At 53.7% G+C, this 67,952-nt stretch overlaps 5 protein-coding genes across 6 annotated transcripts in view; 2 read left to right on the forward strand and 3 right to left on the reverse strand.

Annotated features, from left to right (window-relative positions):
• Positions 1-392: 392 nt before the first annotated feature.
• GRK6 (G protein-coupled receptor kinase 6) lies at positions 393-16,038 on the reverse strand. The gene is made up of 16 exons (XM_042991564.1): positions 15,854-16,038; positions 12,055-12,150; positions 10,955-11,067; positions 10,753-10,830; positions 10,308-10,408; positions 9,878-9,970; positions 9,709-9,772; positions 9,429-9,569; positions 8,967-9,157; positions 8,216-8,253; positions 8,029-8,118; positions 6,651-6,859; positions 6,422-6,559; positions 2,417-2,554; positions 2,200-2,334; positions 393-1,527 (listed from the first exon to the last, which is right to left on the reverse strand). The coding sequence occupies exons 1-16, from the start codon at positions 15,903-15,905 to the stop codon at positions 1,456-1,458; spliced, it is 1,749 nt and encodes a 582-aa protein (XP_042847498.1). The 5' UTR covers positions 15,906-16,038; the 3' UTR covers positions 393-1,455.
• Positions 16,039-16,734: 696 nt separating this feature from the next.
• F12 (coagulation factor XII) lies at positions 16,735-29,735 on the forward strand. 2 transcript variants are annotated; one of them, XM_042991596.1, is made up of 16 exons: positions 16,735-16,813; positions 18,734-18,982; positions 22,001-22,125; positions 22,496-22,553; positions 25,857-25,956; positions 26,114-26,184; positions 26,478-26,588; positions 26,733-26,864; positions 27,016-27,120; positions 27,269-27,434; positions 27,527-27,729; positions 27,826-28,051; positions 28,264-28,400; positions 28,501-28,650; positions 29,192-29,340; positions 29,431-29,735. In XM_042991596.1, the coding sequence occupies exons 3-16, from the start codon at positions 22,069-22,071 to the stop codon at positions 29,596-29,598; spliced, it is 1,833 nt and encodes a 610-aa protein (XP_042847530.1). In that variant the 5' UTR covers positions 16,735-16,813; positions 18,734-18,982; positions 22,001-22,068; the 3' UTR covers positions 29,599-29,735. The 2 variants fall into 2 exon arrangements, with proteins under 2 accessions (XP_042847530.1, XP_042847536.1); XM_042991602.1 differs by lacking the exons at positions 16,735-16,813; positions 18,734-18,982 and adding an exon at positions 20,564-20,824.
• A 993-nt stretch (positions 29,736-30,728) lies between these two features.
• On the forward strand, positions 30,729-31,489 carry PFN3 (profilin 3). Its single transcript, XM_007085535.3, has one exon. It carries the CDS (start codon positions 31,024-31,026, stop codon positions 31,435-31,437), a length of 414 nt encoding a protein of 137 aa, XP_007085597.1. The 5' UTR covers positions 30,729-31,023; the 3' UTR covers positions 31,438-31,489.
• Positions 31,490-33,053: 1,564 nt separating this feature from the next.
• Positions 33,054-43,938, reverse strand: SLC34A1 (solute carrier family 34 member 1). Its single transcript, XM_042956735.1, has 11 exons — positions 43,830-43,938; positions 43,491-43,769; positions 43,288-43,440; positions 43,097-43,240; positions 42,065-42,176; positions 41,565-41,964; positions 36,585-36,654; positions 36,144-36,311; positions 35,007-35,123; positions 34,782-34,906; positions 33,054-34,101 (listed from the first exon to the last, which is right to left on the reverse strand). Exons 1-11 carry the CDS (start codon positions 43,936-43,938, stop codon positions 33,598-33,600), a joined length of 2,181 nt encoding a protein of 726 aa, XP_042812669.1. The 3' UTR covers positions 33,054-33,597.
• Positions 43,939-56,029: 12,091 nt separating this feature from the next.
• RGS14 (regulator of G protein signaling 14) overlaps positions 56,030-67,952 on the reverse strand; it is a 13,760-nt gene continuing 1,837 nt past the window's right edge. Inside the window, exons 2-15 of the mRNA XM_007085533.3 lie at positions 62,627-62,648; positions 62,280-62,458; positions 61,833-61,925; positions 61,604-61,747; positions 61,038-61,181; positions 60,810-60,921; positions 60,396-60,508; positions 59,716-59,919; positions 57,866-57,942; positions 57,516-57,642; positions 57,352-57,433; positions 57,204-57,250; positions 57,014-57,119; positions 56,030-56,754 (exon numbers count right to left, since the gene is read on the reverse strand). Of these exons, the coding sequence (XP_007085595.1) occupies positions 56,552-56,754; positions 57,014-57,119; positions 57,204-57,250; positions 57,352-57,433; positions 57,516-57,642; positions 57,866-57,942; positions 59,716-59,919; positions 60,396-60,508; positions 60,810-60,921; positions 61,038-61,181; positions 61,604-61,747; positions 61,833-61,925; positions 62,280-62,458; positions 62,627-62,648 (1,653 nt within the window). The 3' untranslated portion in view covers positions 56,030-56,551. The remainder of the gene's footprint in view (positions 56,755-57,013; positions 57,120-57,203; positions 57,251-57,351; positions 57,434-57,515; positions 57,643-57,865; positions 57,943-59,715; positions 59,920-60,395; positions 60,509-60,809; positions 60,922-61,037; positions 61,182-61,603; positions 61,748-61,832; positions 61,926-62,279; positions 62,459-62,626; positions 62,649-67,952) is intronic.

Consider the following 67,952-nt stretch of genomic DNA (forward strand, 5'->3'; position numbering starts at 1 on the left):
GCTCCCCAGGCTGCTCCAAGCCCACAACTGGTGGCCAGATCACCTTGGCCTTGGAAGGGACCCTACCAGCTGAGCCTGCCTCTCTAGTACAGGTAGCGCCAGACTCACACCCTAGTGGGAACCCAAGGCTTCTTCCCTTAGGCTTCATCCCATCTAGGAAATTGAGAACCCACTGGGTATGCCCAAAGGCCACCAAGGCCTGGCTGCCTGGAGAGGCTACTCCAAGATCAGGTGGGGGTGGGGGGAGTGTGAGGGGGAGGGTTCAGAGCCTTGTTGGAAGGGCAGCCCCCACCAGGCCCACCTCTGATCCCTTCCCACTTCCAGCAGGGCAAGGGAAGCAGGAAGACCCCTGGAACACCAGGAGCAAGAAAGAGGCAGGCAGGGCAGCTGGCCAGGTTTGTGCTCGACTGTATTCACTCAGAGACACGTGGCAGCTTACATTGGACAAAATGAGTAACAAAAATTGGCTTTAAATACGGAAAAACCAGGGCCCTATAATCCCATGCTATCCTAACACTGGGACCAGGATGGCCATCACAATCTGGGAAGGACCAGAACTGGGGCCTGGGGTGCAGGTACACACCGCAGCCTACCCACTTCACACACACGCACACACTTGCACTCACACACACACCCCACAGGCACACACAGGGAGGGAGGGATTATTGCTGGGCACATGTGTCTATTGTTAAGAGGGGAAGTCTGGAATGTTTCAGAGTTGACTAAGGACAACCTCCCCCACTTCCCATGGCCTGGGCTGGGGCATTTCTGCAAGAGGTGTCTTCAGGACAGGGCCCAGCATGAGGGACAAGGTGCCCTGGGAGCTGGAAGGCAGAGGCAGACCCATCTGGGATAGCCTGGGCAGTGGACTGATGGGTCCCAGGGTCAGCCCAGTCTCTGGTCACACTTTGGCACAGGCCTAGGGGTTACAGAGGCCCCAGTCCAGCTTTGACAAGTGCTGATGAGGGACAGCATCGGACCCCAGAGGTGATAGCCCTGAGCCCGGGGCAGCAGAGGCAGGCATGAGTTTCACTCAGAGGTCAGCGGTGGCGAGCACAGTGCTGGGGGCTCAGGGGCCTTGCCTGACCCAGCCTCGGCCTGTCCGAGCTGGGCCCAAGGAGCCTTGAGTTTGGCAGTGGCCCTTCTGCCAGCTCCAGGGTAGGTCTTAAGAACGCTCCGGTTGCTATATACATTCGTACAAATACATAAATACAGAAAGCCCCGAGCTCCACGGACAAGAGCTGAAGGGACGCACCTTTGTCCCAGGGACAGCCCAGGCCTTGCCAAACTCAGCCAGACCAGGGGCTGAGGGGCAGAGGACACTGGGGACAGCTCCGGCTGTGTTCCCCAGGCCACAACTTGAGTGGACAATGGGGAAGACCACTGTGCAAAACTGTAAACAGCGCTCGGAGTAGCTGCTACCGCCAACCACCGGTAGGGGCCTCAGGCTGGGGGCTAGAGGCGGGTTGGGAGCTCGAGGCGGGTGGGGAGCTCTTCCTCACTGTCGCTGCAGTTCCCACAGCAATCCTGGAGGGATGGGGAAGACACGGAGGGAGAGAGGCAGAGCGAGTGCCATTAGCCACCAGTGCCATCACCCAGGCCGGCCCTGCCAGGAACTGCCTGGAGTCATGCTCTGGGGTGGGGGAATCCCCATGAGGGGCCTGGAACAGCAGCTCAGGCCAGACATGTGTGGACATCAGTGCAGAGGCTGCTCACAGCAGGCTGAAGTAAGAGGGTCCAGGTGGATCTCAGGCTCTGCCAGAGCAAGACCCTGTCCAGACCCTCTCCCCTGGAGCTGGTGGAAGCAGGGCATGGGGAGACAGATGGCTAAGCAAGGCTAGCAGCTTGAAGGTGCCAGGGTGCAGGGAATGAAGTAGTGGGGGGCGGGGGGGGAGCGGGCACCAGACTTCTTTCGCCCACATCTCGCCTCTGCCATGGAAGGGCTGCCCGTGGCTCCCCGAGGCTGGGCAGCAAGGCCAACCCACGGGGAGCCCACACTGCTCACCTCTGGAAAGAGAAAAGAGGCCGTGAGCCCAGCCAGGTATAGGGGACAGGCGGGAATAAGGCCAGAGACCCTGGGCACCCCTGGTATGGCTGGAGGATGCCCACTCCCAGCACATGCGGGCACCGGCTCTGCCTCTCACCCACCGTCCCCTGGAGTCAAGCTGGGGGCCAAGATAGGACACTTCTGGGAGTTACCTGGCGGCTGAAGAGTCTCTGCAGCAGTCCTTTCTTGGGGGGTGCAGGTGGCTGGCCCTTCCAGTCCAGGTCTGGGGGAACTGAGCCATCTAGCCCAAAGACATTCAGCTCCTGGAAGCACTCGGTCTCCACCATCTGCCAAAGAACAGGGAGCTGTGAGAGTTGCCTCCAGGGCTGCTCCTCGGGGCCTCATCCTACCAGCTAGGCAGGCCCTTACCTCATTCTGCCAGGGGATGGGCACACTGCCCGTGGCAAACTTCTGGTAGAAGTCTTGGTCAGTGGGCTCCAGCTCCACACCCTTAACTGTGGAGAACTGTTCGATGTCCAGAACATCCTTGCAGTAAATGGCCTGGGGCTGGTGGGGACAGAAGTAGCAGTCAGGAACTGCTATACATGTACGTATACATGCACACCCGCCCACCTACATGCATATGGGCAGCTCAGCCCTGAAAATCACTCCAGCCCTGGCCTGGTTATGCCTGGACCCTTGCAGCCCTCTCTGGTTTGGAGTCAGAAACTAGATACTCCATGCCCTTCCGAAGTATGGCAGTCCCTTCTCTTTGAGGCCATTTCCCTCTATAAACTAGGAATCATTACTCCTCACTGCTTTCAACTGATAAGGCTGTGTAAAAGCCATGCCTTTTCCAGTTGATGGTAGCTAACCTGCTGCAGCCAACCAGACCCCACAGTGCCTTGGGGAATCAGCGACAGGTACCACCCCACCTGTACACGGCTGTCTGGGGGTACACCTGGTGGCGTGTGTGCAGGCAGAATCTTAGCTGGTCCTTTCAGCTGAGCGTCCCCATGCAGGACCTAGAGCTATCGATAGGCCCTCTGTCCCACGATGTCCAATGGCCTGCTCTATCCCCTCAAGCTTCATGGCCAACCAGAGGATTAGAACAGTCTTCCCAACTCCCCACTCCCCTGGGGCTCCTGCTGGGAGCTCACCTCACTCCAGAAGGCCACTGTCTTTTTCATCTTTATATTATTTTCTAAGTCCTGTTATTAAGAATGTCAATTAAGGGGCGCCTGGGTGGCTCAGTTGGTTGAGTGTCAGACTTCGGCTCAGGTCATGATCTCACGGTTCGTGGGCTCGAGCCCCGTGTCGGGCTCTGTGCTGACGGCTCAGAGCCTGGAGCCTGCTTCGGATTCTGTGTCTCCCTCTCTCTGTCCCTCCCCTGCTCATGCTCTGTCTCTGTCTCTCTCTCAAAAATAAACATTCAAAAAAAAAATTTTTTTTTAAAAGAATGTCAATTGAAACAACATAATGTGGGGCACCTGGGCAGCTCAGTTGGTTAAGCATCTGACTTCAGCTCAGGTCATGGTCTCACCGTTGGTGAGCTCGAGCCCCGCCTCAAACTCTGTGCTGATAGTGCGGAGCCTATGTGGGATTCTCTCTTTCCCCCCCTCTCTCTCTGCCCCTCACTCACTCACACCCTCTCTCTCTCAAAAATAAATAAATAAAAACAAACAAAACAAACAAAAAACCCAACAACATCATAATGTAAAATGGTGCAGCTGCTTTAGAAAACAATCTGGCAGTTCCCCAAAAGGTTAAATGTAATGTTATCATATTAGCCAGCGATTCCACTCCTAAGTATATATCAAAGAGAAATGAAAACAAACGTCCTCACCAAAACCTGCATGTGAATGTTCATAGCAAAATTATTCATAATAGCCTAAAGTGGAAATAACCCTAATGCCCATCAACTGATGAATAAACAAGATATGGCCTACTCATAGAATGGAATGTTATTCAGTGGTAAAAAAGGAACAAAACTACTGATATAGGCTACATCACCTGTATGAACCTTGAAAATATGCTAAGTGAAAGAAGTCAGTCACCAAGGACCACATATCATATAACACCATTTGCATGAAATTTCCACAACAGGTAAATACGTAGAGACAGAAAATAGATTAGTGGTTGCCAGGGCCACAGGGAGAGGAAAATGGGGAATGACTGCTAGTAGGCATGGGGTTTTTGTTGGGTGGGGGCGGGGGAGGGGGGAAGGGGTGATGAAAATGTTCTAAAATGGATTATGGTGATGGCTGCCCAACTCTCAATATGCTAACAGCCATTTCATTATATACTTTAAATGAACGAATTACAAGATATGTGAATCAAATCTCAATAAAGCTATTAGAAATGATATCATCATCAAACTTGCTCCTCATCTGTTGTTTCTAAAGAGCTGAATTCCAGGGCAATGATTTTCTAACTCTGAATAAAAGACCCAGGTGTGGTGGGATGACTTCCAGGTTAAATGAGATGATGTGCACCAGAAGCGGGAAGCAGGAGCAAACTCGAGTGGCGGGGCCAGACCTGAGGCAGGCTGCTGTCAGTTAAATCACTCACAGCAAGGCCCACACCCCAGGGTCTGTGAGGCCCACAAAACACAATCCTTCACAAGCCGCATCCCCCTAGTTGGACTCTGGCTTCTACTCACCCCCTCTAGGCCCACCCCCACACCTCACATGTCTGTTCAACATTCCCCAAAGGCCCCCCTGTCACACTTAGAATAAGACTGCACAGGAGCACCTGGGTGGTTCAGTCGGTTAAGCGTCCGACTTTGGCCCAGGTTATGATCTCATGGTTCATGAGTTCAAGCTCTGGGTCAGGCTCTGTGCCAACAGCTTAGAGCCTGGAGCCTGTTTCGGATTCTGTGTCTCCCTCTCTCTCTGACCCTCCCCAGCTCATGCTCACACTCTGTCTCTGTCAAAAATCAATAAACTTAATAAAAAAAAAAAATTAAAAAAAAAAAAAAAAAAAAAAAGACTGCACGCCTCTCCCAGCCCATGCTCACTCCAGCCACACTGGCCTCATCACTGTTCTCTCTCTTGAGGCTGCTCCTTCTCCCTGAAATACTCATACTTCAAAACTTGGCATGGCTCTCTCCTTCACATATTTCAGGCTTCTGCTTAACCATCAGCACCTCAGAGACCACCCTGTCTAAAAATACTCCCACTCGTAATCATTCCTTATTGTCTTCTTAGCCTGATTTATTTTTTTTCTGTTGCACTTCACACTACCTGATATTCCTTTTCATTTACTGCTTTATTTTGACATGCTCCCCACTACAACATGAAGGCAGAACTGGGTCCTGTTGACCTCATGATCTCTGAGGTCTGGCACATATGGGCATTCCAAATTCAGAAATTTGGAATAAACGATCACCAGTGTGGCTGACAGTCATCAATCCGGCCTTCCCAATCACCTTCCTGACTCCCCAGTGTTCCTGGTGAACTGTCAGTCAGAAGACCCAGTCCTCTTACATAAGGGAGGAGGGCAAGTACATAACCTAATCTTGGCCAATCACAACCTTCCCTGTGACTTTATACAGAGAAGTCTGAATTCAGCAGGAAGAGGATCAACAGGTTGACGCACAGCCAAGAGATGAAGTCTTGGCAACACTGCATGAAACCCTGATGTTGGCCCTACTCTGGGGCTCTCTAGCCAAATGAACCAATAAGCTCCTTGTTGGACATAATTAAGTTTCAGATGGATTTCTGCCCCTTGGAATATGATGATTCAAGGATGTTTCTGCCCATAGAATGCCTGACCCACTGAGATGCTCAGTAAATGGGTAGGACTCTACAAGGGAGAGGTCAGCACTACCAGGTATAGTGGGCAGCCAATATTCAGCCAGTCCAATAGCCCTTACCCCCGCTGGCAATGGCGTCTTGGTTTTCCTTTGGGAAACTAACCTCCCTGGCTGGCAGTGGTTCAGGTGGGCAAGTGATCCAACCGTGATCACTGGCGGGCCTCTGAGCAATCTGTGGCAATAAGCACTAGCCTTAGGGTTACTTTTTTTCCCCCTTTCAGGACTTCTTTTGAAGTAATTGGGCAAGAGGTATACATTCTGTCTACCAGGCTGGCTGAGCTAGTAGGATGTGGACCTGAACTGCTGGTCCACGACTGCTGCACCCTAGCAAGAGTAGTCGGAGAATAAAGACTGCACACTGGCCTGTACAGTGGAGAGGGAAAGGAAGACACAATTCCTACAGTGTTGTTGCAGCCCCAGATCCAGGTATGCCAAAAGCTCTGTCTATCCTGGGGCTTTTTATTTGTGTGAGTTCAATGAATTGTTTTGTTGGCCAACCCATCTGAGTTGCACTTTCTGACACTTGCGCTGAAGGTGGCCTGACCACTGCTCTAAGAACCCCGGGCCTGAGTCCCCACCCAGGCTTGGCCCTACCCTCAGGAGTGGACAGCACTCACATCAGGTTTGAAGGGTGGCTCCAGCATGCCAGCTCCCAGCCGCTTAAAGTTCAGCTTTTTGAAGAGGGGGTGTTCCTTTACTTCGCGGGCACCACCTCCACGACACCCTAGGCGCCCAGCAGGGTCCTTGCACAGGAGCTGTGGCAGGGTAGGGGCAGTCAGAGGGACCTGGGAGAGGTGCCTGGTGCCCCCAGCCCCAGCCCATCAGCCTCCTGCTGGCTTGCCATACCTGGGAGCAGAGCGAGCGGGCCTGAGGGGAAAAGCGCTCTGAGTATTCTTCAGGCACCTCCTTCACCAACCGTTCCACCTCCTCTCGCTTGATTTTCTTTTTCCTCTGCTGGAAGGGTGACTGGCCGGCAATCATCTCGTATAGGAGGCAGCCTAGTGCCCACCAGTCTGGGCTGAATGTGTACCGTTCATTCTTTACCACCTCCGGAGCTGGGTAGGGTGGAACAGAAGTTAGGGCTGGGCAGGAGGCAGGAACCAAGCCCTGGGGCCCTGGGAATGCCCAGCACAGTGTGGCATTAGCTCAAGTATCTGCTCGCCAGGCAGGCACTACCAGCAGCCTGGTGGGGACCTCAGCAAGTAGGACAGCACATGCCCCATCAAAGAGAGCACTGTGGCCCCGTAGGAGGCCAGGTCTTCTGATTTTTCAAGAGAAGTCAGAAATCCATATTTTTAATGGGAAGCTGTCTGGCGTATCAAATGTTGGCAACCAATTCAAATTGTTTTATTCTTTACCATGTTTATTTATTTTGAAAGAAGGAGACAGAGCATGAGCACGGGAGGGATAGAGAGAGAGGGAGAGAATCCCAAGCAGGCTCCACACTGGCAGCACAGAGCCTGATATGGGGCTTGAACCCACGAACTGTGAGATCATGACCAAGAGTCAGATGCTTAACTGACTGAGCCACCCAGGCAGCCCTCAAATTGTTTTAAAAACAATTTGATTTAAGTACAAATGTAGGCCACATTAGGCCTGTGTGGTTACCAGTTTGCAAACTCTGGATTTAATACCAGAGAGAAGAAACAAGAAAGAAACTCCTCTACTGCATACCTACTGCCTGCCAGGGTGGGCACATGGGATTTTTGCCCTCTCCTACCACTTTTTATCTAAAGGCAACTCTGGGAGCCAGTATGATTGCTTTATGGTTGGGCAAAGTGAGCATAGGAGCAGCAGTATGTGGTCCAAGGACACACAACAAGAGGTGGGGCCTGTAATTGGGGCTCTATCTGCTGTGTCACATGATCTCCAAAGGGAATACTAGGGCCACATCTTGGCCCATACCACAGATGGGCATTCCCTCCCTGAATCTGGGTAGATCAGGGGAAGGGAAGACTTCTCAACCTTCTCATCTTTCTCTGGTAGCCACCTGCAGGCCTAGCCAATAGTAGGAGCTCAGTAAGTATTTGGTGAATGAATGAATGATGCAGATTTGCAGGTGTGTGGGTTCCTGGCTGAGTCCTGGTCTCTTAATTTCTAAGATAGGGATATCAGTTCTTTCTATTCCCTGAGACACAGAAGACTTCCACAGAAGTGGTGGGACCCAGCCCAGGACAGCAAGAGGACCCAGGAGGCAGGGGGGCCAGGGTGGAGGAAGACTCACCCATGTAGCCCACAGTGCCCACACGACCCTTGATGGTCTGGCCTTCTGGCACATGCACAGCTAGCCCCAGGTCGGAGATGCGGATGTGACCTGAATGTGGGTGGACAAGTTGGGGGGGCCCATTGAACAGGTGGGCCAGACCCTGCCCCACTCCACTGCACTCCACCTCTGTGCACCCCCTACCCACCATGGTCATCCAACAGGATGTTCTCTGGCTTCAGGTCCCTGTGGGGAGAGAAGGGCAGGGTCAGATGTTGTTCAGTTTGCCAAGGAGCCAAACGGCACGCCACCCCCTCCTAGCTCACTTGTCTCCTGGGATGGAATGTGCAGCAAGGTGCTGGAGCCATTTATTGCCAGGGTGAGAGATAGCCCTGCCCTCACTCATAGCAGCTCTGACTTGAAGGGGCAGCTGAAGGATCTACCCAGCCAGGATTCCTTCCTGGGAATCCCCAGGCAAGTGGAGAGCAGCTCCCATCCGGGGGAATAGCACCAGTAGCCTTACTCACCACTAGTGTTAACAGGGTCCCACCCTCACCCCACTTTGGTGGCTGACTCTACCTTTCCCGTCAAATGGGGCTACTCATCTGTCCCCCTCATGGGGCTGTTGTGAGGTTCAAATGAAATCACTGCCGGTAACAATAGGCAGAGCTCCCCACTGCCAAGCCCTGCATGCCAGGCTCTGTGCACTTTACTGCAGGGAGCTGACTGGCGCAGGGTTATACAGAGACGGGTGAGGACACCAGCATTCACATGAGTGAGCCAGACCCAGAGGCTCTCAAGTCTGCCCAGCATGGGCAAGCGTGGAGCCCCAAGCCCAGGCTCAGTAGGGCTCAAACCGGCTCATGCCCGCAACAACAGGCCCAGCACACCAACATCCTTCTGCGGCCTCCACCCATGCCCAGCTGCAGCCCCTGGCGGGGAGGGCTGAAGCCCAGGACCTGTACACGATGCGCTCCCGGTGCAGGTCCTCCAGGCCGCAGCAGATCTCCGCGGCATAGAAGACAGCCCGCTCCTCGGGGAAGCCAGCCTGGCCCATGTGGTAGATGTGGAACTTGAGGTCGCCTCCGTTCATCAGTGTCAGCACCAGGCACAGCGCGTCCTTGGTCTCATAGGCATAGGCCAAGCTCACCTGTGGCCGAGGGGACCCGAGCCCTCAAGCAGGGGCCATGGGCCACCCAGTGGCAGGGCTGGCACCAGCCGCCCAAAAAATCCTTCTCAGTGGCACTCCTTGGGGCCCAGCCTGCTCCCCAAGCCTCGTGTCAACACCCCAAACCGACCCTTCCCAGGCATCTCTGAGGGTGGGGACAGGGCAGCACAGAAAGGGACCTAGCCTGGTAAGTGAGAAGGGCAGGGCAAGTGCATGGCCAGGGGGAAGGGAAGGGTCTCCTGTCTGTACTTACTACAAACCTACTGTTCACTTTCTCCAGGATCTGCTTCTCATTGAGTGCCATGGCCTCCCCTTTCCGCTTCTTGATACGCTTCTTTTCCAGCTTCTTGCAAGCGTACATCTTGCCTGTTGCCCGCACCTGGCAGGCACACACCTGTAGCCAAGGTAGATGGGCAAATAGGGACCAGCTGTGTCCTTCCTGGGGCTATAGGAGCTCAAGGAGTGGGGGCTGGTCCAGGGCCTACCATACCCCTCCTCCCCACTCCATCAGGGGCTCTGGCCTGGCCACTTACCTCACCAAAGCCGCCTTTGCCCAGGACTCGATACTGCCTGAAGGTGTTTTTGGTCACTGGTTGCCTGTAGGCAAGGGATTTCGGAGCAAACACTGGCTGAGCAGGGGCCCAAGGCCCGTAAGAGCCCTAGCAACTTGGCCTACCGTGGGCCAGCCTTCAGGGAGCTCACCTTTCCAGCCACTTCCACTGTAGGAAACGGTTGAAGTAGATGCTGTCGAGGTAGTCGGCAAAAGGGGCCATGCTCAGGTACTCATGGGTCAGCCTGTTGAGAGGGCCCAACCCACCAGTCAGCCCCCGACACCCTAGGTTCTCGGCTGGATGGGACGGGACCCCCTGTTATATGCATTCTCAGCCTAAAGGGCTGCCTCATTGGCCAACCCTCTTACTAACCCAACTAAGCAGGAGACATTCATCTGTGCCAAAGCTGAAGATTCTATAGAGAGGGAAGGCAACCTGCCCAAGCTCACACAGCAAGCGCAGGGCCAGGGTGAGAGGCTGAGCTCCCTCACCAGCTACTGAGCTGTTCACAGCCTTCCAGGGCCCACGGAAGCCCCCTCCTCAGGACACAATTCCAGGCCAATGGGCAGGGAGAGGCTTACCGGGTGAGCTCCTGGAAGAGGTCTTTGCAGGGCCCCTGCTCCAACCGCTGGGAGCAATTAGTCACCAGCTGCCGGGGGACCTCAGGGATAAGGTCAGGACCCTGGAGATAGGCAATAAACAGGTCAGTGCAGGGGGCTCCCTTTGCCAGGTGCCTATACCCAGGGCAGAGATGGCCAACATTCTGGACCTGCGCTAGGAGCAGCTGTAGGCTAGTGGTGTGCCAGCCGGCCCAGCTGCTGAACTCAGTTCCACTGCTACCCTTGAGGTGGGGTGAAGCAGAGCCACTGGCAGGCTGCCTGGCCCACCCTCCTGGGCTCCATGCCCGTGGTCTGCCTGGTGAACCGGGAGACACTCCAGGGCACTCTCTGCTCAGGCTGTGGTCATTCCTCTCCTCATCACTGAGCTCTGCCCGCTGCCGTCATCTCTCCATCCTTGCTCACTCACCGTGTGGCTCAGAAAATTCTGCATTAGCCGCCGCCCACAAGCCTTCCGCTTCTCATCAGGGGTCACTTCATACTCAGCCTGCAGGGTGGGAGGCAGAGAAGCTTGGGGCCTGGGCAGAACAACAGGTGTGGGGAAATGGGACACACTTGACCTAGGGACCTCTGCCCACCCTCGGGGCTGGGCTGGGCTGGGCTGCACTCACCACTCCATCCAAGAAGGCTATGCAGCGGGTCAGCTCAGGCCTCGTGGCGCAGAACTCTCGAAACAGCAGGCGCCCAATGGGCTGCCGCTCGCACAGGCTGTGGTAGTCACGCTCTGCAAGCAGGGGTAGGAGCTACTGGGTTCCCAGACCTGGAGCCTGCCAGCAGGGCACTCCTATCCATACTGCCAAGCCCTGGCCCCAACAGTAGCTTCTAGCCCTGCAGTATGGAAGCCACTATCTCCTTTAGAACCGTCACCCCAACACTGAGGTGGGCACAACTATTATTTCCAACACAGTTTGGGACTCTGAGGCCCAGAGAAACTAAGCAATTAACTCAAGGTCACACAGCTTGATGTATGGCTCCAAAGCTGGGCCCTCACCTCCCACTGCTATCTCCTGGTTCACACCACCTACATACATCACAGTGCTGGGCTTGGGTGTGGTTGTGAGGTTCCGGCCTGGCCCAGGCTAGGCCCAAACCTGTTGCTTGCCTGGCGAAAGTGCAAGAGGAAGCTGTGGCTTCCGGCAAGCTCGAGGCTAAGCCTCCTTCCCAGGCAGTGGAAGCAGCTATGGTATACTCCTTGCCCACGTGCAGGCTGTCAGAGGGGCCTAGGCAACCTTGGGGGTTGTGCAGACCTGGGGCCTCAGCCAAGATAAGCAGGAACTGGCATCCTGGCCCCTCTTCTGGTCAAGGTTTTGATGCCCCCCCCACCTGCCACTCACCCTGCTCGGGGCAGGGTTATGCTAAGCACAGGCTTGGGGCTCCTCATGCAATCAATCTGTGGGCTGACTCCAGCCTCCACTGTACCCTCTGTCCCTCAAACCCCAGGCATGACTCTCCTTTCCTCTGCTTCTCTCAGACTGCCCCAAATCTGACCCTGCCCTACTCCCCCACCCTCCCACCTACCCCAAACACCCCTTGCTGTCCTGTTTGTACTATGTTCTCCACCCATCTCAGGCCCAGGAACCGAAACTGGGTTGGGTGTTGCAGCTTCAGTCTTCCTGCTCCCCAGACGCCCCCCCAACCCTGCCCCTCTGCCTCGGGGTGAGGTCTCAGGGGAGGCTCCCCCAGAACACCCAGGCCTCCACCCAGGCCTCACCGAGGCTGAGCCGCAGCTCTTCACACTGGCTGATGTGGGGGAACTGCAGCATCTGTCGCCATTTCTTGCTTTTGCCCTTGCGATTCCCACCACCACCTGTGGGAACAAACAGGTGCTGGATCTCAAGTCCCGCTGCCACCATGCTTCCCCTGGCCACTCAGTGCAGCCCAGAGACCTGGCCTTCTGGGCTCAGCCCAGGCACAGCACACTCTAGGAGGCACCTCAGGCCTTCATTCCACATATTTCAGCATGCCCTCACTGGGCTCTAGGACACACACCGTCCCCTGGGCCCCTCTGCTAGGGGTTCCTGAGCTCCTGGGCTGGAAGATCCAACAGGGGTGATAAGGACAGGTCACCGGGTGACGGTGGGTTTCCAGGAAACCTTAGCTGCTTTCTGGCAGGTAGGAGTTTCCCAGGTGAAGAAAGCAGAGGATATGACAGCAGTGGGAACTATGTAAGTCAAGGCACAGAAGGGAGAGATTCTAGGACATGTGGGACATGCCTCAGAGATGTCAGGAGCAGAGGGCAGCCTGGGTCACCAGGAAGGCTTCAGGCCCCTATACCTGGCCCTGAATCAGAGCTATCAGAGACTCAAACAAGGTGGTGGCTATAGGGCTGGCACTCAGGATTCCAGTACACAAGGGGTTCTGTGGCCCTGATACCTGCCTCATTTTACCTAGTTGACACCCTATCTGTAGCTGCTAAGACCAGGGTAGCAGCTCAAATGCCTACAGAGCCAGATAGGTAGGTAAAATGTGGGCCAGATGGGAGACAACAGGGAATGGTGGGGAGTGTGGTGAACTGGACTGGGCATGTCCCTTCCTCCAGGCAGGAATATGGACTCAGCGTGGCCAGCTCTTCTCACCTTTTAGCTGAGACTCCGGACATTATGTGAAATACTGGTTCCTATTTTTTGTAAAAACACATTGCAGCTAAATAAATTAAACATGTTAGAGAGCTAGCCAGATGTGGCCCATGGGCCACGAGGTTGAAAATAGAAGGGCCTGAGTCTTGGAGCCCCACAGACATAGGTTTGAATCTCCAATTCGCACTTTAGGCCTGTCACTTGCCCTCTATGAGCCTCAACTTCTCCATACTTACTTCAGATCCAAAGCTACCTCCGGAGGTGTTGTCAGACTGGGAGGGTCTGTGTCCAGTACCCAGTAGGGCTGTGGCAAGAGGTGGCCCTCAGCTCCAACAACTCATGGCAACCTCAGGCAGCCACTTTTTCCCTGCCTGGCCTCAGTTTCCCCTCTGCTTTACCCAGCCTTGTTTTCATATGTCCTGGCTGAAGGCAAGTGGCACAAGGGAAGGGGCTGCTCAAGGGAAGGGGCAGAGTTGGGTCCCTCAATGGGTTCTGTGACCTAAGCAGTCGGGAGGAGGAAATGTTGCAGGGCACCCATTGGGAAACCTGCTAGCAGCTCTCCTGCGGCCTGCACCCAGCATACTCCACAGCCATTGCTCCATTCTGAATGAGCAACAGACCCCCACCCCCAACCCGGGGCAAGGCCTTGCCAGAAGGGGAACTCCTCCCCCACCCCCACAGGTCCTTCACCCAACCCTCTATCCGCTGGCCTCCCCCCACCAGTTACTTCCTCCTCCCCCTCCTCCCAGCCACATCAAGGCAGTAGCAAGAGTCACATGCAAATATCCTGTCCTGGAACTGCCACCAGAGTCAGTGGGGCTCCTCCCCAACCTAGCCTGGCCCCCTCCCTATGCCTCTGGGGGCCTGGGAAAGGATGGAGAACTAAAGAAGGGCTCACACCCCCAATGCTGCCCCACTTCATTCTCATAGCAATTCTGTCAGACTAGGCATAACCTCACGAGGAAACTGAGGCCTTGAAATGAGGAATCAATTTGTCCAAGATTACAAAGCCTGGAGGTGCCAGAGGCAGGATTCAAACCCAGCTCCCTAGGACTACAACCCACACTCCTTTCCCACCCCAAACACACCATACCAGCCATCTATTAGGTGTCAACTGAATACATACACCAAGGGTTCCCAAACCACTTAGGGCCTCATATCCCTTGGGAAGCTGGAAAAGGCCAGGCCCTAAGCTGTCAGCCAGCTAATGAAGGGATTCCAGTGGAGCCAGTCTATGGGCCAGGGTTTAGGACTCAATGACAACAGGGATTTCTTTAAGTTTGTATGTCCTGTCCCCAACTATTCCACAAAAAGGGTTACTAAAGTTTAGAGAGAAGAGACTTATTTAGAGCATGCAGGTGGGAGGGGCAGAACCAGGTTGGGGTAAGTGTTCTCCAGGGGAGGCATCAGTCCAGGTCTGGCCATACCGCACTATGCCTCACCCATGGCCTGAAGAAGGCCGTCAGGAGGTGCCACACTCTCCAGCCAGGCAAAGCAGTGCTCTCAGCAGGCCTGAGACCTGAACTGGCTACAGCCCTAGAGAGGGAGGCCTGGCCAGGCTCTCCCCACCCCTCCTCCCTAGCTGGCTAGATGACGAGGCAGAACAGAATCGGCAGATGCCCCCAGAGGCTAGGAGGAAGGCCTAGCCCTGAGACTAGATAAGGGACAGGAGATAAAAAAAAAAAGGCTCTGGGCACTAAGGACCCAGCCTGCCATGCCTATTTCCAGGCAGCATCTCCCAGGGAGCAACACACACTGGGCAGGCAGGGGGGTACCAGATGCTGTGCCACTTGGGGGCTTGTCTCGGCTTCCTACACACTGTATTGGAGGCATCCTGTGTCTAGGCCTGGGTCAACCACAGTCTCACAGTATGACTTGGGGGCTAATCCCTGGTCTGAACCTGTTTCCCACCTGTAAAATGGAGCAGAAAAGTGAAACAGATGACTCTTTCAGCCTGGAAGCCCAGCAAAGAGTGGAAAATGACCATGTCATGACCTCCCTGCTCTAGAGCTCCAAAAAGAAGGGTCTTGTTCACTGCTGGTCCCCAGCACCCAAGACAGGACAGGGCACATAAGAGAAGGAGTGTTCTGTGATTGTGTTACTGAAGTGGACAATGACAGGTGAGGGCCAGATTGACCACAAGGCAGTGAGGACCAAGTCTGGTCCTCTGTGTCCCCCATGACCCTCAGAGGCCAGGTGCCTAGTATCACTCGGGATGGGAGTCATGAGAAGCTCAGTACACACTCACCAGACTTGATCCCTCTGCCAGGCCTGGCACTTACAGTCCTGCCAGCCCCACATGCTCTCTTCCTTCAAAGCTCAGCTCCCACTTATTTCTGTGCCCATTTGGCCCTCTACACCGTGGGCTTTCTGAGGGCAAAATTCATGACCCATTCACCTCTGTACCCAGTGTCCTGAGGCACGAGACAAGTGGCAATCATGTTGGTAGCATATGTGACCAGCCGTTTCCCCAAACCGAGTGAGCTGTGCTACTGCGGTGGCTCCGTTCATTCATTCTTCAAACCTTTATCCTGCACCAACTTTGTGCGGGTCCAGGCTGGGCGCCAGGGTCTGGGCCTGAGGCACGTGGGGTAGGCTACCCTTTCTTGGGGCATCTTCTCACCTATCACCTGGGGGAGGCCTCAGAGAGGCTCTCCAAGGACCCAGGTCCCACCCTTCCCTCTTCCTTCCTCTCTCTTTCCCTCACCCCCCCCCCCCCCCCGCCGCGAGGGCGGTGGCCTGACCCCCGCCCCTTCCTGGGCCCCGGCACCCGGGGCAGGTGCAGAGGACGACCGGCCGGAAGGGCTCGCGTATGCGCGGGGTGCGGGGCGCGGAGCGCGCTGCCCTAGGGGATCTGGCGGCTGGGGCGCCAGCCGAGCTCAGAGGCCGCGCGCCCGCGTACCCCGCACCCGGCCGCCCTCTCGGCCGCCTCACCTTCCCGGGCCTTGAGTAGCACCGTGTTCGCTACGATGTTCTCGAGCTCCATGGGCTGCGGCGCCGCCGGGCCCGCCGGGCCGAGCCGCCGGCCGGGATCGCTCGCGGGAGCCGGGGCCGGATGGCGATCGGCGCGGCTCGGCTCGGCTCGCAGTGACCGCGCCGCGGCCTCCCGGGCCTCCCCGGCCGCCGCCGCCCGCCGCGAACACTCCGCCCCCTCCCGGGGGCCACCCGGGCGCCGGCCCGCCCCGCCCCGCCTTCTGTTTACTTTACGAGGCCAATAACCGGGCGGGCGCTCCCCGCGCCGTCTTCCCATTAGACAGCCTCTTCGTCATCCCCCGCCTTCCGCGCCAGGGATTCGCTCAAAGGAGCAGGGAGGCGGGACTTTATACGTCACCTCTTCCTGGTTGGTCCGAGGTTGGGTTCAGCCCCTAGGTTCGAATTTCTGGACCTTCGTAGGGTAGCGAACTGCCAATTAGGGCCGAGCCCTCCGCGGGGACAACAGAGGTGGGTCCTCTTGGTCACGCCCTGAAATCTTGGAGTTTTATTGGATAAAATAAACGTCAATCATCCTCAGCACTGAACCCTGATTGGACCACCAAACAGGGGTGTGGCCCGGGTCCCTCTAACTAGTCTTGACTTTTCTAGGGTTTGTAGGGGATGCATTTGCTATCTTGGGCGTCCTGCGGGCTGACTGTAAGCTGTTTGGGGCCATGTGTCCAGCCATATTTCTTTGGGTTGGCCCATTCTGGAGAGCGCACATCGGAAGCGGGGAGAAGTCCAAAAAAGACTGGCGTCCTCCCCAGCGGCTCCCCAGCCTCCGGCCCCCGCCCCGCCCCCGCAGCCGGATGTTGTGATTTCTCTCCACCCACACGGCCTCGCCCGCCCTCGGCCTCTGCTGCCTTATAAGGCAGCGCTACCACCCCGAGACGTTTGGATGAACTCACACCCATTATACAGGTGGGGAACAGGAGTGCCAGAAGTCCAGTGGCTGACTCTACGCCAAAGGCCAGGAAGAAAATGAGGCTGATATCCCACTCCTGCTTTACACACCAGAAAACGGAGGCTTGTCCAAACTGAGAGAGTAGTGAGAGTAAGGCAGAGCCGAATTCAGCTAGGCTTCTCTGATCCCTATCCATTCATTCATCCAAAAATACAGAGCACCCGTTTTGTGCTAGGCGTTGAGCCAGGTGCTGGGAAATACAGTGGTATTAGCAAGATAGCCAAGCTCTCTGCTTACGTGCTAGAAGGGGGGTAAAGGTTAATCCTATAAGTAATCAAATAAATAGGATGGTCTCAGAGAGTAATTGACTGTTGAGACGCGGGCACCTGGGTGGCTCAGCCAGTTAAGCGTCCAACTCTTGGTTTCAGTTTAGCTCATGATCTCACGGTTCATGGGTTTGAGCCCCACATCAGGCTTCATGCTGACAGTGCAGAGCCTGTGTGGGAGTCTGCCCTTCCCCTACTTGCTCTTTCTCTCAAAAATAAATAAAACTTAAAAAAAGAAAAAAGACATTAAGACAAAATACGAAAGAGTGAGGGGGAATGGTCTCAGGTGTGACATTTGAGGAGATCCAATAGCCATATGTGACTCGTGGCTACTATATTGGACAGCACAGAGAATATTACCATCATCACAGAAAGTTCTGCCAGATAGCACTTGTCTGGAGGAAGGAGTGGCTTCCATTTGCACAAAGGTTCCATGCTGACAACCTGAATAGGAGAAAAATGGTGCCACCAACTGAGAAGGAATGAAAGATGGTAGTCCAGGTACTTTCTGAACCCCTAAACTTGTCTTTGAAGAGGCAGTTCTGTCACCTCTTGAAATTTATGCCCCAAGTCTCTGCTAGAGAGAAGTGGGGTTTTGTGTGTGTGTATCCAGATATTTGTGAGCAGGAACTTTATGGCTTCCTATTTCTCATCCCATAGACCCACACCCCAGCAGTAGAAAGATAGAAGCCAGGGAAAGAAGATGGTGCCTTTTTTCCCTAGTCCAAAATTGATGGAAGACACCCAGGTGTGCAGGGAGAACTGGGGCAGTTGTGTAGAAATTGCTGAGAAGGGGGAGTGTGTCCATATGGGAAAGTTTCTTTACAAACTTCTGTAGATTGAGCCCTTACCGTATGCCAGGCTCTACCCTTTCAAATTTTTTTTTTTAACGTTTATTTATTTTTGGGACAGAGAGAGACAGAGCATGAACAGGGGAGGGGCAGAGAGAGAAGAGAGGGAGACACAGAATCGGAAACAGGCTCCAGGCTCTGAGCCATCAGCCCAGAGCCCGACGCGGGGCTCGAACTCACGGACCGCGAGATCGTGACCTGAGCTGAAGTCGGACGCCCAACCGACTGAGCCACCCAGGCGCCCCAACCCTTTCAAATGTATTCCCATTCAGCTATCTCAACAAGCTGGCCAGACAGTATGAGTGCCTCTACCTCCCTAAAGAGGTGTGGCAATTAAGGTTCATAGGGGCTGAGCCCCTGACCAAAGGTCACACTGGGGAGTCAGTGGCCTCGATGAAATTGAAAGTTTCCTGATTCAGGTTCACTGCTGTTTTGTTTTTCCAGTCCCTACTTCTAAGGTCATTATTTCCCTACTTTAAGCTACTGACTTACAGAGTGATCATGGGAAGTATTGTTTTGTTTTGTTTTGTTTTAGAAACTTCCTGGTAACAATATATGAATTCTTGCATCAGTTAGGACTTCTGGTTGCAACTCAAAGTGGCTTAGGCAAAATAGGGAAATTTATTGGTTCAAGTAACTTAAGAGAAGAGGTGGTAGTTCTTTGTCTTTGGATCCCAGGTCTGTAATGGTGTCACTCAAAATTTGTCCTTCCCATATTCTGACTCTGTTTTTAATCTGTGTTGTCTTTATTGTCAGGCAGGTTTTCTCTCTGAGGTGTTAAAGCTGGCTGCCAGCAGCTCCATGCTCACTTCTTACCAATGAGGCAACTTCTATGGAAAGAGAAAGCCTCTGTCTTAAAGATTCCAGCAAAAATCCTGGGGCTGCCTCTTACCAATTTGATTGGGGTCAGGTGTTCCTTTTGAACAAATCACTGAGGACAGAGAGAGGCAGTGTTCTGATTGGCCAGACATGGGTCACATGCCCACTCCCACCTCAGCTGAAGGATGGGGTAAGTTATTAGGAATCAATCCATCTATATTAATTATCAAATGCTGGTAACAAATCACCCTAAAACTTACGGCTTAAAACAACAATTAGGGCACCTGCGTTGCTCCATCCATTAAGTGTCTGACTCTCAGTTTTGGCTCAGGTAATGATCTCATGGTTTGTGGGTTTGAGTCCTGCTTCAGTCTCCATGCTGGTAACATGGATCCTGCTTGGGATTCTCTCTCTCTCTCTCTCTCTCTCTCTCTCTCTCTCTCTCTCTCTCTCTCTCTTTCTCTCTCTCTCTCTCTTCCCCTCCCCTGCTGGGTCTCTCTGTATCTCTCAAAATAAATTAAAAAAAAAAAACTTGGGGCACCTGGGTGGCTCAGTCGGTAGGCGTCTGAGTTCAGCTCAGGTCATGATCTCACCGTTGGTGAGTTCGAGCCCCACATCAGGCTCTGTGCTGACAGCTCAGAGCCTGGAGCTTGCCTCGGATTCTGTGTCTCCCTCTCTCTCTGTCCCTCCCCACCTCTCTCTCTCTCTCTTCTCTCTCAGTAATAAATAAACATTAAAAAAAAAAAAAACTTAAACAACTATTGGGGCACCTGGGTGGCTCAGTCAGTTAAGTGTCCAACTCTTGATTTTGGCTCAGGTCATGATCTCACATTTAGTGAGATTGAGCCCCCTGTCGGGCTTTGCACTAACAGCATGGAGCCTGCTTGGGATTCTCTCTCTCCTTCTCTCCCTCTGCTCCTCCCCTGCTAGTGCTCTCTGTCTCTCAAAAATAAATAAATAAACTTAAAAAAAAAACCAATCAATTATTATTTCTCACTGTCCGCAAGGTTCGAGAATCAATTATACCTTAAAAAAAAAAAAAATTCAGGAGCAACTTGGCTGTGTAGTTTTAGCTTGAGACCTCCCATGAGGTTGCATGCCAGATGTTGTTTGGGGCTGCAATATCCACTTCCAAAGTGGCCCATTCAAAAAAAAATTTTTTTATGTTTATTCATTTGAGAGAGAGAGAGACAGACAGAGCATGCGTGGGGGAGGGGCAGAGAGAGAGAGGGAGACACAGAAAGCGAAGCAGTCTCCAGGCTCCTAGCTGTCAGCACAGAGCCCAAGGTGGGGCTCTAACTCACAAACCCTGAGATCATGACCTGAGCCAAAGTCGGACACTTAACTGACTGAGCCACCCAGGCTAAAGTGGCTCATTCAAACTGGTGTTGGTTGTTGGCAGGAGACTACTTTCTCCCCACATGGGCCTCTCTGTAGGGTTGCTTGAGTGTCCTCACAACATGGTAAGCTGGCTTCCCCCAGAGTGAGCAACTGCAATCCTTTTTATGACCTGGGCTGAGCAAAACCATCACTTCTGCCATATTCTATTGGACACAAAGAACAACTCTGACTCTAACTCGTGGGAAGAAACTATACTAAGGCATGAAATCCAGGAGATGAGCATCAATAGGGAACATCTTGGAGGCTGACTCCCACAGCATCCCTCCATCCTTCCTTCCCTGTTTGTTCTACTTTTCCTATGTGTAGGTTTCCTTCTCAGGCAGTGTCTCCCCAAGCAGTACAAAATCAACATCTCCCGGCTTGCATTCCTGGTGACATGAGTGGGAAGAAAGTATCTTTTTTCCCAAAGTTCTGGCAAAAGTCCCAAGGCTGACTCTGGCCAAATTTGTGTATATGCTTATCCCTGAACCAATGGCTATGGTCTAGAGATACCATGCTCTGATTGGCCAGACCTAGGCCACACCCCCATGCCTAGAACTGAAGGTAGAACTGGAAGCACTAGGGACTCACCCAGAGGATGAAGGAGGAGTGGTTCCCAAAGGAAAAAGCAGGGTGTCACCACTGAATCAAGGTAAATGGTTTGGGGGCAGGAGAAATAATAATGCCATCCCATCTCCCACACTTTTGCTCCAACTGCACATTTTAGCACCTCTTGGTTTAGCATTTTTCTCATAGGATCATCTACTTTCTTGGCCCACTTTCTGTAGTAGGTAGAATTCTAAGATGGCCCCCAGGACCCATGGTGTATGCATACCTTCTCCTAGTTATTCAGTCCACCACTAATCTGGATGTTCTATAGAAGAATTCTGCAAATGTAGGTAAGGTACCAAATAAATAGACCTTAAAATGAGATTATCATTGGTGGGCCTGACCTAATCAGGTAAGTCCTTAAATGGAATGGGATTCTTCCTGGCAAAAGAGATTCAAAGTGTGAGAGAGAGTCAACATGGGGGAGAGTCTCTGTTGCTGGCTTGGAAGATGGAGGGGACCACATGGCAAGAAATGCAAGCAGCTTCTAGGAGCTAAGTCTGGCCCCTGGCTGACAGCCTACAAAGAAACTGGGACTTCAGTCCTACAAATCAAGGAACTGAATTCTGCCAATGGCCTGAATGAGCTTGGAAATGGATTTTCCTCCAGACCTTTCAGAGAACTCAGCCTTGATCACAGTTGTGTGATACCCTGAATAGAAAACCCAGTCACACAGTGCTGGAATTTTGAGCTACAGATTTGCAAATAAATGGTTATTTTTTAAAAGTTTTTATTTATTTTGAGAGAGAGAGAGTGGGGGGAGGAGGGTAGACAGTGAGGGAAAGAGAGAGAATTCCAAGCAGGCTCTGCACCATCAGCACAGAGCCTGACACACGGCTTGAACTCACGAACCGTAAGATCATGACCTGAGCCGAAACCGAGGGCTGAATGCTCAACTGACAGAGCCCCTGGTGCCCCAATGGGTATTGTTTTAAGCTATGAAGTTTGTGGTTAATTTTAGGCAGCAACAGAAAATGAATATACCTCATCATGGACTCTAAGATCCCTTTAGTAGGAAGCTTCTCTTGGACCTCCTTAACTTCCTCCCAGTAGAACCTGAAACATAGGTTCTTCTTCCCACACTGTGTCAGTCCGTCACCAAATTCCAACTCCCCTGCCCTTGGGGGCCTAGCAAGGAAGCTGCTCTGCTTGACTTTCCACAAACAGCCTATGCCCCACCAGGCCCAAGAGGGCAGCTCGACCAATCTCTAATTCCCAGGACTCAAGGACCTTTGACCAATTCTATTGATCTGGACTCCTGGGCAAGCAGCTAGACTAACAGACGCCATGAGGGCTCTCCTGTTCCTGGGGTCCCTGCTGGGAAGCCTGGAGTCAGCGCTTTTGGTGAGAGCTGTGGGAGCCAGGAAGATTGTGCTGAGATGGCCCTGGGGGTCCCTATTACAGCCTTGGCCTCTGCTCATGACTTTTTGGTCCAGGTGACTAGAAGGCCTGTTTGGAAAGGCAAGAGTAACCCATAGGGCCTGGGGGAGGGGGGGCAGGGAAGAGAGACAGCTAGAGCTGGTGGATATGAGGACACGGCCTTCATTTCTGGGGGAGGGGGACCTTGAGGAGACAATAGGAAGAGGAACAAAGGGTCTGGGTCTTTTGAGAAAATTCCTGCATTTCTGAGATATGAGAGGAAGCTGAAGACTGGCATGGGATCAGAGGTAGGCTCTGACTTTCTGGGAAAATTCCCTTTTTCTCTCCCCTGTAGACTCCACCTTGGAAAGCCCCTAAGGAGCATAAGCACAGAGCAGATGAGCACACAGTAGGTAAGTATCCTGGCTGTGCCTCCTAAAAGACCCTTCAGTGGGAATGAGTATGGTGGGGAGTGTGCAGATGGTCAGTTTGGGGCCCTTGGCACACGGGGAGGGATCCGGGACACCCTTCACTTTGTCCCTACTTTGGCTAGTATTCAGACCAGAGTGCCTACTATGTGTCAGGTCTTTTTCCCATGGGCACTGGGGACCCAGAGTATTGGTGAACTGTGTGCTCTTTGAGAGCAGGGCTTGGGCTATATCTGAGTTCCCAGCCCAGTGCCTTCCAGTCTCCCTCAGTTTCCCCAGCCTCTCTTCTTCTTCTCCTTCCCTCAGTACATCTCATAGGCATCAGTCATGCCACACAGAGGCCAGGGCCCTTATGGACAAGAGCAGGATTCTGAAGCCCAAATGCCTCTGAATCCTGGCTTCATCACTTATGTGCTAGGTGACTCTGGGCAAGTGACTTGACCTCTCCAAGCTTCGTTTTCTCCACCCATAAAATGAGGGTGGTAATAGTAAATCTCTTAGGGTTGTGGAGAAGGAGAAATGAGTTGTTAATCCACGTGAGGCACTCAGCCCACAGACTACTGCATGGTGAATGCTTAAACTATATTAGCTTTTACTTATCAAGTTCCCTTTTAGATGGGGGATGTCTGTATCTCCCCTCTCCTCAAACCATGCAACAGCTCCCCATTGCCTTCATTCTTCCAGGCACTCAATATTTTCCTCAAATTGTGAACTAGATGGACCCTGTCCTGGTAAGCCTTGTGTGGTGAGGCCAGGCCCAGCCCCTCAGCATGGCACTAGGGCCCCACGCCTGACACTGCCTGCCTCTACCTCCTTGCCTCATCTTTCCACACCCAGCCAAACTGCTTTCCTCTCTTTTTCCTGAGCCAACCTAAGTGCCCTGCCTTTGCCTAATCACCTACTTGAAGTCTTCCTCCTCTCTATCTATCCCATTTACATCTTAAGGGTCTCTCCTCATTTAATCCTATTCCTGGTTTGGCCTTCAGCGAGTGCTGCTGTGCCTTTGCCTTTAACGACAAAATAGCAGCACATATGACATAACGACAGAATGCTTATTGAGCACATACTATGTGCCAGACTCTGTGCTAAGTGTTTGATAGACATTATCTCATTTAGGTCTCCCAATACTCCTCTGAAGTAGATAGTCAAGTCTTGTCATTCATGGTTGTCATGTTCTATAAAGTCACAGAGAACACTGAATTAGCAAATACTGAATGACTGCTCCTAAAGGAAATTTAAGGTTAGGTTCCTGTGAGCTCTGGTCACAACATTTTCATCAACTGTCAACATAGAAGCTTATTTTATGTGTCATTCTGTTTCAAGATATCTTACTTACTGTGTTGTCCCTTCATTCATAATAAAGTCATGGCCAGCAGCACTATAACTCATGCCTGGACGAAGCTTTTCTCACACATAAATGTTCTCTAGAATATATATCATGGCCTGCTTGCACTTAGGAACATCGGCACCATATTTGGGGGCCATTTTCAACAGTAAAATCATCTACCAGAAGCACAAAATTTCAAAAATGTGGCTCTGAATAGACTGTGAAAAGGACACATGGTTACAGGAGAAAAGCTGAAACAAGAAGCAGAGCATTACCTTGTTTCACCTTAGCTGGGAATTTGTGCTTCAGGACCTCACATTTTTCACCACTCCATGCACATCCATGAATGACCATAAAAGCACCGTGAGAATTGGTTTAGGGATTACCAATACAGTTTAGCAAGAAGGCAGCAAACAGAGTGGCTATACTATACTGTTTTTAAAAATAATAATAGCTACTAGCAACATTTTTATTGTAAAAACTTTAGAAATTACAGAAATGCAAAAGAAGAAAAAATTCTTCCATAATCCGCTATCTTCTAAAAACCACTCCTACAAACTTTGGAGCATGTCCTTCTAGATTTCTTTTTGATGTATATGTAAATATATTTGTACAAAAATAGGACCACATTTGACATGCTGGTTTTTTGGGTTTGTTTTGTTTTCAAGATCTTATTTTTAAGTAATCTCTATGACCAACATGGGGCTTGAACTTTCAACCCTGGGATTAAGAGTCGCATGCTCTACTGACTGAGCCAGCCAGGGGCCCCTTGACATGCCGTTTTTAACTGCTCTTCTTCATTTAAAATTATGAATACTTTTTTTTTTTTAAGTTTATTTTGAGAGAGAGAGAGAGAGAAAAAAAAGCATGAGTGGGGGAGGGGCAGAGAGTGAGAATCCCAAGCAGGCTATGTGCTGGCAGCACAGAGCCTGGAGGCAAGACTCAATCTCACAAACTCTGAGATCATGACCTGAGCCACAATCAGAAGTTGATCCTTAACGACTGAGCCTCCCAGGCGCTCCTTGAACACTTTCCTGTGCAAATATACCTGCATCATTTAAAGTGATTTTTAGAGGCACCTGGCTGGCTCAGTCAGTGAAGCATGTAACTATTGATCTTGGGGTTGTGAGTTAGAACCCCATGTTGTGTGTAGAGATTGCTTAAAAATAAAAGTCTTTAGAGGCTCCTGGGTGGCTTAGTTGGTTGAGCGTCCAACTCTTGATTTCAGCTCAGGTCATGATCCCAGGGTTGTGAGATTGAGCCACGATTCCCTCTTTCTTCCTTTACCCCTCTTCAGTGCTCATGTGTGCTCTCCCTATAATAAACAAACAAACACTCCCCACAACTTAACTACTAATAGCCTACTGTAGACTACTGATGGGAAGCTTTACCAACAACATAAATAGTTGATTAACACATATTTTGTATGTTAACTGTATTATACAGTATATTGTATTCTTGTAATAGAGTAAGCTAGAGAAAAGAAAATGTTAATAAAAAATCATAAGGAAAATACATTTAGAGTACTGTATTTATCGAAAAAAAAAAACCCACACATAAGTGGACCCGTGTAGTTCAAACTTAGATTTTTAAGGGTCAACTATACTATTATTGTTGTCATTTCACAGATGAGGAAACTAAGGCTCAGAGTGGTCAAGTGACTTCTACATTCAACACGTATTTATTAAGTGGCTACTTTGTGGCAAACACTCTTCTAGGCCTGGGGGCTACAGATTTGCCCAAGGTCACACAATTAGCAGGTGGTGGGTGGGGTCAGGAGCCCACTCCAGCTGTCTGAGTGCAGAAGGGAACATCTTAAGTTCAATTTGGCAGAACTGAACCTCTTGAAGGCATAACAATCTTTTCAAGGGTCTGTTTTCCAACCAGGCCCTGAGGGGTAGCACCTGAGCAGGGTGTGGGGAGCATGGGAAACATCATCAGGGAGTGTGTTATCTTTGCAGTTCTCACTGTCACTGGGGAGCCCTGCTACTTCCCCTTCCAGTACAACCGGCAACTGTACCACACATGCATCCGCAAGGGCCGGCCTGGCCCCCAGCCCTGGTAAGACTACCCAGAAGGGATTGGAGCAGGGACCTGTGGGGGACGGATTCTGCCCATCCATCTGCCCAAGGAACACTGCTTGGAGAAAGGGGGCTCTGAGAGGGAAGGGTGGGCCAGTCCCCTGGGCAGAGCAGGGAAGCTTCATCTTTTTCTACAGGTGTGCTACCAGTCCCAACTTTGAGCAGGACCATCAATGGGCATACTGCCTGGAGCCCAAGAAAGTGAAAGGTACTACACACAGCCTTTGGGGTAGCTCAGGGCCCTCTCCTTCCCACTACTCTACTGGGTATCATCAGTTCTTACCCACCTGGTATTCTGGGCCCATCCAGACCCTTCCCTTCCTCCAGAGGGAGAAGTTCTAGGAGAAGGTAGCCTCATTTTGCAGGTGGGTAAACTAAGGCATGGAAACTTGGAGTGCCAAGGTCATAGGACAAGCAGGTTTGGGTAGGGACTTATCTCCCATGACCCAGGCTGTCTGACTCAGGCTCCCCACTCTTCCTTCCACTGTATCCATCTCTCAGACCACTGCAGCAAACACAGCCCCTGTCAGAATGGAGGGACCTGTGTGAACACGCCAAAAGGCCCACACTGCATCTGTCCAGAACACTTCACTGGGAAGCACTGCCAGAGAGGTAAGGAGATGGTGAAGCCATGTGAGGGGCTGTTGGGAAAAACAGGGGCAGTCCTGGGCCCACTGAAGAGGTCTCTGGATCCCCAGAGACTTGGCATGATCCTGGCCTCTCTTGAGACCACTGCCCTCTCCCATTTGTCCCCAGAGAAATGCTTTGAGTCTCAGCTTCTTCAGTTCTTCCATGAGAAAGAAACATGGCATAGGCTTGAACCGGCGGGTGTGGCCGAGTGCCAGTGTAAGGGTCCTGATGCCCACTGCAAGCCGCTGGCCAGCCAGGGTGAGTGGATGGGTCAGGAATTGGCCTGAGAGGAGGAAGGCAGAGGTCTGGAGGAAAAGCTGTTAGGCAACCAGTCGGGGTGCCTAAAGAAAGGGGAATTTTCTGTGAGGTCTTCGGGCCCAGAGGTGCTTCAATGTGCTCCATCTCCCAGTCTGCCACACCAACCCGTGCCTCAACGGAGGCAGCTGCCTAGAGGCGGAGGGCCACCGCCTGTGCCGTTGCCGGGCAGGATACGCAGGACGCTTCTGCGACGTAGGTGAGTAGGGATCTTGGAGGAATCAGAAGCTCCCTCCCCAGGTAAGAAGGACTCCGGGAGAGGGACTCCGGAGAGTGGGGAAAGTGGCTGAGAGGGCAGTGGGAAACCACACCAGTTCCTGGCTGCAAGGAGCCGCCTCTCTCCCCAGACACTGAGGCGCGATGCTACGACGGCCACGGGTTTGACTACCGCGGCACAGCCGAGACTGCGCTGTCGGGCGCCCGGTGTCAGCCGTGGGCCTCAGAGGCCACCTACCGGAACGTGACTGCAGAGCAAGCGCTGAACTGGGGACTGGGCGACCATGCCTTCTGCAGGTGCGCTGGGTGGGGCGGGCGGGGCATCCCCCTCGGCCCCAGGGCCCTCTGGCGCTCCTTACCCTTTAACAGCGCCCCTCCGGTGGTTACAGGAATCCGGACAACGACACCCGCCCGTGGTGCTTCGTGTGGAGCGGCGACCGGCTGAGCTGGGAATATTGCCGCCTGGCACGTTGCGAACCTCCAGTCCTAGAGGCTCCTCAGTTCCTGCCTCCAACCCAGGTCCCCTCTGAGCACCCGGATTTTCCTCTGCCCTCGCTTTCAGCACTGCAGAAGCCTCAGCCCCCGACCCCAGGTAGTTGGGAAGTGGCGGGGAGTCAGAGGGCGGGCGGCGAGCTACCTTCCAGCCCTTGGTGGGTCTCCCAGCACTCAGCCTGGGCTCCTCCCACAGCCTTGGGCGCGACGACGCCGGAGCAGCCCACTCCCCTGCCGAGTCCCAGCTGCGGACAACGGCTCCGGAAACGGCTGTCCTCGCTGAGCCGCGTGGTTGGGGGACTGGTGGCCCTGCCCGGGGCGCACCCCTACATCGCCGCGTTGTACTGGCGCCACAATTTCTGCGCGGGCAACCTCATCGCCTCCTGCTGGGTGCTGACCGCGGCGCACTGCCTGCAGAACCGGCGAGTCCCGCCGCGTCTGGCGCCCTGCCCGGGACCCTAGCTCCTCGCTCTTCCGAGCCCAGCTTCCGTGCAACACCCGAACCCATGCCCTACCTCCCTCTCACTCTTCCCCAGCGCCCTAGGAGGAAGCTGAAACCCAGCAAGGGACTCGGGGGCAGGAGGCCTGTGGCCGGCTCTGAGCTCGCTTTCCCCCGCATCCCCTCCGCCCGCAGGCCCCCGCCGGAGGAGCTGACGGTGGTGCTCGGCCAGGACCGCCATAACCAGAGCTGTGAGCAGTGCCAGACTCTGGCCGTGCGCGCCTACCGCCTGCACGAGGCCTTCTCGCCCATCACCTACCAGCACGACCTGGGTGCGGGGGCGGGAGCGCCCCCTCGGCGACCAGGGGAAAGGGTGGGGGAGGGCTCGAAGTCCCAGCGTCTGGGTCTCACCCTCCTCCTCGCCTGGGTTAGCCCTGCTGCGCCTGCAGGAAAGAGAGGACGGCCACTGCGCGCTCCCGTCGCCTTTCATTCAGCCGGTGTGCCTGCCAAGCAGCGCTGCCCGCCCAGATGAGGCCGAGGCCGCCCTCTGTGAGGTGGCAGGCTGGGGCTACCAGTTTGAGGGTAGGCAGAACGGCTGGCTAGGGGCGGCAGGGACACCTCTGGCCACCGGGGTAGGCAAGAGAAATTCTCAGCTTTGGTACCACTAGGGACAGGTGGCGCTGACCTGGTGGGTTGGGAAGATTTGCAGGGCCCTTGTGTCTGCAGTCAGCTACTGCCAGGGCCTGGGCTTCACTGCTGGGGCAGGGGAAGGGGAGGTCCCCAAGGCTCCTAAGGGGTACAGAGAGAATCACAATTTCCTTTGGTTACTTCTTGGTACTGTGATGCAAGGGCTAACAAGGATGCTGGCCTCGCGCTGGGGCAGCCGGTTGGCTAGTTGGGAAATATTGTTCGGAGACATTGGGTGGGAAGTGGGAGTGGGGTTCCAAAGCACTCCTGCTCCGCCCCTTCCATTCAAATCCCGGCTCCTCTCTGGGCTCAGTTTTCTTGTCTATGAAATGGTTTTAATAGCAACTCTTCCTCACGGGCTTGCTGCAACAGAGGCCAGTTAGTGGGGAGTGAGCAGGATCGCGAAGGGTGTGAGGAAGGCGCTCTTGGTTCGCAGGGGCCGGGGAATATTCCAGCTTCCTGCAGGAAGCGCAGGTGCCACTCATCCCTTCTGAGCGCTGCTCCGCCCAGGACGTGCACGGAGTCTCTTTTACTTCAGGCATGCTCTGCGCTGGCTTCCTCGAGGGTGGCACCGACGCCTGCCAGGTGAGCCCATGGGCTGGCTTGGTGCCCTCCTCCACCCCATCAAATCCAGACTCCAGACCAAGGGCGCTGAGCCACGTGTCCCTGACTCAGGGTGACTCCGGGGGCCCGCTAGTGTGTGAGGAGGAGGCCGCAGAGCACCAGCTCATTCTGCGAGGCATCGTCAGCTGGGGTTCCGGTTGTGGCGACCGCTACAAACCAGGTGTGTACACCGACGTGGCCAGCTACCTGGCCTGGATCCAGGAGCACACCAATTCCTGACCATCCAGGGACTTGTCTTTCCCTCCTGGGGGGATTCTGGAATGGAAGGGTGGCTGATGCATAATCATGGATGGCAAGGGTTGGGTTTGATTCCTCTCAGCACCCCCAGCCTGGCGCCAGGCATAGAGTAGGCACTCAATAAAGTGCTTCTGAAAATGTGTGAGAGGCATAGTTCTTCAGGGGACCTGATGGGAAATGCCAAGACAGTAAACTGGTGCACTTCTCCATACTCCTCGGGGAACAGGATCTATTAAGATCTTAAACAAGGTATAGATTGGTGTCCAACTGATGTTCTTTGAGCCATACTGTGTACCAAGTCCTGAGCAGGGTGGCTCCATATATTTATCTCTTGTATGAACTAACTTTTTAACTTTTGAAGTTTATAGAACAGAGGTTCTCAATCTCTACTGTACATTAGAATCATCTGGGGAGCTTTTTGAACCTGTGCCTGAGAGCCACTTCGGATCAATTAGATCTCTAAGGAGGGGGTGTGGGTAGTGGTATGTTTTTAAAACTCCCCAGGTGATTCCATGTGCAGTCAAGGCTGAGCACCATGGTTAGAAATGCTTCACATTAAAACAGTGCTGTGGACTCTTAGAGCTGGCAATGTGGATAACACCCCCACCCGAACTTGCACTAGAGCAGTGGGGCTCAAATTGTGCCTGGACCCCCAGCAGCAGCGTCACAAGGGAACTTGTTAGAAATGCATATTCTCTGGCTACCTCCCATACTACTGAATCAGAAGCTCTCGAGTTGAGACCCAGCAATCTGTTTAACGGATTCCCAGGAGATGCTGATGTTCCTAACGTTGAACCAAACTGAGGATTCTGGGGGGTTCAATGGTCACCAGTCTGGGAGGTCTAGCTCTCCAGACTTGCTCTCTTTCTTTTCGTTCTTTTTTTTTTTTTTTTAAGTTATTGTTGACAGAGACAGAGTGCAAGTATGAGCTGGGGAGGGGCAGAGAGAGAGAGGGAGACACAGAATCCCACGCAGGCTCCAGGCTCCAAGCTGTCAGCACAGAGCCCGACATGGGGCTTGAACTCACGAATTGTGAGATCATGACCTGGGCCGAAGTCGGATGATTAACCGACTGAGCCACCCAGGAACCCCTTTTTCTTTTTGTTCTTAAACCCGGGTGCACACTGCGCTCAGTGAGCCATTTAAGTTGGTTTCTCAAGGGTTGTACAGATCGGTGTGATTTTATCTTTCAGGCTAACTTTACAACTTTACACAGGTCTAAGATATGAGCTTCTCTCCCTCACCCCATGTACACATTCTCCAGTGTACATAGTGTCTCTGTGACATCACCACGCCTCGATGTCACAACCCCGCCCTGACATGCCTCACAGTGCATGGAGTTCCAGGCACACGGAACAGCCGGATATCCCTTAAAAGTGCAAGGCGAGGGGCACACTCTGAGCCAGAATGGGGGACTGGAAAGGCTATATCAGTGCAGTGCTGCGGGACCAGCGTATTGATGACGTGGCCATCATGGGCCACTCAGACAATCGCTGCGTGTGGGCATCGCGCCCTGGGGGCCTTCTAGCTGCCATATCACCACAGGAGGTGGGTGTGCTCACAGGGCCTGATCGGCACACCTTCCTGCAGGCCGGCCTGAGTGTGGCAGGCCGCCGCTGCTGTGTCATCCGAGACCACCTGCTGTCTGAGGGAGATGGTGTTCTGGACGCTCGCACTAAAGGGCTGGATGGGCGTGCTGTCTGCGTGGGCCACACCCCGCGCGCGCTCCTGGTGCTCATGGGCCGACGGGGTGTGCATGGGGGCATCCTCAACAAGACAGTGCATGAGCTGATCAATGGGCTACGCAAGCAGGGCACATAGCAGTACAGCTAGGCCACTGGTGGCTGTGTCCAAATAAACTGCTGGGCCTGGCTGGCTTATCCTGTGTTTTTGCGTGTTGGGCAGTTGCAGATGAGGAAACCAGTTTCCAGAAAGATTCTTTCTTTTTTTTTAATTTTTTTTCAATGTTTATTTATTTTTGAGACAGAGAGAGACAGAGCGTGAACGGGGGAGGGTCAGAGAGAGAGGGAGACACAGAATCGGAAGCAGGCTCCGGGCTCTGAGCCATCAGCCCAGAGCCCGACGCGGGGCTCGAACCCACGGACCGCGAGATCGTGACCTGAGCTGAAGTCGGATGCTTAACCGACTGAGCCACCCGGGCGCCCTAGAAAGATTCTTGAAGAGGGGTTGCCTGATGGGGCTGGGATTTTGAGTTCAGAGGCTTCCCAGCCTCCTGTACCCTAGATCTGGCCCTCCTATCCATGAATGCCCTGCAGAGGCCTCTGGCCTGACTTCCCAGGGTCCTTTCCCAAGAAAACTTTCCACACCTCTGTGCGGGACAAACTGTAAAAGTAGTTCCTCCCACACCCCTCCCAAAGCAAACCCCAGCTAGACCCTATGGGGTCAGGGAGTCAGGCTGGAGGCCAGTGTACTAGTCACCCCCTCTACTTGGCAGGAGGAAGCCTTTTCAAGTGTCAGTGGGTGACGGAGTAGGGCTGGTAGCTTGGAGAGCAACTCTGGGGCTCCCGGGTTCTTGCATCTCCTCCCACATATCCCAAAGGGAGTGGGAGAAGAGCACATGGCCAAGACCATCACGACGAGGTCTGGACCCTATAGCCGTCTGCCCCCTTGGAGTCCAAAGGCCCCAGAGGACTCTCTAGACTAGAAGGAGGAACTTAGGCATTCCCTACCCCTTGACCTTCACTCTGCAGGCCTCAGCTCCAGGGGCCCTATGGAAAAGGAGGAATTGAAAAGCTTGGATGGATTTGTTTGTTTTAGTGTTTATTTTGGGGTGGAAGGGGCAGAGAGAGAGGGTGACACATAATCTGAAGCAGATTCCAGGCTCCAAGCTGTCAGCACAGAGGGGCTTGAACCCACAAACTGTGAGATCATGACCTGAGCTGTAGCCAGACGCTTAACCAACTGAGCCACCCAGTGCCCTGAAAAGCTTGGATGGGTTTAAATGAGGCTTGGTTTATTGCCCAAAGTTAAAGGACAAAGGTGGGAGGGAGGGTGGCCAGTCCCTGACCACTATGTGCTGGGGCCCAGAGCATGGCCTCTCTTGCCCATCTTCACCTTCCCTGTCCCCTCCCTCAGTGTCCCCCGACAAGCCCCCACCTGTCACTTGTTTTCTGGAACACTAATCTTATCCCAGAAAGGGGAAGTAAGGTGGGTAAGTCCAGAGGCAGAGAGAGACCAGAGGAAGTCAGCTGGATGGGGAGGGTGGGAGAGTGGGTGGGGATGGTGCAGAGAGCCCTTCTTATGGTTGCCTTGGGGGTGGCCCCAGGCCCTAGGGGGGACTCCCAGGGAGTCTGAATCTGGTTTGGCTCATTAAGGTAGGGTTAAGTGGATTGTTGGGGTGAGCTTGCAGGAAATAGTGCTGCTGGACCCCAAGCCATGGCCTACCCCCACTCCCCAGATGGAAGCAAACAGACTTGTAAATGCATGAGAATTTAATTCCTTTTTCATCACGCAGTATTGGGAAAGGGGGTTGTAGTGGTGCCACAGAACAACTGGGTGAGGGGGAGAGTGGCAAGTAGAGAAAGGAAGGTGACAGGGAGGGTGAGAACTCAGCCAGTGACTCAGGCACCCACATCTATGCACAACCAAACAGCTGCAGGTCCTGTCCTCAGACCCACCTTACTCCTGCTCCACTGAGTCGGACTTGTGTGTCCAGGAGAACCAAGCACAGGTCTCCAAACAAAGCCTCCTGGTGTGCAGAGGACTCAAAATCATACCCAGGTACCCTGTAGCCTGCACACAGCCCTCCACGGGTGCATCAGTTCACACATGCAGGCTGACATACAGTATTACCAAACATGCCCACACATGCACACACACTGACTCTCAGTCACACAAGCCCAGACCTCTGAGGACCTGTACAAGGACAGGCCCGTGCCCAGAGTACACAGACACACCCCTCTGCCCTTCTACAGTGGGCCCCAGGCACAGGCCCTTCCCTGCCCTGGGTGGCAGTCTGGGCTAGAGGCGGGTGGCATTGTGTTGAGCAGGCAGTGCCAGACGGGGGGAGGGTGTGGCAGGGGGCAGCTCCTCCAGGAAGACCCTGGCGGGCAGCGGGGGTGAGCGGGGCTCAGGAGTGGCACAGCACAAAGTAGCACGGGTGATAAGATGGTCCAGGGGCTGCAGGGAGTGCATCCAGTGGGGCAGGAAGTCCCATGTCTGCAGCCACTTGGGCAGGCGTCTGGGGCTGCGATTCTGCAGGACATTGACGAGCACCACAAAAGCCAGCAAGGCCCCAAATGGTGCACCCACCCCCGCCATGGCCTGCCAGCCTGCCATGGAGATGCCAAACACCAGTGAGGGCAGTAGCAAGAAGCACAGGAGGAGGTAGAGGACAGCAAACCAGCGGTACTTGGCAGTGCGTTTGCCCAGCGCCTTGGCCATGCGGATTGGCAGGCGCGTGCAGGGCACTGGGTACCACAGCAGGATGCCTGAGATGTTGAAGAAGAAGTGGCAGAGGGCAATCTGTAGAGGAGAGGGCAGAGGGGCTGAGGTGGGCATGGCTCCAGCTCCCTGTCAGGCCGGCAGGGATAGATAATAGGAGCCTGGCCTGGAAAGGCAGCACGAAAGTCACCAGAGGGCAGATGTGCTCCTAGCATAATACTGAAACACTTCCAGACCAGGTAGTAAATAAATGCTGCCCTAACTACACATTTTCCCCCACTGACCCCTCTTGCAAATTCCCCAACAGATTCTGCCCAAACTCAGCAGTAAAAAGATTCATTCTAGTTTCTGGCTCAGCTGCTCTGTCATCCTTATTGGTCCGAACCCTGGCCCCAGCCTCAGGTTTGTCATTACTTCTTTGCTCCTAGAACAGCAACCCCTTTGCCATCTTCCCCCCCCCCCACTTGTCCTTAATCCCTCAGAATGGGCCAGCCCCCCTCTCGCTGCACCCCTTCTTCAGAGTGCAAATCCCACTCACTGTCATTGGTGTGATTATGTGAGTAATGTCTACCCATTAGATGCTAAGGTTTTGGGGATGGCACCCGGTCTCCTTTGGCCCGTATAGTTTCCAGAGCCTGGCATAGTGGGCAGCCCCTAGTAGGCAGTCAAAAACTCTGTTACATGATGTCCCACCCTGGGTCAGGTGCCACACCCCAGTCCCAGCCCTGTCTTGCCCCTGGCAGGCACCCTCCTAGGCGCACCTGGAAGGCGCTGGACAGCTTCTCCCTGGGGCTGGCCAGTGCAGCCAGGATGGCTGTGGTGGTCGTGCCAATGTTGGAGCCCAGTGTGAGGGGGTAGGCCCGCTCGATGCTGATCACACCCAAGCCTGAGGCCAGACAGAGAAGACAGATTCTCCTCAGCCCCCTCCTTCAGCCCTTTCCCTGCCAGCCCACCCTGCCCCACCCTGCCCTGCCATGGGCACTCACCAATGAGTGGAGTGATGGCTGAGGTGAACACAGAACTGCTCTGGACAACGAAGGTCATGCCAGCTCCCACCACCATGGCAAAGTAGCCTGTGGCCCAGGTGAAGGGGGCGGGGAAGTCTACGAGGACACCCCCATCCCAGCAGGGTCAGTAGGAGGGCATTGGGAGAGTAGCCAGGACCTTTCTTAGGGAGGAGGTATTGGATGCCAGCTTCCAAGTGGGGTCTTGTCAATCCCCTGCTCAACTGCAGTGGCTTCCACTTATAGTCCTCCTACATGATACCAGATATCATGGCTGCTGAAAAGCCCTCCCTGACCCCTGGCCCTCTGGCGGACTTTGTTTCTTGCTTCCCTAAGCTCCCATAGATGTACCTTATTCCAGCATTTGTTAGCCTCTGCTGGTGCCAGGCAGCATCTCAAAAGTTTGAAATGCAGTTTAAAATGAAAATCAGGTGGTGTCACTCCCCTGCCCCAACCCTTAACCCAAAAGTGGCCCCATTACCCTTAATAAAGTCCTGGCTCTGAGCACAGCTTGTGGGGACCCTGTGACCTGCTCCACCCTGTTACCTTACTGACCTCTCTCTGCCTGGCTCACTCTTCAGACACATCTGACTACTACTCCTCATTCAGCCTCCTCACAGAGGCCGCTGACCACCCATTGAAAGAGGTATCTTCCATACTGTATATTTGTCACTTTTGATTTCTTCTCAGCAGTAACTTCTCTATCTGAATATATCCCCACTCAGTCATTTATTTTTCATTGCATATCCATCTCCCCCTCTGGCCTGTGAGCCCCCTGAGGGTAGGATTCATTTCTGGGGCTCACCTCTGTATCTTTGGCACTAAACCATGCTTGGGCACACAGGTTTAATGAATATATGTTGAATGAATTGGTGGCCTCTGAGGATCTGTTTAGAGCCACCTGCTAGAATGGAACCACAGCCAGAGACAGCCTCAGGTCCCCAGCTGCCAGCACCTCAGGGTCCTTAGAAATCACCTGGCCCAACCTCTTCTTTGTTCACAGGGAGAAACTGAGGCTCAGAGATGGCAGAGCTTTACCCAGACCACATAGCAAGTGGGACTTAGTGAGATTTGGAAGGGCCCATCCTGGGGCCCACACACCTAGTTCCTGGGGCTTACCAGTGTTGATAACCTTCTGAATGACCTTGGCCACTTGGCCCTTAAGCAGAGAGTTGAGCATCTTGACGAGGAGGATGAGGCAGGTGCATAGGAGCACTAGGGAGCCAGCCAGCAGAATGAGCCCCACAGCCAAGTCAGGGAGCCCCGTGTCCACGAAGATGTGGTTGCCTGGCAGAAGAGGTGTCAGGCTGCTGAGAGCTGAACACCCACAGCTGGTTCCCAGCATCCCACCTCTAGTACCCTTTTGGGAATGGAGTCTAAGGCCCCACCTCAGGCTACTTCAGCCTCAACAGCAGGGCCTAACCCAAGCCCATGAGCTGGGCTGATTGACAGCTGGCTTTCCTGAGGCTGATAGCAGCAGTGGCCAGGTTGGGGACAGCCCTTCCTCTGCCCGGCTCTGCCCCTGCCATGCCAAACATCTCCCATGATGCAGACACTCACATTTCTCCATGGTGGCATTTCCAAGGGTCCAGCTGGTATTGGCCTCTGCCCTGGGCATGGGAGTGGGAGCCTAGGTTAAGAGAAGCGTGACTTAGAATTTAGGAAAATGCAGCAGGGCTTGGGGATAAGGTGGGGGTTAGGAAGAGGTGGGGGATGGGGGGATGGAAGTGGGCCTCCTGGCTACGTCCCCTTGGACAGCTTGCTTGTCTTCTTTGAGCCTGTCTCCTCTGCTGGAGAGATGGGGATGAAAACACCTGCCACACAAGAATATGGCCGTGGTGAGTCCTCTGAATGTTCTGTGCTATCACTCTGCTGATCTGGCTCTCACTGGAGCCTGCAGCCTCCTGATCCTGTGGCTTCTTGTCCTTGTTTTCTTCCACCTCTCCTTGGTATTGGGTGCTACTGACCATGGCCCTCCTTCTGAAAACTCTCCCTTCCCCATTCTTTATTATCAGTCTGTCTCTTGGTGCCTCCCACTTCCCCAGTGTCTGTGCCCCATCCTTTCCCCTGAGGCACCATCAGCCCAAGCCCCATTGTTCTCTCGCTCAAATCCTTATGGGGGGATGTTGGGGTACAGGGAGTGGGGGAACCACCGGTGGAGAGAAGTCCAGGCCCACCCTTCCTCCATCCCACACCTACTGCCAGTGAAGTGAGGGGAGTTCCTTCTGGAGCCCCCCCCCCCAATTCAAAGGGCCCAGAGCCAGGCAGGCCCAGGCCTCTGTCACCATCCAGGGATGCAGCCCAGCATGGCCAAATGGCCCAATTTTACAAGAGAAACCACATACTTTACAATCCTGTGAGGGCCACTAATTTGCAACCTCACTGGATTGAGGAATTATGATTTTTTTTTTTCATGCAACTGGGGTGCCTTACCTTTCCCTCAGGATTCTAGCCTTGAAAAGAGAAAGTGGGCTGGGCTCGGATGGGGAGAAACCATCTCACAAAGGAGGAACTGAGCCCCAGAAATAGGCAGTTACTCCCAGGGCCCCAGGGCAGAACACAAGAGCTACAAATTTTCCTTATACACATTGTGCCTCTCTGGGAGCTGATAGGGGCCCTGGTCCAGTCCCCAGGGAGTTCTGCCTCCCACCCCCACCCTGGACCTCCTCTGTGCTGAGGGTAGCATCTCAGGTGCAGGACTGGCCCTTCAACGTTGCAGCTTCTTTGGGGTTTATTCCAAACTGTGTCACTTATAAAATGTATAATAGTAAGAAATATTTCTGGTGTCTGGCTTTAAATCAGGTTTATTTTAGTGACATGTGTCACTGTGAGTGGGACACTGTGCTCATCTGTGTTCCAGCTGGCCACACCTGGGGCCTGGGGCACCCTCAAACCCAGGCCAGAAGTGCAAACTGAGAAACCAGGGGAGAATACTCTCTGTTGGGCTGTGTTGGAAAAGCAGGCCAAGAGAGTGATGGGAGAGAGCCATGTGTTTGCTGTCCAGAAGATCTGAGCAAGTCCTGTTTCTTAGCACCAACTACCTGGGGCAAGTCATATCACCTCTCTGTACCTGTTTAAAGCAGGATAGCCAAAGAGCTGTTATAAAGGTTACAGGAGAAAATGTGTGTGAAGTGCTCTCTGCAGGCTTATGCCATAACAAGTCTTCAGTAAATTGTGCCTCCTAATACGGATTAGACCCCCCCTCCATCCCTGGGCCCATTCAGGGTTGCATGATGGGAAGGGTGGATGTGTATGTGTTTGCATGAGATTGACTTCCTAGGTCAGGATCAATGACTCCTGCACGTGTGCCTGAGGATCCTGGCCCTTTTGGGGAGGACCTTGGTGGGCCAGCCTGGAACCCTGGGAGGCAGATGACCCCTGAGATGAGTGCATACCTGACCAGCCTGTGCCCCACTGACCTGGCTGGGCCTATGGATCTCTTAAGGGAGGAACTTCGCTGGGGTCCCATTCAGGGCTGGCTGTGTCAGGGCAGGGCAAGACTCAGGGCTAAGGCCTTGAGGGTTTTGAACCTTGACCTTCATGCCTGGGATTGTGTGGTTCTGGCTGAGCTCACAGAGGGGAATCCAGAGACTGTAAAGGGCAAGAGAGAAGTAGGAGAGTGGGGAGGCCAGAGAGTGGGTAGACTGCACAGTCAGGCTGGGGGTAGGTACTGAGGGAGGGGAGGGAGCAGGCCCAGGGCTTCCTTGTCTAGAAGGTGGGACCTCTAGCCTAGATAAAGAACTGGGCAGCCCAGGGTCTGGGACATATCCCTAGATGTGCCCATCCTGCCTGGGCCTGGGAGTGTGGTGGGGGTGGTGAACTCTGTGGGAAGAACAGAATAAATGAGCACCAGGCAGCCCTAAACTGAGATCCCAGCTCAGCCACTCCCAGCTATGTGATCCTGGAACACTTAAGCTCTCTGGGCCTCAATTTCCTTTCCTACAGTGTGAGTTTTATGATGCTGCCCACCTCTTCCCAAGAGACTAGTATTGAGGAATCTTGGAAGAGAGTTAGGATCTAAGTGCCTGTAGGGACACCCCAAATTAAGGAAGCACCTCTGAGATTAAGCTCACAGAAGACTGCCAGGCTCCAGAAATCCTTCCCCTGGAGAGAAATGCACAGGATGTGGGCCTGTGCTGTTGTTCAGCCTGCAGGGTTAGGGGAGCTCTAGGGTCTTTGTTTTTCTGGAAGCAGAAATCACCGTGCCAGCAGCGCCGTCTGGTGGCAAAGAGGAGAAATCCTTTTTAGAGCAGTACCTACCACTCGGGAGCAGTCTCTGGGTGGCTGTGGTTGTCTGGTGGCATTCAGGCCTGGTGGGCAGAGCGGGGAATGGACACATATGATGGAACACCACACTGGCTTCTGGATGAGCCGGCGAGATGGGGGTTCCAGGCTGGCTTCTGGAAGAGCCAGTGAGATGGGGGTTCAGAAGCATGGGCTCCAGATTCCACCAGGATTTTCATCCTACCTCAATGGCATGGACCTCCGCAAGCCTCTCTGAGCCTCAGTTTCCTCAACTATAAAATGGGCAAGTGATAAATCCTGTTTCCCCATTGCAAGTCTTCAAAGGATGCTCGTTTAGACCAGGCGAGTATGGTTGACAATCCATAGGATAAGTACATAAGAAGGTAATTTTCCAAGACAGTGTTAGGTCCCTGGAGTGTCAAGAGGTGTTGGGACACTAAAACTGCCTCTGGGTTTTTTTCCACCGTCTCAGACTCCCAGTACTGTCTTTGGTGACTTCGTTCCTTGGAGACTGTTTTGGGTGAGGTTGGGTCCAGTTTGGTGAAAGCTGGAGGCCACGAGGACAGGTTGGAAGGGAGACTCGGTGGCCAAAGGAAAAATTCAAGTCTTTGGTGCAGCAGAAACCACCAACACACACAGCAAGAGCAAGCACATGGCTGCGGAGCCATGTTCCACAGGATCTGACCTAGAGAGAGGGTGAGAACAGGGAGCTTGGATCCCACCCCTCAGCTACTCTCCAAGCCAGGGAAATCCCATCTGGATACTGCTCTTAAAGAAAAGTTCTCCTGGGAGAGCTGGGATGAGAAACCAGTGTTCAGGCCAGTGGCATCAGGAGCAGTGAGGCCAGCCCCTGCCACGTGAACTTGAGTGGGTTACTTCACGTCAGTGGGCGTCAAGTTCCTCTTGTGGAAGATGGGATACTCATGTCCACCTTGCCAGCGTTTTGTGAGGATCCCATCGGGACAGGGTTATGTCCGGTGTACGTATTACAAGGGGAGACCTGCTGAATGCAGCTGCAGGTGGGCAACGGGGATTTCAGAGCAAGAGAGGAACTCCACAGCTCAGGATCTCCCTTGCATGGTTTGTTTTGTGTGAAGATCAAACCGTGTGATTTCTCTGTCGTCCAGATTCTGCTATGAAGTAGAGAGGATTTGGGCAATTCAGAGAGCTGAGAGAGGGCCCAGAGGGTGGGTGAGAAGGTGGCACTGTGTTAGAGGGGTCACAAAGCCAGTGTAAGAGCTGCCCGTATGGGCTTTTTGATGTCAAACTGCCTTGAACACTCAGAAGGACTGAAACAGAGCTGTGCACCACTCAGATGCAAAGGAACCTCATAGGGCAGGGTTGAAAGGATCTTCTCTGTTCACGCTGAGATAAAGGGCCGGTAACATCAAGTAGCAAGTAGGAAGGATGAGGGGGCCAGGCTGTGCTACGCCTTTGGCTTCAGCTTTCCTTATATCTTGTTCCAAATGGAGTTGCTTCTTATATGTGATAATTAGGGAGAAGCAAATACTGTGGATTATGGTTTTGATGAAGCATTTCCTTTTTTATGGCTGAGTGAGAAAGTGTGCTAATTGCCTGCTTCCTTGTTAGCCTGGTGTAATGGCAGGTCCACAAGTTTCCAATCAATGTCTTCATTCTGGGCAGGGAAACGGTGCAAAAGGGCAAGCAGACACACGCCTGTGGCAGTCTCCAGGGGGAGGAAACCCTATGTCAGCACAAGTGGCTGTTGTGTCTCCAGTGAGGTCTCTACGTGGCCTTCTTGTCTTGTTCCTGTTTGTCCGGCTTTCCAAGGCATCCTTCTCCACCTTCCCTCCCCCTCCCCCCATTACCTGGGTCCCCAAACACAGCAGAGCTGAATCACTAGTCTCCCTGGCACCCTAGTTGGGGGGAGAGAGCCCCACACTGCTAGGCCTGCACACAGGGCCCTGAACCGGCAGGACAGGCTCTGAGAGTCTCAGCCTCTTGAAGCCTGTTCTCTCTACCTGTGAAACCAGAAGGTTGAGCTAGACCAGTGGTTCTCAAACTGGAGCATGGAGCAGACCTAGAGGACTTGTTGAAACATAGGCATGCCACCCCCTGCCCCAAGTGTTTTTTTTAGAGTCTAGGGAAGGGCTGAATACTTTGTAGCTCTAATATGTTCCCAGGTGGTACAGATGCTGCTGGTCCATACTTTGAGAACCACTGGGCTAAATCAATTACATGCTGACTCTAGTTGATTGGTAATAGCTGCCTAAAGTCACTGTGAGACTGGAAGGAATCAGGACAACATTACTTGGGGCTAGACCTGAGACTCACCTCCATGGGGTCTGGGCGGCACCAGATCCGGATGAGACTATGGTTTCTCAGGGACTCGTCACCGGTGGCAATGCTGGTAATCACAGACTTGTCCAGCTGTGGGCAAGATGTGGGTGGGGAGAATGAGAGAGGGGTCTTTACTATCCCCCGGCCCCCACCCCGTGCCAACCTTGCCCCCACCTGGATGATGAGCTTGGTGAAGGGCTCTGTGATGATCTTGAGCAGATCAGGGGCATCACGGCCGCCACGGATGTTGAAGGAGGCAACCACCAGTCCAGTGACATGGTGCAGGTACCCAGTGGCAGCCTCCAGGGGCAGCAGGACCAGAACTGACAGCCAGTTAAAGCAGTCGTGCACCGTGGCCCCCGCGAAGGCCCTAGGCAGGGAGGCCACATTGCAGGGCAGGCCAGAGCCGGGATGCACTTACGGCTGGGGGCTCCTGGCACCTGGGACCACCCTCCACTGACAAACACAGGCCCCTCACCACTCTACCCCCTCACCGCCGGAAGTCAGTCCTGTCCCCCGCCTGCATCAAGGCCACAATGGTGTTGGTGACAGAGGTGCCAATGTTGGAGCCCATGATGATGGGGATAGCAGAGCTCACCTCCAGCACTGGTAGAAGAAGAGAGGACCTCCTAACTAACTATGTGAGAGCCACTCAGCTCCTGTCCCCACAACACATCCCTCCAGGTTCACTACCCATGTCCCAGCCCCCGTCGGGCAGTCCTGCCATGATGCTGCCCAGCCTTGGTGTCACAGGTTCATATGGGCACATGCTATATGTGTGCATGTATGTGAACAGATGCACTGCATGTGCACATATGCAGATGAGGGCACATGACTTGTATGCAAATGAATATCTGTGCTTGTGTGTGCACATGTGCACGAGTGTGATGGTTAGTGCTGTGTGTCAACTTGGCTAGACTATAGTACTCAGTCTTCAACCCAGCACCAGTCTAGATGTTGCTGTGAAGGTGTTCTGCAGATGCGAGTCACTTCTACAACCAGTTAACTTTAAATAGAGAGGATTACCCTTGATCACCTGAGTGGGCTTCATACAATGAGATAAAAGGCCTTACGAGAAAAATTGAGGCTACCCAGCGTTGGCTTCTGCCCAAGAGTTCCAGTCTGCCCTTCCTCATAGCCTGCGCCATGGCTTTTGGCCTTGCTTAGCCAGCCCCACAATCATGTATACCAATTCCTTGCAATTAATCATATGTATATCTCTAGCAGGTTCCTTTTCCCCGACTGATAGAATAAGGAACTGTGTGGTGATGTGGAGCTAAGCCTTCCTGGGGCTGTACTCCCCATCTGGCACCCTTTCCAGATCTTGGGGCACCCCTCCTGGCTGAGACTCCTGGCCCTGACTTGGAGGACAGGGTGATTGATGCTGGAGCTCTGCCCTTTGCCTTTAGCAACCTGTCCCCACTCCTCCCCCCTGCCCCCGGCCTCCTGGCCCTGACACACCACCTCAGCCCCCATCCACACACCAGCCCCCATGCTCTTTCCCTAGCCCTGGTGAGCCAACTCACAGCCGGAGGAGACCATGCTGACAATGATGGACGTGGAGGTGCTGGAGCTCTGCACCAGCACAGTCACCAGGATCCCAACCACCAGCCCTGCCACTGGGTTGGACAGGATGGCATTGTCCTTGAAGATGTCGCCAGCCACCTTCCCTGGGGAGCATGAGCCAGTGTTGCCTGATGCCCTTCAGGAACCCTGCCCTGATCCCCTCCTCTGGCCCTACCTCCAGCCAGCTGGAAGGCAGAGCTGAGCACGTCCAGGGAGCAGACGAAGAGGTAGAGAAAGGCGAGCATCAGTGGTACCTTGAGGAGTGTCATGCCAGCCCGGCGCAGCTTCTGGGCCAGCCCAAGCTCTGGAGATGGGCCAGCCATGAGCACAGGGGCCAGGGTCTAGGGCACTGACTGCTGATGCCCCTGCTGTCCACCCCCTTCCCAGGCCCACCTGGTTTCTGCTCTTCCTCCAGGGCCAACTTGGCAGGCAGCGGGTCATGGCACTCCAGAACCTCCCCATAGGGGCAGCTGTGCTCAGTAAGGGCCACAGGGCCCAGGCTGGGGAAGGCATAAGCGGAGGTCCCTGGAATCCTGTGCAGGACTGGGGAGGGAGGCTGGTCAGCAGTTCTCAGAAGCCCTGGGACAGGCAGGGTTGGCTGGGGGTGGGGGGGAGAGGCAGAGGGATGGAGACCTCACGAGGGATGTGAGCAACTCGGGGCACACAGGGACCAGGGATGGCAGCAGCACTCACCCTGAGGGCTGGGCACATAGGCAAAGGCTGTCCCACGCATCATGTGTCCCCCTCGGACTGGGAGTGGGGAGACAGCCGGGCCCCCCAGCCTCTCTCCATAGGACATCATCCTGGGCACACACAGTGGGGCCGCAGCAACACTGAATGACAACTACTGTGTCCTGAAACTTACACATACACACCACCCCTCAACATCCATACCTGCATACTTACATGCACAAACACCCATGGTGTGTAAATCCCAAACACACACTCAGTGAAGTATACCCTCCACCCCCACATATACTCAGAGATGCATACTCAGGTGCTCAGCCCAGATTCATTTATTCTGTCATTCAGCAAGTATTGATTGAGCATCTACTCTATCCCAGACGCTGAGCTAAATGATGGGATGCAGTGATAACTAAATAAATACAAGGACAACTGCCCCCTAAAAGCTCAAAGTCTCATGGGGAGATAGATGTCAATGAAATAATCCTTTAAATAGATGGCAAGTGGCAATGGGGACATGTGTTCTAGTGACAGATACAGGTGCTACCAGAGTGCCCCGTGGCAGGGGGTGGACTCTTGAGGGAAGAGAGAGCAGACGATCAAGCTGAAATGAAGCAGGAGTGGGAGTTCCCAGATGGAGAGGGAGAAGGGCATGTGTGCAGGAGCCTTGGGCTGGAAGGAGATGAGAATGCCCTGCGGCTGGAGGGGACCTGGGAACATGTGTACTGGCAGAGGTTGCAGATGTGGGCCAAGTCTGCACATGCAGGAGGAGTTTGGACCATCCTGAGAGCAGTGAGGAGCCATGGACACCTGCTTGCTCATGGGACCAGTTGAACATGCACTTGGGGAGGGTCCACTGGCCTGGATCCCAAGTTCCTGGGTTCCCCCGGCAAATGAACTTCTTTCCCCATCTACCTCCCTCCCTGCCAGATGGCCTTTCTCTCATGAATGAGTCTCAGACCAGGACTGGTTTAGGTAAGGAGGTTTCCCCCCTTGTTATCCCCAAGTCTGGGAAGCCCTCGGCTCACTTTAGGCACACCCTCAACTGCACCAGGAGTTCTTCGTTGATGGGGTAGGAGTGCCAATCTGCGCTAGCAACACATATCCTTACACCCCTATAATGTCCCAAGGGCCCCTGGCTGTTGTGGTGGGGGTGAGGGGCTGGCCTGAATTCCAAGCCCTGGTAGAGCACGAGTCCTTTTTACTTTGGGGGAGTAAGCCAGGCTGGACTGAGCCAGGCTGCACTGAGACTGAGATGTTATGGGTGCAGAGAGGGGAAGCACAGTTAGGACAGAGGTAAGGGAGTGGAGGTGATGGGCTATTTCCTACTAAGACTTGGGGATGGGTTTGGGACAGGGGGCCCTGGGCTTACCTTGGGGGTTCTGTGTTTCAGCTCCTGCTCGGCTGCTTAAGGAAGCCCCAGGGGCCTGAGGAAGAGCTGGGACCCTCCCCTTTATACCCTTGGGTCAAGGGCAAAGTCCCAAAACCCTAGCTACCCTCCCTGTTCCCCAATTAACCTCACCCCTGAGATTCCTCCCAGTTAATTACTAATCGTCAGCTCTGCTGGGGGAGTCTGTGGTCAGGCTTTCCCTTCCCCTACACAGAAACTTAGGCTGAAAGAGACAGAGACCCAGCTAGGGCACAGACACATCTCCTGTCCCCAGGCAGAGACCCTAATGCCACTCAGGCACTTTGTTCCCAGGGTCCCCACAGGGATTTCATGGCTCCAGCCCCTTCCCCTCATGCTTGGCCTGACAGGACACCACACGGAGTGACCCAAATGCTCTGTAGCCTTGACGTGCATCTGGATGTCTGTGAGTCTGTCTGCAGGTCTTGGGGGACACTTGAAGGAGAGGGAACATGTGATAGAGGAAGTAATAAGAGAGAAACCCAGAAAGGCTGCATAATATTGAGTCAGGGAGGGTCTTCAGTACATGACTACAAATCCAGGATGCATCTGAGAGAATGGCCAGATCAGGAAGGACCTGGTCTTCATTTTAGAATGGTCCCTTTGGAGTGGTTGTCTGTCAAAGGAGGTGATTCTGGAAGCAGAAAGGCCAGCTAAGAGGCTGGATGGTCCAGAGAAGAGATGATGAGGTCTGAATCAGGTGGAGATGGGGAGGGATGGGGAGGAGAAGATGCATCCCAGGATAACTTGGGCAGTGGAATGGGTGAGGAAGAGAGTGGGAGAAAGGAGAAATATATGACAGTTGAGTATCCAGATTCAGAAGCTGATGATTCTATGAGATCTATTCCAGACCTCCTGAAACCCAGAGAGGGCCCTTAGGGAGCCTTTGAGAAGCTTGTTTCCCTTTCTTGTTTCCCTTGTTTCCCTTTCTTGGGACTGTGGAGCCTGAATGGGGCTCCAGAGTCACAAAATAGATGAGACGGGAGCTTCCTTCTAAAGGAGTGGGATTTAACAGATCCAGCAGTAGTGGGTTCCATTCAAGATCTAGCTTAGGCAACTGTCTGAGTAACCTGTCTAACATTATCCGTTCATCTGTCCATCCGTCCATCCATCCATCCACCCACCCACCTAGCCAGCCAGCCAGCCAGCCATTTGTCTATCCATCCATTCCTAACAACATGAGTTGAGTTCCTACTCTATGCTGAGCCAAGATTGGCAAGGCTAGCTCTCTCCTGGTCATTAAAATCCCTGAATCAGCTTGGGGTGCGAGGCAAGTCACTTCACCTGTAAAATGGCAATCGGCACCTCCTTTGCAGTGAGTTGAAGTCAATGAACTAACTGACCCATCTCAGTGCCTAGAAGAGTCCCTCAGCATGTGAATTCTCTTCACGCTCTTGTGCCCTTCTCACTGTCTCTGGGATGGCTGCAGTGTCCCAACCAAGAGAATGGCCCCACCTCCTCTAGATTCTCAGCCCTATTTCAGGTCAACAACTCCTTTTGCTCACTAGTTGCACTTTGATCACTCAGGATCGTCTGAGTTACAGTCCTACTCAATATCTCACATTTATTAGGGTGACACAGACCCAGCCTTTCCTATCAAGGTAGATGGACATTTCTGCACAGTTCCCCTTTAATGTCATAAGGGTTAAGTCGTTCATCCTTAATTTGCAGAGCATTGTGGAGTTGTCCTCTGGGTAGTGTTCACAATGGACTTTCTGTTGAATGGTTAAGAGCAGAGAATGAGGCTAGCCCGGGTTTGGATCCCACCCGGCTCCACCACATTGTGGCTGTGTCAGTTTAGGCCACAAAATCCCCAGAGGATCGGGGAGGGGTGGGAAACAGAGATGCAGCTGGGATTCGTTTTGGGTAGAGTGACCATAAATCCTGGTTTGCCTGCTCAAGTCCTGGCTTATGACTGTTGGCCCAAAGTCTCCATTCACTTAAAAAGTGCCATGGTTTGGAAAATCAACCATACATTCTTACGGCTTGTTCTGGGAGATTATGGAGAACTGGGGCAATCAGCCACCTGGAGCTTATTAGAAAGGTCTCCATTTATAGAAAAAGGAAAATAAAAACAATCCTGCTTCTCAGAAACATTGTTGTAACAATACTGCCTTTAATCCTTTTCTCTATGCCTTTTTAACCTATTTGAGTGTTATTGTCTATGAAAGACTGCATCTTGCTCTTTTTCCATCTGCCATCACATGTTACTTTTCTTGTGTTCTTTTTATAAATTTTTTTAAATGTTTATTTATTTTTGAGAGAGACAGAGACAGAATGCGAGTGGGTTAGGGACAGAGAGAGAGGGAGACACAGAATCCGAAGCAGGCTCCAGGCTCTGAGCCGTCAGCACAGAGCCCAATGCGGGGCTCGAACTCACAGAGCTGTGAGATCATGACCTGAGCCAAAGTCAGACGCTCAACCGACTGAGCCACCCAGGCGCCCCTTCTTGTGTTCTTATACTCAGTGTCAGTTGCATCATGTCCTGTCATGAATCGTAACTTATGTAGTGAACATTTGTGTGTCCCGGAACCTCTCCAAACTGGAGTGAGTGATTTGGGTAAGACGGGTTTGTGCATGGATAGGAGGGGTTTCGCTGAGCCAGGGAAATGCAATCATTGCTAAGTTCTTGTGTTGGAATCATTCTTTGGCTTAGAAACCCTGTTTTTTTTTTTTTTTAATATATTTTTTAATGTTTATTCATTTTTGAAAGAGAAACAGAGTGTAAGTGGGGGAAGGGAGAAAGAGAGAGGGAGACACAGAATCCAAAGCAGGCTCCAGGCTCCGAGCTTTCAGCACAGAGCCTGACATGGGGCTCAAACCCACAAACCGTGAGATCATGACCTAAGCCAAATTCTGACGCTTAACTGATTGAGCCTCCCAGGTGCCCCGGGCTCAGAAACCCTGTTAAAGTCTTATTGGGCTCAAAGTATGTCTGGGTCCAAGCACACACCACCCCCCCACCCCCACCACCCCCCGCCCATCCACAGTGGGTCCAGGGACCTCTACCATAGGCCCTGTTCCTCTCCCCTGCCTTAGGTCAGATCCTAAGCAGGAACAGTTATATCCAAGGTGTTCCTTATGAACTAGGGGTGATACTTTTTTAAAAGTTTATTTTATTTATTTTGAGAGAGAGAGAGCAAGGGAGGGACAGAGAGAGAGGGAGAGAGAGAATCCCAAGCAGGCTCTGTGCTGTCAGCGCAGATTCAGGGCTCAAACTCACAAATGGTGAGATCGTGATCTGAGTCAAAATCAAGAGTTGGACACTTAACTGACTGAGCCACCCAGGTGCCCCAAGGGTGTTTCTTTTTAATAAAGCTAGGATCTTTGATAATTTTGAAGTCCACCTTCCCTGCTCTCATAAAGCTTGGGGCTTAGTGAAAGAGGCAGTTATCAATCAAATGCAGCAAGAGATATAATTACAAAATGCTATGAACAGTGACTGCTTCCACGTATATTGGTGGGGGGGGGGGCTGCTAAGTGCTGGTAAGAGCACCGAAACTTGGGAGCTGACCAGATTGGGTTTCGAGACTTCTGAGAGCAGTGGAGAAGGCGACCAAGACTCTGCTCCTCTGTTCATCTCATCCCCCTCCTGCTCACCTCCTGTCTCTTCCCTGTCGGAGACAGACTGTGCATGTCCCCCTGAACGATGACTCCTGCCCTGTCTGCCCACCTGCACTCTGGCCATGGCTTCTCCCAGACCTCTGGGCCTGGAGCCTGGGTGGTGGGTGGTGTCTCACAGTGAGAAATGGCACCCAGGAGGAGGAGCAGTTTGGGAGGGAAGATGCCAAGAACCGTCTGTACAGACTGCGTCTGAGGTGAGCAGTTGGATCTGTGAGTCTGAAGCACACGACGTGCTCCTTACCCCAAACAGGGCCTCCTGCACGTTCCCAGCCTCAATAGCAGCATGTGGCCCATCCATCTGAGCCAGAAACAGAGCAGGCTTCTTTGATGTGTCCTCCACCCCCACCTCCTGTCACTCATCCATCACCCAATACCCCCAATTTCCCTTCTGTGGGAGCTCCCTAAGCCTTTCACCTCCTCCCTGGTCAGGGCCACCATCTCTCATTGAATGCTCTCCCTGCTTCTGCCCTTGTGCCCTCCAATCCGGTCTCCAAAAACAGCAGCCAGTCATCTTTTCAAGATGCAATTCTGAACTAGGTCACCTCTCTCTTTTCACACCTGTCCAGGTTGAAACCAGCATCCTGTCATGGCCTTGGGGCCCAGAGCGACTTAGCATCTTGCCTGCCTCAAGGGCCTCAGCCATAGCCTGTGATGATACCCTCCAGGGGAGAATATGCACATTGAGGAGAGATGGGGCCCAGGGCTGAGTCCAGAGGAGCATCCTCCTTTGAGGGAGGGCAAAAAAAAGGGGGGGGACTCCTGTGAGGAAACCGACAGGTACGACAGGGATTAGGAAGAAAAACAGAAAAGCAGATGCCCCAGAAGCCAGGGTTGTCTCCCAGTTTTGAGAGATATACCATGATAAGCCGGGTCAGATGCCACAGAGATGTTGGGTAATGTGAGAACGGAGCAGATGTAGTGACCTGGGCAAGCTGTCCTGGGAGAGTGCTGGGGGCGGGGGCAGCTTGCAAGGGGTTGGGAATGAGCAGGAGGTGGGAGCTGAGACAGCATGGCCAACGTGAATGTGACAGACTGACAGATAGTGAATTTGATCATGCCAATGAAAACAATTTCTCTGGGAGTGACATGACTGCTGAGAAGAGGAGAGAATGATCCCAAGAACAAGTGCTTGGTCCGGGAATGGAGCAAGCTGTGAAAGTTGGCACAACCCGCTGTTTCTCCAGTCCTCAGCTAAGATCCAGTTGGTCTCTAAATACACTCAATTTTCTGCATGTAAGTTTCCTGCAGGACCTAAAGTTTGAGGACAACCAAGGGAAGAAAAACGAACATTCCAGACCATCCCTCCATGAACTAGATTTTTTTGAGAGAACTAACGACCACTATAATCCCACAACAGGGCTCCTCCTGCCTCTTTGAACCAGCATGTTTATTCCACCAACATAAAAGCCCACTATGAGTCAGCGTGCTGCTGCATATTGTGGACACAGCAGTGAATATTCCACCCAATTATTCAGGCCAGCCCCAATGTACACAGACACAGACGTGTGTGTGCATCACACACACACAGGTGCATCCTCTCTGCATGCGTGGTCAAGGCATCACCAATGGGCTGGGTGACATAGTAGGGGCCACCTGCCACCTCCCCTTAGGAAACAGAGCAACCCCTCTCTGGCTCTCTTGACTTTGTCCTGTCTTGGACAGTCTGGACTTCAATCTGAGCTGCCTAACAGATGTTATCCCACCTAAGCCCCATTTTCCAGATTGGGTGCCCCATGCTCTATTACATTAGATCCATGGATCCAGGGCAGGGGCAGCTGACCTGAGGATGCCCCATCCTTGTTTGGGGGATAAGTGCCCTGTGTAATGTTTAATCCTGGTGGCCCAGGCACCAGTCACTCATTGACTGATGAGGCCAAAGTCTGTGGCCAAAAGAGCTGAGGTTGCTTTGGGCTTTTCTCAGAAATCAGCTCTTCCCCTGAAGCTCCCTTCCTCATGTGGCTCCAGCTCTGTGCTTTCATGCTGGCCTCAGGGACCAGGCCTGAGGGTGAGGTTGTGGACAGCACACTCTCAGATGGTAGTCCTATGCTCCAGCTTCTAGGTTCCAGACCTGAAGCTTTGAGATCTGGCTTTAGACTTCAGGTCCTGAGTTCCATGTTCTGGGCCTGGAGCTGTAGGCCCTGTACCATAAATTCTCAGGTGCAAGCTCTGGGTTCCGGGCTCCAGGATCTGAGCTCCAGTCCCCTGACTCCAGTTTCAGGCATCTGACATCCAGCAGAGCAGGGACTCTGCTTCTTGGCATTGGGCTCTAGGTTCTGGGCTGCAACCCCTGATCCCAGATACCAGACTCCAGTTCTTATTTTGTTAGTATTATTTTTTTTAATTTTATTTTTAACTAATCTCTACACCCAATGTGGGGCTCAAACTTACAACCCGGAGAGCAAGAGTCTCACACTCTAGCAACTGGGCCAGCCAGGTGCCCCTCCAGATTCTAATTTTTTAGACTTCAGGCTCTTGGCTCCAGTTTCTGGGTCTGGGCTTCAATTCCAGTTCCAGGCTTTGTGCTCTGGGTCTGGGCTCCCAGTTCCAAGCTCCAGTTCCATATTCCATACTCCAGGTTTTGGGTCTGGCTGCTGGGTTCCTTCAACTCCTCAGCGGAAGGGCTGGAAGACGGTAGCCTACCTGGCTAGTGGGGTTACTGCTGCCCACCCCTCTTAGCTGGCCAGGGCCTCATTCTGGCAGTCAGCATTCTGGGCTGGCCTAGAGGTGGGAGGCTTGTTCTATGGTGCTTCTCCTTGGCTTTCTGCCTCTGTTCTATCCCCAAGCCAGTTCTCTGCAGATAGGAGCTGAGATGGACCACACAGGAATCACAAAACCCAGGTGTCATGTTCTGTTTCTCTTGGATCCGCCAGGACCACCAGGGATACCAATAGTGCCCCCTGTTTTTGTGTAGCGGTATGGGCCTGTGCCTGGCCTGGGATGCTTCTGATTCAGTATAACCAACCATGTGTGTTCCTTCCCCTCTGGGCATTTCTTTCTCTGTGGAAGCTAAATTCCAGCCTCTAATCCCCCAGAAACTGGAGTCACCTGACCATCAGGCCAGGCCTCCTGCGGGGTGCACCTTGCGCTCTGGCTCTTGGAGGTAGGAATGGCTGCCCCTGGAAGAATCCGCCCACAGCTGCGTCAGCACTTACAGCTGGGCTCCAGGTGAGAACTGGTGCCTCTACCTGCCCCCACCCCGGCCCAGAACCCAGGTCACCGTGTGCTCTGTGCTCTCTCTGTGCCCATCCCATACTGCTTTACGTCTAAGACTGTCAACAGTGTAAGGGACCAGAGATAAGTTTCTCTCTTAGAGGCTTGGGTCCCCCAGGTGTCCTCCAGGCAGTCATATCTCTCTCTGCCTGTGTCCTCTGTAAACTGGGGGTGCTGGAGCTGCACAGCAGTCAACAGATGTGTGTTTTCTCCCCTCCTTAATGCTGGGTGCTGGGTGGATAGGCTAACTCCCTTCCAGTCTTCCCATCTGGTGGGGGAGGAGAAGCAACTCCACTACTTTTCCCAACCACCAAGGAATCCAGCTCCATGCAGTGGCTTTGAAAGGGCCTGTGGGTTGACCAGGTGGTGACTTTTGCCCCTGGGCCTGGACCCCCATCTTTGCAGTGAGGGCCCAGGACCTTGAGGGATTCTGAGAGCACAAGAACTGGAAGGAGGGAACTGGGTCTCCTTCAGCCCAGGACAGCTTCAGGGGACATGTTGGGGGATTGTGGCAGAGGGACACAGCAGCCAGCCAAAGTGGCCCAAGGTGGCAGGTGGGCTGAAGCCCCCAGGGAAGAGTTGGTTCTCCTTCTGGAGAAAGGGATGGTGGCCCAGTGTGACAAATAAGTGGCCCTGGGAAATTCTTTGTGTTTTTATTATTAGTTTTTAAAAGTGTTTTATTTATTTTTGAGGGAGCATGAGCAGGGGAGGGGCAGAGAGAGAGAGGGACAGAGGATCCGAAGTGGGCTCTGCACTGACAGCAGCAAGCCCAAAGCAGGGCTCGAACTCATGAACCATGAAATCATGACCTGAGCCAAAGTCAGACACTCAACTGACTGGGCCACACAGGTACCCCTATTATAACTATCTTTAGGGATGCCTGGCTGGCTCAGTGGATAAAGCATACAACTCATGATCTCAGGGTTATGAGTTCAAGTCCCACATTGAGAATAGAGCTTGCTTAAACAATAAATAAATATTATAATTATTTTTAATTGCATCTTTTAAAAAACATTAAAGCTAAAATGAAAGTGTCCTTTGACTACTCCTCCCAATCCTAGTCCCCTCCCCATTTTTATCTGCTTGGCATGCGTCTTTCTAGAGCATTCTCTATTCTTTCTATATACTTATACATGTGTCTCTATGTTTGTGGTCATGTCATGTGCATTGCTCTACTTTCTTTTACCAAACAATAACACATCTTGGAGAACTTTCCACATAAGGACATGCTGTACCCAATTCTTTACCTGCTGTGTGGTATTGCAGAACACAGACACGCTGCCACCTTTTGTGTTACCCCACACATTTGGCTGTTTGCCAGTTTTGAGGTCATAGACACCCCTGCAGGGAGGGCGACCCTGTACGTGGGAGTGAGTAATTCTCTGGTGGTAATGCTCGGGTCAGATGCTGCATTTTTAATTTTTATGCTCTTCTCCCTAGAGCAGCCACATCAATGTATCCTTCCCCACCCCACCCCCAGAGGGTGCTGGCTTCCCAGAAGGGGTTCCTACAGCATCAGGGTCCTCCCTGGTGTATGTCCCTGAGTCAGACAGCCTGTGTGCTGGTCAAGCTCCAGCAACAAATTCTTTGCAGGATCCTGGACTAGTCACTTCCTCTCCTGTAGCCTTGATTTCATCCCCACCAGGCTATTTTGTCATGAAGACAAAAATGAGATAAAGGATGGAGCATGCCTAACTTGGGGGCCTGAGTTGATATGCATGTTCCTTCCCCTGCAGGGGCTAATGTCTATCGAGGCTCTTCCACCTGACCCATGACCCCCTCTATCATGGGGCAATCACATGTGTTGGTCCATAAGAGTAATAGGCATCCCTGCTGGGGCTTCAGAAGGGCAGGGGTGGGTGAAGGGGGGGCTTGCCTGAAGGATCTGCCAGTTTTAGGAAAATACCCTTCTCTTACCTGGTGTCCCTTCCTCTCTATCCTGGCACATGGAAGGGTGTCTCTGCCTGCAGAGAGAAGCCCCAGGGCCCAGGAAGTGTAAGGGAGGTTCCACAGCCGATTGGGGAAGGGACATGGGTTTGTCTCCCTACCCCCATCTGGCCAAAGACTGTGTGCTATGCAGTCCCCTGCCCAGGACCCCCACTGCCCTGCTGTCCCTGCTTCCTTCACTTGGTCTATCTGAGGCTGCAGAATCATTTGTCAGCCCAGTAGGCCAAGGGGAAACAACAGTGACTAAGATGGACAAGGTCACTGCCATCAGGGCATGTTTATCATATTGTCAGCAAACAAGTGTGAATAAATAAATAAGGTCATTACAGAGTGGGATTAGCACTGTGAAGGAGGAAAACTGGACAGCATGGTAGAGAAAAAAGTTGGGGAGCACTTCATATCTGGTGTCAGTCCATTTGGACTGCTATAACAAGAATACCAGAGACTGCGTGGCTTATCCAAAAATTTATTTCTCACAGTTCTAGAGGCTGGAAGTCCAAGATCAGGGGGTCAGCATATTCGGTGTCTGTGAGAGCCCTCTTGCAGGTTGTAGACAGCCAACTTCTTGCTGTGTCCTCACAGGGTGGAAGGGGTGGGGGAGCTCTCTGGGGTCTCTTTTATAAGCACACTAAACCCACTTACGAGGGCTCCACCTTCATGACCAAGCACATCCCAAATGCTCCACCTCCTAATACCATCACCTTGGGGCTGGGATTTCAACATATGAACTTGGGGGGAGGGGAACACAAACATTTAGACCACAGCTTCAAGTGACCAGGGAAGACTCCGCTGAGGTGTTCAAGCTGAGATCTTCAATGAAGCAAGACTTTTGTGGTTGCAGGTCTCAGAAAACCCACTCAGAGTCACAAGCACATACACATGGAAAGAATGTGTTGGCTTGCCTAAATGAGAATGTCTAGGGGTGGTTGACTTTAGATGTTCAGGGAAATTTTGGAATCTCCCTCTATCTCTCAGTCCTGCTCTCCTGCATTGGTTTGATTCACATGCAGGTTCTCTCCCTGTGTATCCTCTGTTCAAATCCCTAGGAAAGGGTAAAGGACAAGGACTGTCATTTTCACTGGGGTCAGAAGATCATCCCTGCACCAAACTCTGATTGACCAGGCCTGGGTCATGAGCCCACCCCAGCAGCTAGAGGGTCTGGCCAGCCCAGACAAAGAAAATGGGCAGTGGGGGTAGAGGGCTGAAGTCCCCCAAGAAAGGCTTGGGTTAGACTTCTGAAGAAAGGCACATTGGGTCAGCAAACCCCACTGATTTCTCTCAGGAATTTCAAGGATGAGGTGCCATGTTAGGGGGTGTGGGGGTGGGGGGTAGTTCCTGACAAACGGGACAGCAAGCACAAAGAACTGGAGTGGGGAAGAGAGTTTTACCTGTCTGAGGTGGTCAGGAGGTGTCCCCTCAAGGTTCCCACGTCCCCTTGTTTGTCTCAGCAGCACTGGGATTGAGTCTGGCTTCTCTGCCCACAAGCTGGGCCCTCCTTCTGGGAGGTCCTCCCCACTCTCTCTCCCTATGTGGGCTACCTAGGGACAGGGATGGGCACCCAGCCAAAGCAGACAAGGGACAGAACCTGCTCCCACCACAGCACCCAGTATCCTCTACAAGGCTCTAACGCATCCAAAGAAGCCCACAGCCATGTCTGCAGAGACACATTCAGTCCCAGTAGAAGCAGAGGACAATAGCCAGATGCTGTACTCTATTCAGATCCAGAGACTGAGGAACAGTGCGATGACAGGTGGCAGAGGCATGGCTCCCCAGAAGTGCCTTCCCCTCCCTCCCTTTGCCCCCTCCCTCGCCCTTCCTCCTTTCCTCCCTGTCCCTGTCTCTCATATTCACACCCCAATACTCTGTGCAGTCAGGAAGAGACAGTCTGACAACAGGAAGTCAGGGGGCACGTCTTGAGGTCCCCAAGGGCTTCCTGGCACTGACCCTGGTGACAGAGGCAGTATGGCTTGGGGGGGGGGGGCACACAGGGTAGACTGGTATCCAAGGAACACACCTCATGGGAGAATAATAATTACTATTATAATAACAATATCATACATCCAGGACAAACCCAGCTGCCCCAAGCCAACTGCAAAATCCATATGTCCAGCAGAGCCTATGTGAGTAGTGGGAGGGGCTTCCCGCCTGCACCCCCAGGCCTTACTCATACCAGCTCCCTGAGGAGGGGCCAGCCCCTCCTCCTGCTCCTTGCTGAGGCTTAGCACAGGGTGAGGAGGCTGGCACTGCCAATGCCATCCTTCTGTGCTGGACATGCCTGCGCCAGAGAGGTTAGGCCCACCTCCCCTCAGTGGCCTGGCAGCAAGGGATGGATGAGTGAACCTATAAGGGACCAAGTGGTGGCAGCTGTGGGGTGCGGCTCCTCTGAGCCCACTCTCCGCCCTCTTCTGGCTCTTCCTGCGGGCCTGCCCGTGACAGGAAGTGGCCAGGAACACTCATGGCACAGACAGGGCATGCAGAGCGGGCCCATGGCATGCTTGGCCCGCCAGGTGCCATGCAGCCGGCCTGGACTGTTGGGCAGCTGTCAGAGGGCTGAGTGGGCAGTGGAGTCCAAGGGGTCCCCCTTGGGTTGGACCTCTGATTCAGTCTGTGGTGGGGCCTCCTGGGAGTTGGGCCCTTGGACAGGCAGCTGCAGAAATTCTGGAAGCACCAGGTCCTCTTTGCGCAGAAGGCCCCTCTGGTCATGGGCCCCGCTGCTCTGCACCCGATTCAGCAGCTCCACTAGGCCTAGGGGTGACCACAGAGTCAAGAAGCCCACCAGTGCAGACCTGCCTATGCTAGCCCACCACTGTTCTACTGCCCTTATTATGACCACAGCCTCCCCAAATGCCCCCCTCCCACCCTTCAGGCCCTCTGGTCCCCCAACCCCAATGGACATTGTTCCAGCCCCAATAACATTAAGCCTCAGATCAAGCCTCTCTGGTACCACCCACCCTCAATGGTCCCCAACCCTTTTGGTCTCTAGTTCCCACCATCCCCAAAGTACCTTCAATGTCACAGGTCTGCCGCTTCCCAGTGGTTGCCTGGGCCATCGAGTTGAGGGACAGTGAAGAGGGATGGGTGGCCTTGTTCTGAGTTCTAGGCTGGCCGCCCTGCGAGAATGTGGAGTCAGAGCCACAACTGGGAGGGGAGGTGCAGTAGGCAGAAGAGGGAGGGGAGCCCTTACTCTCACTCACCTGGCTGCGGCACGGGGCTGTGTCTCCAGCTTCGGGAGTCTTCACCCCTATGGCAGAGAGGGCCACCCTTACTGTTTGCCTCCCACCTGGACCCCTTCTGGGCCAGGGTCATCTCCGGGGACCAAGCCCCAGGGCCTTGGTTCTCTACCTGGGAGTGTGTCCAAAACCAGTCTCTGGGCCGCCACCGAGCTCACTAGCTTCCCCAGATCCAGCGGCTGCTTCTCGCCTGGCTGTGGGAACAGGTCAGCAGCCTGCAGGACAGGCAGCCCGTTCCCCGCTGTCCCTCCTCTGCCCTGCTGTCCCCCAGCTCACCAGGCACAGTGCCACCTGCTGCGGGCTCAGGCCGTGCTTCGTCAGAATGGGCTGCAGCGCCTCCTGCAGTCGCTTGGTGGGCTTGGCGGAGATTCGCACCACGCGATCCAGCGCCGCCAACTCGAGCCTGCACGGGACCCTAGCGCTGCGGAACCGCGGAGAGCCGACCCCGCCTCTCCCCCAACCCATCCCGGACAAGGCCCAGGAGGGGGCGGAGCCTAAACTACGGAGGTGGGACAACTTGGGGGTGGGACCTCAGTCCCCGGGACGCGGTTAGCACCAGGGGCAGGACCTGAGAGGGAGTACAGCAGCCAGAACTGGGACCCAAGCCTGGGAAGAGGGGCACTCACTCGAAGGTGATCCTGTTCTCCAGCCGCACTTCCTGGTCCGCCAACACGGTGCAGTCCTGATCCAGGACCAGAGCCTTCTGCGGATGCCAGTCAGGGTCTCAGAGTCCCTCCCTCCCCACCCCTAAAGATCCCCAGGATCCGAAGGAACCACCTCACTTCCACCCATGGCCCCCACTGGGGATCCCTACGGGTCAGAGGGAAAGGCGATGGGCAGGTGAGCGATAGATATGTGGATGGAATAAGACACCTGGCTGAGTCGGAGCCTAGCCAGGGAGAAGGGTGGCAAGAAGGTTGGACAGCCTTGGAAAAGAAACGGAGTTATGGGAAACATGGGGGTGGGATGAGCACGAAATGGTAATGAGGCTGCTTGGATACGGAGCAGGCTTAGGTCCTGGATTATGGAGCTGCCTCTTCTTGGGCCAGGCCAGTCCAGGACCCACTTCCTGGATGGCTGCCCACTTTTGTCTCAGGCATGTGAAATCCATGGATGCATTTCCTCCCTCACCACCCACCTTTGATCAGCCACCCAGACCTTGTCCCTTTTTTGACACTTGTCCACTTCTCTGCATCCCCACCTACTAAGGACACTTCTTGTCTCCTCACTACAACAAGAGCTCTTCTCCCAGACCATTGTGAGGCCAGAAGGATATAAAGTATCTGGCACAGTGCCTGGCACACAGTAGGTACATAAACAGTAGGTAGTGACTACTGCCCATGTAGGTCCCACTGCCTGCACCAGCCCAGGGCAGGGAGGCAGCCTCTTCCAGGGAAGGCCTGTGCTCTGCTGCAGGGACAGGTGGAGTGTGGGTGGGGAGTTATATTCGGCAGATGAGAAGGCCCGTCTGGGCTTCAGAGTCTTCCCCGGGTGGCCTGAGTGGGCAGAGATCCTCCCACTACTGCCCTCACAGTCCCACTCTCAAGGCCCCTGAACTTGCCCTGCACTTCTTATTCACATCCAGACTTCACTTAAGTTGTTCCTTCGGCTGAGAATGTCTTTTCCTGACAGTTCTGCCAGGCAAACTCCTCCCCATCCTTATCCTCCCCTCATCAACAGCTGCCTCTGTCATGAAGTCTTCCCAGGCAAACTCCTCCCCATCCTTATCCTCCCCTCATCAACAGCTGCCTCTGTCATGAAGTCTTCCCGGAGCCAGCCAGAAAAGCTTACTTTTCCCTAGAAACTCTCTGAAGCTTCGGCTCCTCTTCCCTGATCACATCCTGCCTGGCTTACCGCCAGCCTGTGGACCTGGAGGACAGAGCTCAGGTCTGGGTCCCTCTGCTCACCTACCCGGCAGGGCCTTAGGCCTTGTCTGGGAGAATGAAGTCCTATAGGGTCTCCCTGGAATGCAGCATTCTTTCTTCAAACGCTTCTTACTGGATGATTTGTTTTAAAGTACATTTCCCCCCACATTCCTCTGTAAAGCTTAATTCTAGTTTGCTCCTCAAGAAAACTTTTTTTGTGGGCTAGGTGCATTTGAGTGCCCTTGATGGCCTTTCAAAGATGGTCAGTAGGGACTCTGGGGGTCATGGGGGAAACCCAGCTCTGGCAGTGGTTCTCCCCTACTCTCCCTCCCCAGAGCATCACAGTGAAGATAATGGTAAAAATGGAAACCAGGAGGGGAATTGGGTGGGGAAAGAATTTTCATGGGATGAGAGTGGAAGTCTGAGTTTGAGGAGTTGGTGCTGGGTTGATTTGGAGCTGAGCATGGGGGACGGGGCACGGTTGTGTTGAGGATTAGAATTAGGAAGGGGGTGAGGATGGGAATGGAACTGGGGTGGAGGTCATAGCACAGATAGGAATGGGGTTGGGATCAGGAAGATAGTTAGAGTTGGGGACCAGGCCAAGTCCACACCTGCTCATTGCCCACCAGGTAGACTTTGATGTCAGGTAGAGAGAGACCTCGTTTCTCACAGATGCCTGCCAGCATGTCACGGATGGTGAGGCCAGGTCGGGCCAGGGCCAAGGAGGCTGTGCCATCGGGCAGGTACACGCAGCAGTACTTCCCTGGCCTGCTTTCGCTCTCACCTTCTGTGCTCCCAAGGCTTTTCCTGTGGCTCTGATTCAGGACAGGGGTGGAAGGAAGGTCATGTGTACATATTCAGGGACATGCAGAGAGTTACACAGGCAGGTAAGCCCACCGGGGCGCACACATGCACACACATGCCTAAGGGCACACTTTTAGGCAGGCAAAGATACTCCTCCTACAGGAACATATGTATGCTCACATGTATGTAACATATGCTCATATGTATGCCAGGTGTAAGGACACCCAGAGACAGATCCTCCCACTGACCCCCCCACACCTGTTATGTACACCTGGGCGCCCCCCCCCCCACACACACACAAAGGGAATGTACACCCATGCCATGCATGGGGCCCATTGTGGTGAGGACAGGAAGAAAGTGAGGAGGCTAAGGGGTTGGTAGCAGGAAGATGTAAGTAGGAACCATGACTAGGAATGATGGTGGCCACACAAAGGGGCATGAATAGTGGCCCTAGCCTGCACGTTGTCCCCCCCAGCAGGCCGCTCACCTCAGATTTGCTGCTTACAAAGGCAAGGAAGCCGAGGTCCAGACTGGCAGACGAGTTGAGGGAGCCCTGGGACTCTCTGCGCAAGGCTGAGTTTGGGGCCCCGGCTGCCAGTTCTAGGGGAGACGTAGCAGTGAGCAGAACAGCCCCTCCTCCCTACACCCCCTTCTCCACCGCCAGGTGGACCCCGCTGGAGCCCTCCCACAGGGGTCTAACGCGGCTTGGGGCCACGGAAGCGTTGCTACTGAGGGGGCTTCCCAAACTTCCGGGCTCTAGTCTGGAAACCGAACCACCGAGGGAACGTGGTGGTCACAGGGTATTTCGGTTTTCACAGATTTACAAATAGGAGGAAGGGGGCATTCTCAAAGCTTGCCCAAACTCCCACCCTGACTCTTGTCTGTGGCCTCCGACCCTCACCCTTGCGGAAAGACTTGCGGAGCGGGCGGCCGCCAGAGCCCTCAGCAGAAGGCTGGTGCCCCAACTCCTCCACGCCCAGCGGCAGCGACTTCCCGGACTTCAGCTTCGGTTTCTGCGGGTGGAGGAAAGGCGCTGGCTCGGGGCCGGACCCAGCCTACGTGCAGACCGTGGACACAACCCTACAGATCTGCGCCCGGCCCACTGCCTCCCATTGCCCCTCGTCCGCACCTTCCTGGTGGAGTCGGGGCTGCCGGGGCTGGAGGAGCCAGGTTCCCGCAGGGGGCGTCCCTCGGCCTCCGCCAGGAGACATTCTCTGTACAGCGGGGACTTGACGAAGCGCGCATAGCTGTCGAACTTCATCAAGTTGAAGATCTGCGGGACCCGCGCCGGGGCAGTGAGCCGAAGGGAGCGCTCGACTTGCCCCCAGTTTACCTGGCCCTGTCCTCAGGATTAGCTGGGTCCCCAACCTAGCAGCTGAGACCTTAGCCCCTCCCACGCAACTCCTTGATCTAGCCCAGTGCCTACTCTTGGTCTCGCCTCGACCTCTGCTAGGCTCCACCGTCCCTAGACCCTGATCCACCGTAGCCTCTGGTACCGCCCTCTGACCCGCGCCCTGCCCCTGCATTTTACTTTGGTGCGGGCATCCAAATCCAAATTTGCTCCTCTCGTAGGCCACTCCAACCCCATCCCACCCCTGACAATCGGGCTTCGCCCCTGGATCTGGTCCCACCTCTTGTCCTTTCTTCCAAGGCCACTCCCCCTAATCCCAAACCGAGGCCCCTGGGAACACTCACCTGGAGCTGCTGTTCCCGGAACATGTCCGGTCGAGGCTCTGCCAGCACCTCCTCGCCTAGCCAAGCCTGCCGGTCTATGTTCACTGGGCTCAGTGCCTGGCTGGACAGGAACTCCCGGTAGATGTGGCGGGCCTCCTGAGCAAGCTGTTGCAGGAGGGACAGGTGAAGGTCAGGGGCATGACCCAGGCTCTGGTCCCACCACTCTGCCCCAGCTTGTCTTTTCCCCCACCTGCTGGGTGTCGCTGGCAGGGATCTGCTGGAAGCGCTCACAGGCCTTCCAGAAAGTTACATTCTCAGCACTGAACTCCTTCTTCAGGAACTCCTGGTGCACAGAAGGAAGAGGCAGGCAGAGACACAGAGACCCAGTCAGGGGATGCGGTCAAAGAGATTGGGATAGAGATAGGGCCAAAAGGCCAAATCAGACAGATAGGGCCAGACAGACAGATGGGGCCAGATCAGAAGGCACAGAGAGGAAATGGGAGGCAGAGGCAAGTTCCCTGCTGAGAGAAAAGGAAGAAGATGCCAAAGAAAGGCTGGATGAGGCAGCTGACACAGGAATTCCACTCTGGCCAGCTTGAAGCTCCATCCATATCCTCTCCCATGCCGGCCACCCTACCCCCGCCCCCCACCTGGTGGCCACTGCCATCTGCCCTCCCTATCCCATCCCAGGGCTTACAGTGAAATATGCCAGCCCCAGCGGGTCCTGCAGCAGCCGCTCAAAGGATAGGCCCCAGCTGGCCACAGGCTGCTCCTCAGTGGAGAAGGGGCTGCTGGGGCCACTGGGGAGGCTGTGGATACTGAGAGAGCTTCCTCGGCCGTCACCCTGGCCCTGGGGCCCTGCTGTGCTGCTCAGCTCTGTAGGTGGATAGACAAATGGTGGTGAGCTTTGTGGCCTTCCCCAGCTCTTGGCCCAACCCCATCAGTAGGTATTTTCCCTGGAAAGATAGCAAGAGGTGTCCCCACCCTTTTCCACATACCCTCCCCCACCCCAGTCAGGCCTCCTCTGTACCCTCTGTCACTTACCTCCATCTGAGACAGCCAGAACCTATAAGAGACCCAAGGTAGACAGTCAGAGCAGAGCCCGGGGTAGATTCTCAAGGGACAGCTCTGGGCTCAGGCCCCAGGACTGGAGCTTGTTTTCCTCTCCCTGGAGGGCCATGCTGGGCATTCCCAGTGAGGTCACTGCTTGCTCAGCATTTTGCTCAGGCTACTCCCGGCTCCCCTTCCATCATGTGCCAACCACTGTGTGCTGGAATTTATGCCAGTTACTTTCCATTTGCCCCTGGTTCCCTCCTCCCTCAGCACTTGCTGGGTAAGCCCAGATGTACAGCATGGTGAGGATCAGCACAGACTTTGAATCTTGTCTCTGCCATTTACTAGCTGAGTAACTTGTTACTTGTTTGTTTGCATCTGTAATAGGGGCTGGTGATAATAATAGTAACTTACCTTCTGGGACTATTGTGAGGATCAAATCAGTTTAATACATTTCCAGCACTGAGAACAGTGGCCAGCATGTGGTAAGTGCTGTATCAATGTTTGCTGGTGTCTTTGAGGAAGGAAAGGTGTCTCTGTAGCCAGTGATCTCTTTGTTGCAACTGTTTCCTCTTGGAGAGGAAGACCCTGAGAGACCATGGGCCCCACCCCATCTTGGGCTGGGATCAGGATGCAATTTTAGAATGTAAAGCAGTCATTCTCAAACTCTAGTGTGTATTAAAATGACCAGTAGGAAACCACCTCCAGAGATTCTGGCTCAGTAGGTCCAGGATGGGGTCTGAGGCTCTCCATTTCTAACAAGTTCTCAGGCAATGCTGATGCACTGGTCCATGGACCACATTTTGAGTAGCACTGCTGCAGAGACCAACTTCATCCTCCCCCCCCCCCCCCCCACCCCCCACGTACAACTCCGACTTCTCTGGGAATCCAACCATTAGTGAAATAGAAAAAACTCTCCTTTCAAAATGACTCTTGCAGTGGTTTCCCTTGGTCTTCCTACCTTCCTAGCAGCTCCTCCAGTTTCCTCCTCATCTCCTACCCACACAAGATGGCCTCCACCCCTCCCTGACTCTGCCTTTCCCTCTCCCACATCTCCCCAGATCCAAACCCACGTAGCCAACTTCCTGCTAACATCTCTGCCCAAATGTCCCACAAGCCCTTTGAACTCAGCCAGTCCCAAGGAGAAGCCACCTCTGCCACTACCAGAGCAAGGCACCAAACCAGTTTCCCTACATCCTGTCTTTCTTCCCACTACCTGGGCTCCTAGCACCAGGGCCCGATCATCCCCCCTTCCCTTTCTCTCTCTCACATCCTCTTCCCACTAGTCCTGTCACAGGGACCACCTGTCCCTTTGTTACATCCCCACTGGAAACAGGTCTACAAACATCTCTCCCAGGAAGCCTCTCCCTGCCCTCCTATCTGGGATCTCCCTCTATGCTCCCCACTCTCACCTGGGAACACTCAGGTTCCATATCTGTGAGCCAGAGCTGGCCCGCAAATATGTTAGTACATAATTAATATCTTGGCTCTCAGACTTTTTTTCTTTTTAAGTTTAAAGGTGTTTCCCACATTTAAAAATCAGGAGTTTTACATAAACTCCTGTGATGCCTCAGCTACCCAGAGCTTCTCCTCAGCATGACAACTTTGGCTGGCATTGAACAGCGACTGCCTTCCCTACAAGGGGCTCATGCTCTGTTCAGAGGTCTCTGAGGCCAGTTTGCCACATTCATGTTACTTATGGAGGCAAGTGCTGCCCCAGACCACCTGAGTTCAATTTGTGCCGTGTGACCTTGCACAAGGCACTTCACCTCTCTGTGCCTCAATTTCTTTCTCTGCAGAAATGGGGCAAATACTTCTCCTGATTTCAAAAGATTCCTGTGATTAAATAAGTTAAATATATAGATAAGGAACTCAGAACACTATCTGATATGTAGTAAACTTTCATGGAACATTACTGTTATTGCTGCTGTTACATTAGTCTTGACCATGCTCCACTTTGAGTTTGCTAGCCCTGCTATGGAGCACAGGTGTTGGGGCCTGTCAGACTCAGAGTCAAATCCCAGCTCTGCCCTTTTTTACTCTTACGCCCTCGGGCTCCTCCCTAAGCCTCGTCTCCCACCTAGAATGTGGAGGTGAGACGTTACTGGAGAGGAAAGTTAGCACAGATCAGAGCGTGGCCGAGCACCGAGCCCATTGGCCAGCGTACCAAGCCCCTCCTGGGGGCTTGCCAGGAGAGGGGCGCCCTCTCCTGACCCGCCCCAGCCCTCGCCCTCCTGCCTCTGCACCCCCCATGTGATGGCTTCTTCCCTTCTTCCGGGTCAGCTCCAGGGGCTGCCAGAGAAAGTCCCAATTCCTGGGTTGCATGAAGAGGACGAGTTGAAACCCAGGGTAACCTCCAGCTTGCTCCTTCCTTTCCTGGCAGCCCTACTCATGCCACACGTACCAGCCTCAACTGCTCTGTGGCTTTGCCACCCTCAGGGCTGCTCTCACCACCCTTTGCATGGGTCTTTTGGAACCATCCTGCCTTCCCCTCCGGGGTGGCCGCATGGCCACCTCTTGCCCCCCTACCGTCCCCCACTCCTCGCCACTGGCCTCTCTCTGGCCTGCCCTCCATCCTGGGACTCAGATACGCGCACTAGCTCAGAGCCCCCACTGCTGCTGCGGCAGGCCTGGAGCCACAGACTGGGTAAAGGCGCCTGGGGCAGAAGCCAGCCCACACTCCTATTTGGTTTCATTCTTGACCTTGTGTGGAATTGCCTGTGTGTGTCTTTAGGTGGGACTGGCTCTCAGGTGGTGGCCAAGCTCCCTGCCCTGGGAAGTGGAGCAGCTGCTGTGTTAACAGTCGAAGCGCAGCCCAGGGCCTGACTAATGAATCCCTTCAGCCTCCCCCATTTCCCTCCTTCTCACTGCACCCTACACTTTATCAAACTTTTCTAGGTTCCCCACACCCCTTCACACTCCTGCTTCCTGCTTCACTGCTTTCTCTTGCTGCGTGTCTGCTCCTGCTCCCCTCACTGAACTGACTGCTCTCCGATCTCTACTCACTGACATCAGTCACCTACAAACACCACCAGTTTCCCTGAATCCTCCTGCCTACCACACTGCTGTCCACCCATGGCTAGGCCTCTCTCCTTATCATTTGGTAGCTCCTAGAGGGCAGGTCTGGTTTACAGAGGGAGCCAACCTGAACTCCCTCCCATGAAGCACCCTCCTTGCTCTGGTGCTAGCAAGCAGCCATCAGGACCCTAGCAGTCCTCCTCTGCCATCCCATGAGGCCCCAGCACCTCCTTCGGCAAGGATCCTTTACTTCTGAACGCCCCATATCTGTGGCCAGCAAGTCATGCTTCTCGGCCCCTCTTGCCCCACTGGTTGTTGATATGTATAGATGGGGCTGAGATGCGGTAGGGAGAGAGATCCAGAGCTGGGAGGGAGTTAGGATAGAGTCCAATTTCAGGTCAGCCACTCAAGGGCAAGCAACGTCTTCCTCTGGACCTCGGTTTCACCCTGGGCAGAAGGGGGCTCGGCATTTCCAACTCCTTGGGGCTGCTAGGAAGGGTGAGCGAGTGTGTGAAAGTCGCTGGCATGGAGCCGTCAGGAGCTCTGCTGACCAGGGCTCCCACCTGCCCAGGCTGCCAGGCTTAAGGAAGTTGTGCTGAGCAGGGCCTGCCTTGCCTCACCCCGACTTGCCTGAGAAGTGGTGAGTGAATGGGAGAAAAGGGGAAGAAAGGATGAGGAAGGGTGTGGTGGAAGGTGAAACTCTGACCCATGGTCAGGCCTCAGTTTGCCATAATTTTTTTTCTTAAGCCTGGCAGAACCGCTAGTATCTAAGAATACTAAGGTGAGTGTGGGGAGCAACATTTCTGAGCTCCACTTGTGTGGCAGGCACTCTCGGACAATACACATCCATGTTCTCACTCACTCTATCCTCAAATCCTTATCCTGCGTGGCAGGTATTACTACCCCCATTTTACAGACGAGGAAACCTAGGCCCAAAGAACTCACACAGTGGGGAAGTGGCTGAGCTGAAGTTAAAATCCAGGTGTGCCTGACTCTGGAGCCTGAGTTATTTTCTCCACCAAGCTGCCTCCCTGGGTGGGCAGGAGATGTACCAGGGGAGCTGGCAGGCCCAGGGCCTTAGCCCTTTGGACACAGGTGGGCAAAGTCAATCAGGGGTAAAGAGCCCAGGGGGTCCTCTTGAACTCTGCCCTCTGTAGGGGTCAGACCTCAAAGGAAGGGGCGAATTATTTAGCATCTTCTGTGCTGGGCACTCTGTACCATCATCTCATTTCATCCTGGTTAGGGGAAACGGAGGCCCCAAGATCCTCTCTGGGTATGTGCACAGAGAACCCTGGGTGCCTGGCCCCTTCAGCCTGAGCCAATCCTGTGGAGCTGAACCCTAGCCCCGAGCTGGATGCCAAGAATACAGACAGAGCTATAGTAGGCTCTGCCTTGCAGGTCTCCCCAGATGGGATGACTACCTGGGCTCCCTGAGAATGACAGGATATGATAACCCCTCCTCTCCAGGCTTTAGGCCCAGCTTCCCCTTAGGCCATGTCCCTGTACAAACACCCTGTGTTTCCCCACATCCAGACGCTTCCCCATGCCATCCCCTCCTCCAGATGGCATATCCTTTCAAGAGCTTCCTACTATGATGCACAAAATGAGACAAGAAGTCAGTTCTCCCTCCTCAGGTCCTCCTCAAGCTTTCTCTACCCTGGACCCATGGCTCTTACCCGAATCTGAATTCTCTTCTGGTATTTGTACCCACATCTTTTGTGCCTTGCCAGACTGGGAGCTGCATGAGAGCAGGGGCTATGATGATGGGTTTGGGTCTTCAGTGCCTAGGACAGGGCCAGCATAGAGCAGACCTATGGAGGGGTTGCTGAATGAATGACTGCATGAACAAATGAAGTGGCAATTGGGGTTGTGTAACGATGTCTCTGGGAGGGGGCTGGGAGCCATCTTTAAGTGACAGGTTTCATTGCAACTGCCTGACAAGCTGAGTGGCAGAAAGCCGAGGCTAACAAATGAAGCTGCCTCAGCAGGGAGTGATGGCAGCGGTGGGTGGGGTGGTTGCAGGGGGAAGAGGGGGAGGACAGAGCCAGGCAGTTCTGGGAGGTGGGAGAGCAAAGGCATTGAGTCAGATAGTCTGGGTTCAGATGCAGGCCCCTCTACCTGCTGGCTACCTTCAGCATGTCAGTTACTCCTCTGAACCTCCCTCGAGAGGTTACTCATGGAAGGAGCCTGACTCCTGGTCCATAAGTGCTGTGCCACAGATGCTGATGCCTGTCCACCCCTCCCCATGACAGTTGAGCATGGCCTTAGAAAGCTGACCAATGGCCAGCAAGAAGCCAAT

This window comes from Panthera tigris, chromosome A1, assembly GCF_018350195.1.
Source record: "Panthera tigris isolate Pti1 chromosome A1, P.tigris_Pti1_mat1.1, whole genome shotgun sequence".
NCBI classification, from domain to species: Eukaryota; Metazoa; Chordata; class Mammalia; order Carnivora; family Felidae; genus Panthera; species Panthera tigris.

Coding starts and splice junctions, on each gene's coding strand:
- F12 (XM_042991596.1), top strand. CDS start 22,069: ATGAGGGCTCTCCTGTTCCTGGGGTCCCTGCTGGGAAGCCTGGAGTCA. Junction 28,651..29,191: donor CTGGGGCTACCAGTTTGAGG/GTAGGCAGAACG, acceptor CTTGGTTCGCAG/GGGCCGGGGAATATTCCAGC. Junction 29,341..29,430: donor GTGGCACCGACGCCTGCCAG/GTGAGCCCATGG, acceptor TCCCTGACTCAG/GGTGACTCCGGGGGCCCGCT.
- PFN3 (XM_007085535.3), top strand. CDS start 31,024: ATGGGGGACTGGAAAGGCTATATCAGTGCAGTGCTGCGGGACCAGCGT.
- GRK6 (XM_042991564.1), bottom strand. CDS start 15,905: ATGGAGCTCGAGAACATCGTAGCGAACACGGTGCTACTCAAGGCCCGG. Junction 10,831..10,954: donor TAGCCTTCTTGGATGGAGTG/GTGAGTGCAGCC, acceptor CCCACCCTGCAG/GCTGAGTATGAAGTGACCCC. Junction 9,570..9,708: donor GCAAAGGCGGCTTTGGTGAG/GTAAGTGGCCAG, acceptor CCTTGGCTACAG/GTGTGTGCCTGCCAGGTGCG.
- SLC34A1 (XM_042956735.1), bottom strand. CDS start 43,938: ATGATGTCCTATGGAGAGAGGCTGGGGGGCCCGGCTGTCTCCCCACTC. Junction 34,907..35,006: donor AGCCATCACTCCACTCATTG/GTGAGTGCCCAT, acceptor GTCTGGCCTCAG/GCTTGGGTGTGATCAGCATC. Junction 34,102..34,781: donor AGCTGTCCAGCGCCTTCCAG/GTGCGCCTAGGA, acceptor TCTCCTCTACAG/ATTGCCCTCTGCCACTTCTT.